Below are 71140 nucleotides of genomic sequence, written 5' to 3' on the forward strand. Positions count from 1 at the left end.
GTCATTAGGCTATAAGGACTGGTTGATAATGTATGCCCCTGACCAGGATGCCTACCCCAGCAAATTACAAACTTTCCTTCTCCAACCAGAGGCGCCAGCAGAGGGGAACAAATCCTCACGAAAAGCTATACCTTTCTCCAACTCTCGGTGATGCTGAAGAGCTCCAGAGACATCTATTGCCCAGTCTTCACCATTCTCACCACCACCAGCAACGTTATCAATCTTCCGTTGCTTTCTCTTGCCTTGTCCTGCCTCTTTCTCTGTCTCTGTAGCAGCTGTTGTGAAATGAAAACCTTCCCGACCCTTAGTAATTCACCTTTTACTTAAAAAAAGTCAGTGCTGGGGCAGCTAGATGGCGCAGTGGATAGAGCACCGGCCCTGGATTCAGGAGGACCTGCGTTCAAATATGACCTCAGGCACATAACACATACTCACCGTGTGACCCTGGGCAAGTCACTCAACCCCATTGCCTAGCCTAAATGGGAAAAAAAATCAATGCTTTTCAAATTTCTCTTAGCTACCCAGTCTCTTTGATGAAGCTATATTTCTTCTCACTTAACATTTCTCTAGTTTTTAATATGCAAAATATCTTTCTTTTCCTCTTAAAATATGAACCTGTTCCCACATAAGCACAAGGCTTCACTCCACGTTGTTGACAGTGACTTCAGAATTTTCAAATCCACACCACAGATCATTTTCTCTCCAAAAATATCCAAATCCCGTCTTCATACCCATATTTTAGCAGTTTATATTAAAACAGAGTTCTTCTCCCACTCTTTTAGGTATCATTATGTTCGTCCACAACGTGCAGCAATATCTTACATTATTATTTTCTCCTTTAAATTAGAGATGGCTGGGAGGGGGGAGGGGGGAGGAGGTACATAGGAGGGAGTTTAAATAATACAAAAATAAAATAAATTTTAAAAAAGATAAGCAGTTCTATTTTCGAAGCTTTCTCTTGCATGTACTAGTTTCCTCTAGCCTTGACTTCTCAAACAAAGTAAACTTCCCCTTGTAGCTTATAAGCAGGTATCCCCAGTTCCATATTAGCATAGGGTGACTTCTTATGAGAGCATACCATCTTTTCCCACCATCTGATAGCTAGTGTTTCCATGCCAATTAAAGATTTGCAGAACACCTTTAAATATCATTATTTTATCTTCACCATAACTTTCCACTTGCATCTAAAGGATCAAGAGATTATCCCAGGTCCTCTTCAATTCTCAGTCCGTTCCAGTTCCTCCCGGAGATTCTGGTGAGGGATGTTTAAGTTACCTGGGGCTACTTTAAGAGCCATCTAGGAGAAAGTGCAAATCCAGGTACTGCCCCTGGCAAGGAGAGAGAGTTCAGTAGTCCCTGCTACCTGTTAGAATGAATGGTGGTATTTCAACTCTATTAAGGTAGAGTTGACAGGTCAGAGTTGAGAGATCTCACGTGAGTGATGAAAGGCAGTGGAGAAGAGTAGAAAGCCCAACATTTGGAGTCAGTTAAGGCCTTTGGACTACAGTCCCAGTTTAGCCCCCTGCCCAAAGCAGGTCCCATCATGTCTGAGCCTCAGGTCTTTTCTACAAAAGGAAGGGGTTGGACTTGGTGATTTCTTACGTCTCTTCCAGTTCTAAAAATGAATGGTGAGGCTATGGCTCCAATTAAATAAGACCCAGATCCCTGGTCAAACAGAAGGTGGGTTCGTGCATTTAGGGGATTCCGGTCTTGATCCTGAGTTCAACTCTTTGAAATAGGAGCTCTGACCCCTGCTCAATACCAGCTATATGAGGCTTAGATGAAATCTTGGCTGTGAAAGACTTCCCAGCTCACACTGGATTTATTATCGTGATCAGACATTTCAAGCTTTCTGAAAATTGTGCAGGTATTGGATTGCAAACACATGAGGACGAGGACTGTGCTCTATGAGCATATTAGCTGTCTTTCCGATCTGGTATTTCCCCCAAACCAGGAACACAGTTACCACTACCCCTGCCTGCCATATTAGTCTGACTCCAGATCACACTTTCCCTCTATATCTAGCATGTATTTTGAGGTCTGAGTATAACCCATAACTAATGTTATTTTTTCAGTAGGAACCCGCTAGATTTTTTACTATCAAAGTGATCTTGCCTTAGTGTAGCAAGCTACATCAGGACCAAGAAGAATCATAAGATTTTAAGCTGGAAGGGACTTCAGAGGTCATCTAGCCCAGCTCCTATGGGGGAAAGTATTCCCTCTACTACAAACCTGACAAGTAGTTATTCAGCCTTGGTTTGAGACCTACAGAGAGGAGGAACCTCCCAAGGCCCTGGGTTCTACTTTTCTACTTTTGGACAGCTCTCACTGTTAGGAAGAATTTCCCAATATCAAGTCTCATCTCGCCTCTTTGTAAATTCCACCCATTCTATCTTCTCAAGCCAGAGTAAGTCCAGTCTCTCTGCCGGGTGAAAGCTCTTCAAATACTTAGGCACAGCTATAATGTTCCAGCTTTCTCCTTCACCTTTGCTACATAACCAGGAGCTAGTTCATTAGAGGGGTTTTGTGGTGCTCCCACTGATAGTAGGAATATGTTTTTATTAACCAAATCAAGAGATGGTGTCCCCTTTGTTCACAACCGACTAGACTGAAAAAGAGAGTAGTTAATTCCAAGAAGGCATCTTCTCCAAGAGTGTGCACCATTATTAACATTCGCTTCTTTGTTTAGTATTTATTTTTAAAAAGAAAAGGACAATATGTACTTAGGTCTTCTCTGAGTTAGCAGGAGAAACTCTGAGAGTTACTTCTCTTCAAGGAGGATGTACCTGTGGGCTGAGCTGTCCTGATCGGTGAGTGTTTGGAAACAACCAGCTCAATAAATTGTGGCTGTGTTAAATTATATCTTCTTCTGGTCTCCCTGACCATCCCCACCCCCCTTCTAGTTAGTATAGTAAGTAAGTTTATAAGTAGCTAGCATAAAGTAACGGTAGCAGGAAGTAAGACAGCCAAGGGGAACCTAGAAGTCAGATAGAGACTGTCCCATAGATTAAGGGAACAAAACAGTTCTTTGCAAACTGTCTCATAAATTAACTAAACTCCGCAGCCTGAGACTATATGCTAACTCAAGGAAAGCCAGCTACACCTTACTGTAAGGGTCCCTGGGCCCTGCTCATTGCCCTGCTCTGTAAGCCTCAGAAAAACTCCAGATATCCACGGCAAGACCAGCAAGTCTCCCCGTATTGCTGACAACTTTGAGATGATTTGGCTGTGTTAATGAACTCATCTAAGGCATCACTTTTAAGAGTTTCATTTTTTCCCGCCAAAACCCTACAAAAATGAGTCCCTAAACTCTGCCCCCACCCCAGCACTCTTCCCCCCTCTACAGATCCAAGGTGAGTGCTCCGAGCTCCGATCCCCAGTTACATAAGTGACTCTGCCTCTCCCCATTTTCTTCCCCATGCTGCCTGCCTTCCTGCACCACCCCATTCCCTGTCCCCATGTCTGTCTCTGTTCCCTCCTCACTGTTTGCCTCTGTGCTCTCTGTGCTTTATTAAAGGATGATAGAAGCAGTATTTCCCATTTGCTACCATTGTGGTCTTTCCTAGCGAATATCCAAAAACCTGGGCATGCCTGACCCCCATTTGTCCCAGAGGGACTCCCTCCTTGTGGTCCCATTCCCTTATCCCATAAATTAATTAGCAATTCAATGATGGTTTTGAGGAGATAAGAAGGTTATCCCACATTACATTTTATATCCCATCTAGTCATCTATCTTCCCATATGCCTAATATCATTCATACCCCTCCCTACTCCTATCCCCAAACCTACTTTTTATCAGCTGCTCTGGGCACAATCATCAAATCAATACCACAATATGTAAGGGCCACTGAGGTGCCAGACCTTACAGCATGTGGGGGTCTACCCTTCCTGGGTCATACAGATCATATGCAAATATTCCCTGACCAGTTCCAATCTAACACATGGAACTTTGGGAAGCAGGTTTCTGACCATGAATAATGAGGGACTGGTACTGTGTGGTGATGAAAAGTCTTCTAATTGGCTAGGAGAACTGAAAGAACTGGTTCCTCAGGAGGTGCTGAGCCAGAAGTGAGTTTGAATATAAAATCTCTCATTCTCTTCTCCTGTCTAGCTGTGAGCAAGGCAGCACTGCTATGAGCTTCTAAGTGGGCGAGCAGCAGCAAACTGCATTTTCCCATTGAGTTATCATATGTCCACGAGCACATGGTGAATACATTTGGTTTGTTCTTGTTCTTCCTTGATCTTAGGCTATGAAATATTCAGACATTGAATCAGCCAGGTTATGACCTTGTGAGCCTTCAAAGGTCAGAAGAGCCATCAAACTGAAGTAAGTTGCAGAGTCCATTAGAGGTGCTAGCTGTGGCTGTTAAGAGAGAAAGTACCTGGGGCAGCTAGGTGGCTCAGTGGATAGAGCACTGGCCCTGAAGTCAGGAGGACCTGAGTTCAAATGCAGCCTCAGACCAAACACTTGACATTGACTAGCTGTGTGACCCTGGGCAAGTCACTTAACCCCAATTGCGTGCAAATTAAAAAAAAAAATTTAAAAAAAGAGAGAAAGTACCTGGGGGCAGATGTGGAGAGATGTTGTTTTGGTCCCTCATTTTCAAAGAGGACCAATGACATCATGTCTTGACTTGTGCCTGAATTGGATTGTAAGTGCAGCAGAGTTACACAAAGTCACCAGCTTCACTCTCTCAAGTCCAATCGAAAGGAAGGACAACTGGCGATGGCCTGCGATGTAGTGGGTGACCTTGGTGTCTTCGATGTCTGACCAAGCTCTAAGCGCTCCTCAGTACCCACTTCAGCTTCCTTTATGGTCATGAGAACCAATTGTTCTCATCCGGCCCATTCTTCTGGGGGGGGAGTCTTCACATGCTTGGGGTAGACATCTCCTTAACTGATCACCCTTAGGCTAGTTTAACCCATTTACTGAGATAGTTTAACCAGGGTATGGTCACTGTGCATGCTCTAGCTTCTTGGTAGCCAGGGGTGAGAGGTGGAAACCAAAGGTAGCTGAGCAGTCCTGAAAAGGGTTAGGGTCAGGGCTAGGTGCTAGTCTTCTCTGACGTCTTCCCATTGAAGAAGGCAGTGTCTTCAGGAGTCATGACCCCCTCTGTGGATAAAAGGGCTGGCTATGGACTCTGGAAAGGTACTTTGATTTCAGCGGAGAGCTCCATAGAAGGGGAACCTCATCGTGACTTCATAGGGAAAAAAGGGCTTCCAGCACCAGGAGCTGGGAGGTGCCTCTATACCTGTGCTTTCTTGTCTTTGTATTTTAGATTTGAGCCCACTCTACTCAGGGACCTTCTAACTGCAAGAGGAGAGCACACCTCCTAGTTGGAGGAGGTTGCTTTGTGTTTGCTGTTCTTGCTACACTGTCTCAGTAAATCCCTTTTCTAAAAGTGAATACAGACAGTTCTCGCTTTACTTCTGCAGACCTCTCTCTATAGTGATTTTTACAAAATATGAATCTGCCCATGGCTGTGAGGAAGGGAGGGAGGAGGCCACATGCCCAGATGTAGGGGGCTGGCACATGGTTCGAAGACATATGGGGGTTGGAGATGGACAAACGGAAAGAAGGAGGAGCCTGTGGGGGCCAGGGCTAGCTACACAGGAGCCTGGTTGGAACCAAGAGGAAGAACATGGGGCGGGCAGGGCAGACATGTAGGGGCTGGACATAGAAACAGATGGGAGAAGATGGACGACACAGGGGGAGGGCGCCAAGGGACACCTAGTGTAGACAGGTAGAAGATAGACATGAAGGGGCTGGGCCAATGAGTGGGGGTGGGGTGGGTGGAGCGGGGCAAAAGTCTTCTCTCCTGGCACTGGAAGTCTCAAGTCAAGTCCCTAATCTATTGGTACCAGGGTGGTGGAGGGCTCCCCACATATATGTTCTTCCGTTTTCACTTGGAGGTTTTTTTTGGCGGAGGAATGAAAGGCTATGGAGTGCTGAGCTGAGGGCAAGAACGGAGAGAGAGAGAGCACAGGACTGTACAGTAAAGTTAACATAGGTGTTTTTTTAGAATGTGGATTTCAGCATTCTTTATATAACGTTGAATTTGGGTAATGCAAATTTACATAAAGTAAGAATTGTCTGTAGATGTCTACTGGTCTATTGATAATGGGGACCACACTGGATAGGGGCTCATGAGCAGCAATATTGAAACTCCAGTCCCTCAGGTTTATCCCTAGAACCCTGTGGAGAGTAATAGTCAGCCACCCTATAAGGGAGAAGAAGTTGGGGAAGTGACCCCAGGGGGATTTTGGGGTGGTGGTGGTACTACACTAACATTGCTTCTGAAAAGATCATGTCATTACTCTGTGGACACTGTGTACCCTCTCAGTGCCGCCTGTGTATGAATTTCCAAGCTAGACGCGAGCCATTTCATGCATGTTCTCCAGACACACATGTTCCCTATGAATGCCCTTCCCTCTGTGTTCCTGAGTCACGCATATTCCTTTGGTCTGTTCTCTCCCACTGGTGGTATAGTGTATAACTCCCTTTTGCTTTGAACTAAAGTGCCCCGTTTGGCTCAGAAAACATATCCATCAGTGGGGATGCATTTTGGTGGTTGCTGAACTGCCATGTAACTCCAACAGCAGGTTTCCTTGGGGCTCTTCTATAATGGGGGATTTGGTTTCTACAACAGTAACATTTCCCCACTGCCCCCAGTTCTGCCCTCTGGGTATCCAGCAGTACAGTCAAGTGAGTATTTATTAAGCACCTACTGTGTACTAGGTGCTATGCCAGCCACTACACGTACAAGTACAAATAATGAAAACAAACAATCCCTGCTCCCAGAGAGCTGACATTGCAACAGGGGAGACAAACAGGTCCATCTTCCACATGACAGCCCCTCAGGCCTTTGAAAACAAAGATAGGGACTCCTCCCTCACCTGCATAGCCAGCCTGGCCAAAGAGAGCTACCGAATGGTTACAGGTGAATGAAAGGCATTTATTAAACACTCACCATGTGCCAAGCACTGGGCTAAGGGCTGGAGATAAAAACAAAAAAGACAAGACAGTCCATGTGTATTATATTCTAACAGGGAAAGATACAGACACATAGGCAGTGGTGACTCAGAAGGGTGTTTTGGCCTGGGATGGCCCGTGGAGTCATAGAACAATAACAGTTAACATTTATATAGCACTTATTATGTGCCAAGCACTTTACAACTATCTCATTTGATTATCACAGCAACCTTGAGAGGTAGGTGCTATTTGCCTTAGGAAACTGAGGCAAACAGAAGTTAAGCGACTTGCCCAGGGTCACACAGCTAATAAGTGTCCAAGACTGGATCTGAACTCAGGTCTTCCTGATTCCAGGCCTGGCGCTCTATCCACTGAGCCACCCAGTTACCTTAAATAGTTGATAAGCACTCCTACAAGCAACAGCAGTGTTAATTTGATTACAATGAAGGTAAATGGTATTATGCACTCATTTGGTATCCTTTTCAAAAAGAGAAATAAGGTTTATTTGGTATGACTTGTCCTAAGCCACGTTATTGCTTTCTTGTGAATGCTGTTGTAGATTTTTACTAACTAGCTCTTATTAATAATACATTCTAGATTTTTGCTAGCAATTGAGGTCAAGGTCACTGGCCTACAATTTTCAAACTCCATTCTCCCCCCCCCATTTGGATATATATCCTTTGCCATCCCTGTAACGCCCTTCCAGTTTTCTGTAACTTTTTAGAGATTGCTTGCAGAGATCAGCAACCCCAACCATCTACCCATTCTTTCAGTGTCCAAGGATATGGTGAATTTCAGTCAGGTGCCTTGCACTCAAGGGAATAGCTGTTCTTTCTTATTAGGATCATGATTTAGAGCTGAAAAGGACCTTTAAAGTCATCTAAGCTAGAGATTTTAGAAATGGAGGACCTGAGCAGGCAGAGAGGCTAATGTTCTGCCCTTTCTATCTGTATCTCCAGCCGTTAGCCCAGTGCTTGGCACGTGGTGAGTGTTTAATAAATGCCTTTCATTCATGTGTAACCATTCGGTAGCTCTGTTTGGCCAGGCTGGCTATGCAGGTGAGGGAGGAGCCCCCATCTTTGTTTTCAAAGGCCTGAGGGGCTGTTATGTGGAGGATGGACAGTTCCTCTAGAAATATTTATACATGTACCTGTTTGTCTCCCTGGTTGCAATGTCAGCTCTTTGGGAGCAGGGATTGTTTATTTCATTTTTTGTATTTGTACCTGTAGTGCTTAGCACAGGCCTGGGCACATGGCAGATGCTGAATACTGACTGACTGCACTGTTGGGCAGAACCAGGAGTAGTAGGGGGGATGTTACTGTTTTAGGGTACAGAGGTAAGATTTCGAATCAGGCAAAAAGCATTTATTAAGCACCTACTATATGCCAGGCACTGTGCATACAAATACAAGTAGAAGGACAGCCCTTACTTTCAAGGAGGCTCCAATCTAATGGGGGAAAGCAGAGTCCAGAGTGCAGCATGGAATGGGATGAAGAAAACAATGTTGGCCTCTTTATTTATTTATTTTGGCTAGGCAAGGGGGTTTAAGTGACTTGCCCAGAGTCATACAGCTAGTAAGTGTTACATATCTGAGGTCAGATTTGAACTCAGGTCCTCCTGACTGTAGGGCTGGTGCTCTATCCACTGCACCACCTAGCTGCCCTTAGGCTGGCCTCTTTAAATGGAGGTGCTGAGGGGAGTCCTCTAATCAGAGGTAGAGGCTACAGGGGTAGCAGGGTACTTCCAGTATATGAATTTCAGGGCTGGAGCAAGCTTCCAGGGTCGTGCTGGAAAAAGCCCAGTACACACCCTGGAGAGGTTTTGAACCCAGCTCTTCACATCTCTGAGCATTTATTAAGCACCTACTATATGCCAAGCACTGTTTGCTATCTGGGGTAAAAAGCAGTCCCTGCAGTCTAATTAGGGATTGTAAACAACTAGATACAAACGAGATACAGACAAGAATAAATTGGAGGGAATCAACAACAGCATTGAGGGGGATGGGGAAAGGCTCCTTGTGGAAGGTATCACTTGAAGGAAGCCAGGGAAGCCAAGAAGGGGAAATGAAGGCAGAGAGCTCTTGGGACGTGGCAGACAGCCTGTGAAAATATACATTTAGGAGATAGAGGGTCATTTTGGGGGCGAGTGTCACTGGATTGAAGAGAACGGGGAAGGGAATGAGAGTTGCGTGTGTGTGCGTGCTTGTGTGCACTAGGTTATAAAGGGCTTTGAACACCAAACACAGCAGTTTGTCCTGGAGCTCCAGGGAGCCACCGGAATTTTGAATAGTTCAGATCCAGCCAACTTTGCTCTGAACCATGCAATCCAAAGACTGTTCTCTTCGGAACAGAAATCAGAGGAAAATAAGGATAAACTTTCTCTTTCTGGACAGTTACCAACTCCCTATCCATCCTTAGCAGTGCGCCATGCTCTTCTTTGACCTTTCTCTTTTCCTCTATAGCTGGGGTTAAACCAACCCCAAAATCTTTTGTTTTCTAGCCTGCCAAGGAGCGCAGGGTACAGACCAGCGGGACCCTGAATCTTAAGGGCAAAACTTGGAGATCCCAATGAGAGGTGGAGCTGGGGACTCTGTAAGAGTCATGGTTGGAGGCTTTCTATGGTGTGTAGTGGGTTAGAACCCTAGAGTTGGAGTCAGGAAGAGTTCAAATCCCACTTCAATCAATCAACAAGCATTGACTACGCTCCTACTATGTGCCAGGCACTGTGCTAAGACAGTTTCTTACCCCTAAGGAGCTCACAGGCCAATGGGGGAGGAGGACAACATTCAAGATTTAGACTGGACAAATTGAAGTGGATTGGGAGAGGGAAGGGGCTAGAATGAAGAAGGAGGAGGGGAAGATTCTTGAGGAAAGCAGGATTTTAGCTGAGACTTGAAGAGAGGGAATCCCGGCATGGGGGACAGCCTGAGAATGTCCGGAGTCCAGAGACTGAGTGTCTTGTGAAAGGAACAAGCAGGAGGATCGTGGTGTCCCCGGATCGCAGGGTTCGTGGGGCTGAGCATGATGTGAGAAGGCTGGGAAGGCAGGACCAGGCAGGCGCTGAAGGGCTTTAAATGCTGCAAGATTTCACAGTTGATTCTGCAGCTAATAGGGCCCTACTAAGTAAAGGAAGGAGGTGGTCAGACCTGGGCGCTGGGAAGGGCATTTTGACAGCTGGGGGAGGACAGACAGACAGACAGGCGACGGCAGTAGTCCAGGTGATGAGACCCCTGCCCCAGGGGCCGAGGAGAGGAGGGGGCTTGCAGGAGGAATCTTTGCTAGCCTCGGCCACCTCCAGCTGGGTGGGCAGTCACTGGGGCAAGTCACTCCATTGCCCTGACCCAAGAATCACCTGGGAAAGTACTGTTGTGAAGTACAGTTGTTGAAGCTTCTCCACTCCCTTAGAAAGGGAGCCTGCTGTGGACTGGGACGACGGTTTTTGCATTTACGTGTCCATCCCCAGGCTTAACTCTCGGTCTCCCCCTAGGGAAGTGCTGGTTAACTTGACCGTTCTCTATGAAGGGCGGGGTTTCTTCGTGAGCTCGGCCCGGGACAAGAGGAGCTGAATGGGCGCTATCCGGGAGGGGAGGGGCCTCGCAGGCTCTGCCTCTGGGAGGAGGAGCTTCCTGGGCTCAGCCTATGAGAAATGGGCGTTAGCGGCAGCCTGGGAGGGGCGGGGCTTCGTGGGCTCTGCCTCTAGAAGGAGGAGCTTCGCGAGCTCCGCCGGCCCTGAGGGGCGGGACTTCGCGAGCTCTGCCGATGAGAGCAGGGGCGGGCCCCTGCTCAGTGGGCCGAGTTACCCCGTACGGCGCAGGCCTCCGTCTGCGCCGGCGGCCGCCGCGTCGCCTCCTTTTCGTGCTGCCTGAGGAGAAGCGGCCGCTCCGCCTCCGGTCCCGCCCTGGCCCCGCCCCTGGCCCCGCCCCTCCGGATTTCCTGTTTCCCCTCAGCGGCGGCATTGGCGGCGGCATTGGCACCGGCGGCTGCGGCGGTGGCGGCCGTTAGTCCCGGCGGGGCTGCCCCGGCCTAGCACGCGCCCCCGCGGCACCCGCCTCGTCCGGACTCCGGCTCCGGCGCCTCCGGGAAGCCTCCCTGGCCCGGCCCCATGGTGCACTTCTTGCACCCGGGGCTGCGGCCCCGCACCATCGTCACCCCGAACGCCCTGGAGGACCCTCCGGGCTGCTGCGTGGTCCAGGTGGGGGAGCGGCCGCGGCGCCCCGGGCGAGGAGGGGAGTTGGGAGGGGGGAGGGGTACCTGGGGGGGCCCCTCAGCTGGACTGAGCGGGGCGGGAGGCACCAGGAGAGGTGACGTTTGTACAGCGCTTAGCGCAGCTCCGGGCACGGAAGAGGCGCCTAATTAATGCTAACTCTCATTATTCTTGGGGCAGGTGGGGGGGGAGGGCGAAGGTGCGGCAGGTGAAGATGAGGGGGAGGGCGAGGCTGTTTGGGGAAACCCTGCTGTGTGTCCAGCGCTGTGCAGAGCCCCGGCCTCCAGGAGCGCCCATTCTAACCGGGAGACCACGTCTAAGGGCAGTCATAGTGGGGGGAGAAACTGGACAGATGGAGAGATTGGTTTGGGGAGGGGCCAGATGGAAGAGCCTGGGTTTATTTATTTATTTATTTAGGCTGTAGAGTGACCCAAGGGCTTGAAAACCTACATTTCCTTCCAAGCCCAGCATCACTCCCTGCTATAAGTTTTCAGTCTTCTCATGAGGACCCTCCACGTAGTCCTCAATTTGGGAAAAACAAACTAACCAACTTGATAAAGTGTGATAATTTTTAAACTTACTTTTAGCCTCGAAGGAAAAGTAAAATCTTTTCAAACTTTCTTTAAAGACCTAGTTAAAAACAAAAAGCCTCCTGGTGATCCTTTCAGTCTAGGGGCTGAAAAGTCTAGCTGGTGGGATAAAACATGACAATGAGTGGTTTGGATGCTTTGAATGGTTAAGTGGGGCTATGCTTATGCAGAAAGGACAGGAAAACTTTTAGTTTGGCTGATTGGGGAAGACTTCAAAGATGGTTTTTCCAAACAGTTTCACTGAAACTTGAATTTCTTTTCTCTGTGTTATGTGCCACCTGATGGTGCCCCTGCCAGTCATTCATTTTTGAGGGGAGCGGAGGGAGGAAGCTACATTAGAATTAGTTAGGAGCTCAGAAAGAAACTGTTCTTTCCCAGCTTGGTGATGCAACACATTTCTGGTTCATAAAATGAAAGCCAAGACTTAAAAAACCCAGCCATTCTCAACATCAGGACAAATAGAACACAAATCTACCTGCCTGCATCATTCATTAGGCCTGAAATTAGACAGGATGTTACTGTATGAATAGGTGTGGAAATGTCTTTCTAGTCTCAAGTGCTTCTTCCTCTTGCTCTTGGGGCAAAAGAGGTTAAATCATTTTGCCTCCCTGACCCAAGTGAAGAATGCTAGCACCCAGCCCAGGAAGTCATTTGAATTGGAGCCTTTTTCTTGCAAAAATCTTAGCTGAGGCTTTTTTATCTTTGAACTCCTGTATACATTTTAATACACTTGAGCAAACTTTAGGCATAGATTACGGTGCATTGTGCTAGGAGATACAAAATTGCGATAAGTGTCTTAAGGTGTTGCTTACCTAGTAATGAGACCTGCAGAAATAAATATGATGTGGAGTATACCGTAGAAGTGCCAGCAAAGTACTGTGTGAGACCTGAGAGTGTGGGAAGAGGCCTTTTACCCTTTGGGCAAGATCTGGGACGCTTTCCTTTCGGATAGCTGGGATATTAAAAGGCCACAGTAGTTGACCCACCTTAGAAGAATAAAGAGACATTGTGTACCTCGTGAGGAGCCACTCTCCTTAAACAGGTGGGTGAAGAGAAGAGACTGGAGAAGACAAGGGCTAGCACAGGTGGAGAACCAGGAATGTGATGTGTCTGAAACCGCAAGATTAAATGATCCAGTGAGAAGGGAGGATCAAACAGTGTTGCATTCTTCAGAGGCCAGGGATCATAATGGGGGGGAAAGTCATTGAATTTGATTATTCCTGATCACCAATTTGAGGAGCAGCTTTTGCTTGTGTCATTGCTTGGGCGTGTATATGTATGGGTGTGTGTATACACTCCACTCCTCTGTTTACATCTAGTAGAATGGAAGCTCTTTTGAGGGCAGGTCTGATTTTTGGCAGCAAGCCAGGTTTCTGTGGGTGTGGGGGAAATGGAGACATCGGGTAATAAGGTTTTTTTCAAGAAAGTTGTTTTATGAAGGAGAGGAAAAAGATGAGATGATGGTAACTGGTCTAAAGAGCAAAGGAAGTGTTTATATGTGGAATTAGGGAGGTATGTGCATTGGTTGGAAGGAGCCATTGGGGAGAGGGAGGGCTAGCTTGAGCACACAGGATAGAATGTGGAAGTGGGCGTGATCACGGTGTTGGGGGCGTCATCTCTGATGAGCAAGCAGGAAGGAAGGGACAAACAGAAGGGGCTTTAGGTCATCTGCTACCAGAATATGGGGGATTGAGGAAGAGAAGGAAAAGGTTGAGTTTGGTTGATGGGGAATGAGGTGAAGAATCTAAGTTTAGAAGCAGAAATTTATAGATGAAATTGGCTAGCCATCATCTGGAGAACATCATCTCTACCTGCATTACATTGACACTGACCTAGATTGTGTTGTAAGAAGAGGTAAATAGGAGATTCATTTCAGTTGTCATCATGTATGAAATTACACATGGTGTGTGTGACCCACTTTTTGATTATGAAGTATTAGGTAAGTATGGATTGAATTCTTCTTTGCCCCATCACGTTTACCTTGTGTTGTATTTATTTGTATACATGCCATGTCTTTAAGACTGAGCACAGTAGCCTGCACTTAGTAGGGACTTAATAAATGTTTAAGTTTGAATGTATTGAATTTCATTATCACAGATGTCAAAAATCACTTGTTTTAACTAACTGGCTAGTGTTAATTTAATGTTCAATAATTTTAGGCTTCTTTGTTTTAATAAAGTGTATTTGCTTGGGGTTTATTTGGTAGGAGGAAGCATCTCCCTACTCCTTGGTTGACATCTGCCTGATTGTCCTGGCTACTGACCTGGACAGGTTCTGTTCAGAAAGACCTGATGGAACCCTGCGCCTGCACGAGCTGGGAAGTTTCCCTCAGGAAGTAGCTGATCGACTGCTGCATATGATGACAGTTCATGGTAATGCAGTTTATCTGGTATCTATTGGCAGTTGAAATTTCTCTGGTAAAGGTTAGGATCCGTAGCTTTGTTGCAAAAAATAATGACAAATTGGACATATCTTTGAAATATGTTTTGTGATGGCCTGTGGAGAAATGAACTAGAAACTGAACAGAATCATAGAAATCCAAAGCTGGAAGGGGAACTTTAAAGGTCTTGTAATACCTAGTGCCCTCTTAGTTTTCAGACCAGGAACTTAAGGTCCAGAAAGGGGAAATAATTTGTCCAGGGTTTGTCATGCAGATCTTTTGGGGCAGGGCAAGTCTCTTCTGTTTCTGAGCTTCAGTTTCCTCATCTGTAAAATGAGGATAGAAATCCTTGCACAGCTGATCTCACAGATTATTGTGAAAGTAAATTGGACAGATCAATGTAAATTTGTGTAAACCTAAGCGGTGATGATTATTCTCCCTAAGCTCTTGAGTGTTTTCAGTTCTGAGGCTGAGAAAACTTAAAGGTTTTTGCTTCTTTTAAAAACCTTCTAAATTGCTCTGGGGCAGTGGGGAATCTGTCCAGAAAGCTCATAGACAAACGTGATCATAGTTTTAGATCTTGAAGGGATCTTGGTAGATGCCTTCTAGTCCCCTCCCCTCCCCTCTTTTTTACAGATAAGGAAACCGAGTTCCAGGTCACTTCAAGCACTTCCCAAGGAACTAGCGGAACTGCCCTTTGGCATTAGAATTGACCCTTTATTATGAAACCTTGCCAGCTACTGCCCATCAAGTGTTTAATCTGAATTCTCTCCGCTTCCTTCTTATGCGTGTTAAATTTAGTTAATGTCTTTTTTGGGGTTAGGGGCTAGGCAATGGGGTTAAGTGACTTTCCCAGGGTCACACAGCTAGTGTCATGTGTCTGAGGCCAGATTTGAACTCAGCTCCTCCTGATGTCAGGGCCGGTGCTCTATCCACTGTGCCACCTAATTGCCCCAAGTTAATGTCCTTTTGAGGAGGCAGTGATTCTTCATTTTTGTCTTGGTATCTCCAGCACCTGGCTTAGTGCCTCTTGAATATTAGTTGCTTAATTAATGTTGGATTAAATTGGGCTTAAGCTGAGAGGGGAAAGGCATAATTGAAGCATTTAGAGCTGGGAGGGACCTTAGGAAAAAGGAGACAAAATTGTTTATATCCTTGACCCCAAAATCCCATTAGTGGGCTTATAGTCCCAAGAAAAACCTATTTATGAAAAGTTTAGTGGCAACACTTTGTCATAGCAAAAATCGCAGTTTAACTGCACCCAATGACTGGAAATTACAAATTGTGATTTTATGAATATAGTGGAATATCACTGTACATTACAAAGTAGGTAGTTGGTGGAGGACTGTGGCCATTGATCAGAAAGATTTGTGTACGAGTCCTGTCTCTAACCCATATTGGGCAGCTTTCTGGGACTTAGATCAGTGGAGAGGGGTCTCCACACCTATGAAGCACAGGTCTGGACCCCAAAAGTACCCAAAATATGGAATCTTGTTGCTATTGTGGCATAGAATTCTCAACACTGACAAAATGCCAGTCTGAACCAAGGACAGATCTGGTATATCTAATATCTAATAGCAAAGTACTGTAGGTGTTTTGGGTTTTTTTGTTTTGTTTTTACATTTCAGTCACTTTAGACTATTTGGGGGCTGGGGACAGTGATTCAGCTTCACAACAGTTTTTTATAGTACTAAGCCTAATATTCACAGAATATACACAAGTGAACAAACATGATTTCAATTTTTCTTCAAAAGTTCAGTATTATAAAATAAATCTTTTGAATACACATATGGGACCTGGAAAAAATTGTAGGCTCCAGAAATTTTTTCTGAATTGCTTGTATCATTATGATTCCCAATCATCATGATAATAGCTGACATTTTATGTCATTGAAGTTTGCAAAGCCCGTTTTACTTGGCTATCTCATTGGATCTCCACAAGCTACTCTGGGAGATGGCGTTATTTTGCGCCCACTGAGAGGCTAAAGGACTTGGCCCCCGAGGCAGAATTCCAACTAGGATCTTCCTGACTCCAGCACTCTCCTGCACCAGGTTCACTTCAGGCAAATCAAAGTAGACATGTTAACAGTAAGAACTTGAAAGTTTCTTACAAGAAGTATTTCCACTGTGTCTTTCCAGTCACCTCACCATTGTTCCTCATTAAACAAAAAATTTAAATCATTAATTGCTGATTTATTGGATAATACAGTTCATTTTAGAAGACATATATTTTTGTCTAGCAGAAAAAGCCAGAAATGACTTAAATACTTAAAAAACGGAGACATTCTTTCTGTTATAGTACATGTTTCTTAAACAGTTGTTGGCAGTCGTTGTTTACTTTAACAATTAAATAGAACTGAACACCCATATTGCAGAATCAATAAGCATTAAGTGCTTACTATGTGCCAGGCACTGTACTTGGAATATAAATACAAACAGAAAGAGAATCGCTGCCTTCAAGGGGTTTGTACTCTTAACACAGGAAGACAGCATGTAAGAACAAGCTATGAAAGGGAGAAGGAAGGAAGAGGAAGATGTTAGAGAAAGTCCAGAGAGTTTCGAGTGGAGCATGAGGATTACTAAGGACCTGGCTGGCTGGGGCAGATTCCTTAAAATGGTGGATCTCAGAAACCAGCCAATCAGAGGAAGGGGCCGAAGGGGTGGCTTGTGAGAAGGCTTCTTCGGCCTGGTAGAGAAAGGACAGAGGCAAGAGTGGAGCCTGAAGAGAATATAAATAATGAGAAGGAAGAATTGGTTGCAGTGCAGGAACACACCTAGGTCATCAAGAATTGCCATAGGTTTTTCTAGTGTACATTAATATAGTTTGCTAAACCGCTTTATCTAAAACAAAAACTAGATCTACACAGCAGTGAAAAGCTGGTGTGCTGACCACACAGGTTTACCGTTTGTCACCTCCGGTGACTTTGGCAAACACAGTCTTCTTCCAAAGCTCATTACATCATTTTGGAGGTAAAATTTCCATTTGTTTTTGCCTCAATGCATTGTCATGTTGACAGACTATTACATTATCTTTGTCAAACATATCTGGGTGCATCTTGCTTACCAGCGTCATCCTCAGAATTGAAAAGGTTCTCTCTCCTGGCTGTTTGGGGTGTTCTGCATTATTACTGCTACTGGCAAATTGTCACTTAACATGCAACTGTTGGCTGTCTTTTCAAGCATTTTCAGTTCTTCAGTATCAATAATATTGAGAAATTCGTATCCACAACTTCTCTATTTCCTGTTTCCTCATTTGCATCTTTTTGGATGATTTTCTTTAACGTCATTCGTCGTTTGTGGGCTTGGATCCATTTGTGTGTAGGTTGGGAGAGCCCACGTCCATAAGCCTCTGAGCCCTGCCGCAGCACTGGTGTTTCAAATATGTTCTGAGAGCTTCTATGTTCCCGGGAACATACGACATATGCACAAATAAATTACTCAGTTCAACAAACATTTGTTAATGGCTTCTCTTTCCCAGACACATATATACAAAGTATTGTGCTTAGTCATTTTGCGGTTGTATCTGGTTCTGTGACCCCATTTAGCGTTTTCTTGGCAAAGATATTGGAGTGGTTTACCATTTCCTTCTTCAGCTCATTTTGCAGATGAAGAAACTGAGGCAAACAATGAAGTGACTTCCTCAGGGTCACACAGCTAGTTAAGTGTCTAAGGCCAGAAGGAAGATGAGTCTTCCCAACTGTGAGCCCAGGGCTCTATCCACTGCCCCACCTAGCTGCCCCATATACAAAGTATACATAACATAATTTTGAGAGGGAGGAAGATTAATAATTAACAATGAGGATGAGAGGAAATCAGTAAGGGTCTCTAGTAGGAAGTGGTATCTGAGATTTGTTTTCTAGTTAAGTGGAGGTGAGAGGGCCCAGCCTGGCTGCCCACCTAGACCTTTCCCTTCTGAGTTGTAGCCTCGGGGAGGTGCTTAAGCATGGTGGTCACAGCTCCTTGTGGTAATGGGCTAGTAAAGAAATAGGGGATGTTGGGTATGAAATGATACATGATGGTCAAAGAACCACCAAAAGAATAGCGTAGAGAATTACTACAGCTCTGTAAAATTGTAAGTGGCGAAAGGACTCGGATTAGAAACACTGGACGCTCTTCCCCCCACCCCACCCACATATTTCCTTTCTTCTAACAGACAGAACACCATGAAGATGTTAAGTTGCATGTAATAGAAGTCAGTTCTGTTTTACTTGACTGTTTTCAGGGTTGATATAGGTGGGGGGAGGGGGGGCGTCCATTGATAGCGTGCTAGGAGTTCATATGTCAGAGCAACATTTATTTTAAAAAATATGTACAGTGAGTTCCCTATGAGTTAGAGGTGCCACACCAAAGGCTAGGTGACAGTTTGTCAGGGAATCCCATAAAAGATTCCTGCTTTTATGTGAAACCTAGGCCAGAAAATGTACATTAAAATGCTAACATTTTATGCATTTCTTTCTAAAATACCTGTGAGGTCAGTACCGATACTGGGCACAAATCCTGTACCTACATTAACTTCATTTGCCACCCAGAAATAAATACTTAGAGCTAAGATCAGCAGCAGCATGGTGTGGTTTTCTTTTTTCTCCTCCTGCACGCCCTTCTCCAGTGTTATTGTTTGCGATTTCCCTCTCCTAAAAGTGGTAGATAAGGCATTATCATCAAACGAGCGCTGCATATCTGAAGAAGTCCAGAAAAAGAGTGTATGTGAAGCCGCTGATTGATTACATTAGCTCATTTACACAGTAAGTTTATTCTGGTACCAACCTTGACTGGTTTATCACTTCCCTTCTGAACTTTCTCCTGTTCTCTTTTAAGACTCTTTTGGGGGGAGAGGGGCAGTCAGGGTTAGGCGGCTTGCCCTGGGTCTGAGGTCCTCCTGACTCCAGGGCCAGTGCTCCATCCACTGGGCCACTTAGCTGCCCCTCTTTTGTGTGTTTTAAAAATGTTTCATTGCATTCTTTTTGCAGCACTTACTACTACTCCCCCACCTGCCCATAAAAGCCCTTCCTTGTAACAAATACAGATTACGAATCACAGCAGATTTGTATTGTATTGGTTCTGTCTGGAAATTTGTCTTCACCTTTCCCCAGAGAGGTAGAAAAGCTTCTGTAACGGCACTGTTATTGCTTGTTGCATTGTGTGTGGTTCGTCCCATAGAGATTTCATGCTTCTGCTCACTTTCCTCAGCCTCAGTCCAATCCAAGTCTTGTAGGTTTCTCTGAATCTGTCCGGATAACATTCTGTTACAGGCACACACCGTAATTGGTTCACCTTCCTCCAGTAGATGGGCACCCACTGTGTTTCCAGCTCTTTGCTACAGTGTGGGCCCTTTCCCTCTGTCTTCAGTCTCTTTGGGACGTAGATCTCGCAGTGGTCGTGCTTCTGCGTGTTCCAAATTGCTTTTCTGAGTTGTTGGACTAATTCATCACGCCATTGTGTCATCATGTATGTCAGCATGCCTGTCATCTAGCATGATTGTTATTAATGCTAAAGTTAAAATAATTCAAATTAATTTTTCTGAGTGGGGTTTTGGGGTAGTTTTAAAAGACATTTGTGATACCTAGTGATTAGTTGGGAGGCACTATTAGGTTTCATGAAACTAGAGCCCCTGTATGGACATGTGTGTATGTACATATGTACGTGTGTATGATAGCTATCTGAGCCTCATGCTATATTCCTAAATGATTTTCTCTACTAAAAGCTCCAAAGGCATTGTATAGAAATGGGAAGAATAGTGAAGAGAAATTGGAGCTCCAAATCCTGGGTTAGAATCCTAGTTCTGACACTTAGTCACTGTCATGTGACCATGAGCAAATCACTTTTCCTTTCTGGGCTGGCCCTTTCTTTCCCCCCTCAGAGAAATGTGGAGAATCCGGGAGCTGAGGCTTAAAAGGGCTCTAAGCAGGAGCACATAATACTGATTATAGAGTTACAATGTTTTGTTTACCAGAGACCTGTAGTGGGTCATGTGCTTTATAATTGTCATCTGATTTGAACCCACGTCTTCTGACTCTAAATCCAGTGTTCCTTCCATTAGACTGACCATGTTGCCTCCCCTAAAAGAACTTTAGTATCTGATTGACCTGTATATTCATTTTTTAAAAAATCATTTTTTCTTATTTTTATTGGATGAAAGAAAGGAAAAAACAAAGCACTTGTTATATGCAAAGCCCTTTGGTAAGTGCTGGGAGGACAGGTACAAAGGAGCCCTAGAGGGCCTTCTTATGAAGTAGACCACACATCCAGGGGAGATGGAGGGTTGATCTGAGCTGGGCCATGGCCTTGGCAAGAGTGTAAAAGTGGGAAAAACCCAGTTTATCAGTTTGACACATCTCATGTATCCGAGGGGCTTTATCTCCTACTTCAATGACAGGGAGGAGGCCTTTAGGTGACTTAAAGTACTTTAGTCATTGTTACTGATAAGTGATTAAAATCTAGCCTAGAAGTAGTTTCTATTTAACTTAACCAGCTTGGATTGCGATTCCTTTGCAGGCAAGCTGAATGATCGAACTGTGGGCATTTTTCAAGGTGACCAAATGCAGCTGAAGCAGGTGTGCATCCGGAAAGCCGAGATTTCTGCTGCTGCTTTCCACAAAGCCTTCTGCCATCACAGAATTATTGAACTGGATGCTGCCGGTGTGAGCGCAGACCTCTCCATCCCAGATATCCTGAATGGCCTTGGCAGCAGTCCGTGGGCCCGGCAACACCTTCAGTGCCTCGTGCTGAACTCGGGAACTCTGCCTGCTGCGGAGGCCCCGGTGCCACGCTTCAGCCAGCTGGCTGGGCTTCGGGTTTTAAGTGTTTCCAACATCCCTTTTCAGAACAGGCACCTGGCAGATGTCGCTTTGCTGCCCAGATTAGAGAGTCTGGACATTTCTAACACCTCAGTCTCTGACCTCTCTGCACTCCTCGCCTGTAAAAACCGGCTCAAATCACTCACCATGCACTATCTGAAGTGCCTGACGATGCCCACGCCCCAGATCCTGGACGTCATCAGGGAACTGCAGGGCCTGGTTCACCTTGATGTTTCCGACGATCAGCAGTTCACCTCAGACCTGGCCTTTCATTTGCTGCAGCAGAAAGACATCTTGCCGAACATCTTGTCGCTGGATATCTCCGGGGGTAAACACATCACCGACGAAGCTGTCGAAGCTTTTGTCCGGCAGCGGCCGGCAATGCAGTTTGTGGGACTGTTGGCTACAGATGCTGGCTACTCCGACTTCTTTACCTCAGACCCTGGCTTCATGGTGTGTTCTAGTCTGACATGCATAGGTGACTAGGGAAGGTAGAAATGCAGACTTAATACCCTTTGTCAGTGCCAGACCCGGCCACCCTGCCCTTGCTGAGGAAGGCCGGGAGTGATTAGGTGTGGAAATCGGCTCCCACTTGGGACCATGGTACAGTGGAAAGATCTGGGTTCAAATCCTGCCTCTGTCCTTTACTGCCTTTCTGGGACTCAGTGTCTTCATCTGTAAAATGAGGGGATTGGATCGGCTGGCCTCCTAGAGCTAGGATCCCATGAAGTAATCTCTGCCTTCAAAGAACTTCCCTCCCGCAGTCCAGTTTGAGGACATGCTTTTCTGAGGCCTGTGAAGGTGGACGGCTCTGTAGGCTGTTCAGAAAAAGGAGTGCTGAGACTGCTAGGTACCACTGTTAGGAAAGAGGGGAATGTGGGGTAATCAGCTGTTTTGTGGCCACACGTCTCTTGTCATTTACTCTCCCTCCCAATCCAGTCAGTCAGCAAGCCTTTGTGGAGTACCTGCTGTGTGCCAGGCCCTGTGCTCAGTTCTAGAGATACAAAGAAAGGCAAAAACCCATCCTTGCTCTGGGAGCTCACAGTCTGGTGATAGTAATTGCCAGCATTTACCTGATGCTTTACGGTTTGCAAAGCACTTACTAAATCAAATATTATCTCATTTGGTCCCCACAACTACCCTGAGTTTATGGATGAGGAAACTGAGGCAGACTGGTCAGGTGACTTGCTCAAGGTCACACAGCAAATAATTGTCTGAGATTGGATTTGAATTCAGGTCTTCCTGGCTCTAGATCCAGCACTAGGTCCACTTTACCACCTCATTGCCAATTAAGTTTGCGGACTACCTATTGAATGGCATTTTCACCATTGCATTTTATGAGTTACTTTTCATTAAACATCCTTGGATGATTCCTTGTAGCTTGGAGGTGATTGGGTTCTTCAAGGCTATGTCTGCTGAGCCCAGGGCCTACCAAGCCATGGGCTGTGCATCTGTTTTACCAGAACCAGCCTTTATGACTCATGTCCTCATGTGATAAATTTTCTTGGCCCTGACAACTGATGAAGAAACTGAATCTTTACCGGTGGACAAAATACCAACACTGATGAAACCACAGAGCTTTTCAAAATTATCCATTGGAATAGAGTGTTCCTGTTGTGGACTAGAGAGATATTCAATGAGAGAGCAAAAAGTTCATGTCTTGGTTTTTTTTAGCCTGTTTATTCTGTAATGCCCTTTTGGTAGCAGATTTCTTTTCTTTCTCCCTTATCTGTCCTTGTATCATTCTTTTATATTTGCCATTTTTTAAAAACTTACAATTATAGCTATTGAATAGTATTCAGTTGAAATGTTTTCTAAAGTTTTTATTTTCCTTACCTTTAAAATAAGGAGGTTGAATGAAAATGTTAATGTATCAGTACCTCTAAGTAGTTTCATTCTCATATTTTTAGGTACTCTTTGATTACTTTCTGTGAGTCTAGGAGTCATCTTTAAAGTAACTTCATAGTTAAATTTGAAGTTTTTAAAGTCTGTAAAGCCGAGAGAAGAAAAACTCACGTCTTCTGGCCCTTTTGTTTTTAAGGTTGCAGGAGGGGCAAATGTCAGTCAGATTTCCGAAGCTCTGAGGAGATACAGTGAGAGAGTGTGCTTTATGAAGGAAGCCCTCATTCGCCTCTTCACCCAGACATTTTATATGCAAATAACCAAGCCCGCTATTTTAAAGGTAACACTGCACCTGATCTGAAAAGAATAGTCCTTAGACTTAACTGACATCTGACATGGATTAGAAACCTGGAATCGGTGGGGGGTTTGGTTCACTGGGGGCACTTAAATACTCACTAGATGGAGAAAAACAGCCTGCTTCTATTGAGGCTTCGTTTTCCTAGTGATGATCATCATAGTACACACCCACTAGTGTGTATGGTGTAGAGGGGGGAAAATGGTAAAGCCTGCTAACAAGATGCCTTCAGGGTTTTAAGGAGCTGTCACTCCCTGGTGCATAGCATCACCCTGCAGGGAAGCCTTTCTGCCAAAGGGGGGGTGAGAGACACAGGGAGGGAAGAAGAGCAAGCAGGCCATTGTGGCTGCTGACCGTGGCTCATGGGTGTCAAATAATGTATACACTTGAGGCGTCTGGAGTGTAGGGAGGACTGCCCTGTATGGGACTTCAGAAACCCTGGGCTAAGTAGGACTTTGCCTAAGTTACCTCATTTCCCCAGCTCTCAATTTCTGTAAAACGAGGAGATCTGTGAAGGCCAATGGTGCAGCCTGCTTGATGTTGTTTCTGGGACAGTCCTGGGAGACAGAGCACTTTGTAAACTGGAAAACACTGTCTGAAAGGGAGCTGGTGCTTCTGAACTTTTGGCCGTGGACATTTGGGTAACCTTGGTGCAGAAGCAGTTCTTCAGTCAAGCAGGATGTGGTTCTTAACTTATACTCGATTGTCCATCAGCAGTCTTTGTGTATGTGTTAAAGAGAAAATCTTGGCTTAGTTTGTAAAGAATCACAGTATATTTGAGACCAGGATGGAGGAACACAAGCTTAGCAATAGGGAAAAGTAAAAGGGAAGAAGGATGGGTATGTGGTCTTGTAAATGGTTATGTTGGATGATGGAGATGAAATGAAAATGTTTAATATGAAAATGTAAAAACTAAACTGGGTTTGACTATTACTTGGGGTCCTTCTTCAAGCCGAGGAGTGTCCTAAACCACTTTGTATTCTCGTTGCCTTAGCACTGTAGGGGCTCCCTACATTGTTGGCAATGATGACGTCAAGATGGTTGTTATATTTTCCATAAATGCATGTCCTTCGTTTTTATTCAAATGCTTCATTTCATTGGGGACTCATTATGTAAGACCCTATAGTAGGGTTTTCCAGGCTGCAAAGATGAGTAAGGCATGATTCTTGACTTCAGGGAGCTACAACCTAGTTACTTTTAAATTGAACAGTAAAATACTGAAAGTGGGGAGGGGTGTAACTCTTGGCCATAATATCCTCTTTGTTAAAATGAGAAAGTGGGATTAGATGAGATCTGTGACCTATCCCTCTCACCTCATCTCAGTTCAGCAGGTGGTGAGAACTTACTCTTAGGCATTCCCTGCTGGCATGGAAGTGAAAGTGAAAGCTAACAGCTTTATTATGAATCTCTAGAGCTCCAGAATGCAAGTTAAGGACCTAAGCTTCATATACAGTGTGAAATGTTGAAGTTATTTCTTTCTAGTTATTATTATCAGCAAAGAATTTTGTAAAAACAAAAACAAAAAATGTTTGTTTTATTCTGAATTTAACACCCAAATAAAATGAGCATTTCCATATGTAAAATATAATAGCAAAAGAAGACTGTGCACAGAACTGTGAATCTCTCAGGACTCTGATATCCAGGCTCCATAGCACACATAAAATGATTTTTTCAAGGATCCCTGGTAATTTATATGGAAAGATCATGAAAAATGCCTACATTAATAGGAGAGAAAGGGAGAAAAGAAATGAATTAAGATCACAACCCAAATAAGGCATTAGAATAAGAAAAAAGGAAGAAATTCTTAAAAAGAGATAATAAAGTTGAAAAGTAGAAAATAAAAGAATAATTGAATTGATAAAACTAGTTGGTTTTCTTTTTAAAAAAAAGTTAGCCTCTTAGAAAAAAAAAAAAGTCACCTGACCTGGATTATCTAAACAGCTACATTTGGCCAAGTCCCAAAATGAAGAATCAATTTATCGAGACTATTTACAGACAGAAGAGTAGATCCCAACCCATCGTCTTGGAGGTGGCCCAGTGGAGAGAGCCTGGGTCGTGGACTGTCTCACTCACAATTCTGGGTTCATGTTCCATCATCACTGTGACCAGAAGTGCCATAGGAAATCTCTTAATCTCTTGATCTCACAGGGTTTGTAAATCCTCAGTGAGTTTACACCAGGTGTGGAAAGCTGCTTTAGTATAAGAAACTCTTTATATGAGTATGTGACCATATTAATGTGAGTCCTCCCCTGAATGATGTAGATCTCAGCCTGTTTGTGTCCTTCCATAAATGTTCTCTAATGGGTCCACCTTCCACCCAAAGTGCTGGAAGCCTTTCCCTAGCTCTGGGTATTACATAGATGGCTCTCCTCTCCATCACTGGTTCTGTGGGACTGGCCAGTCTTTTTACCTGCTCACTCACCTTTCTGATGATATCCTCTTGCCACTTCTGGACTGTCCCTGCTTTGCTCCTCATTGTTGTCTTTGGAGTAATGCTTAACTTTAATTCTTCAGATGATGCCAGGTGTGTGGACCCTGGCCTGTGATCCCTGCAACCAGGGAGGCCCGATTGGTGCATCTCATGAGCCCCAGCAGTATGCTAAGCTGATTGGGTGTCTACTCTGTCTGGCACTGATAGGGTGAGCCCCTAGGAACAGGGGGCCACCGGGCCTCCTAAGGAGGGGCAGATGGGCCCAAGGGCAGAAAAAAGAGCAGGCCAGAACTCTCATGACTCTCAGCAGGGACAGCAGACCTCTTAGCAGCTACTGCACTTCCAGAAAGAAAAAGAAAATTCTTAAGAGATTGAGGTATTTCTGTGGATTTGCTGCAACTATACTGGATCACAGGAAGAACCTTTGTTAAATAAATGGGTCTTTATTTCCGTTTTAAAGTTGTTAAGATCATAATGAGATGTATAAGCCAGAAAGTCTGCATCATTATATAAATACTAGAGAAGAAAACTCTTTAATAAAATGTTTATTAGGAAAACAAAAAAAAAATAAAAAAGAGAAAGATTTCCTCACAGTGAAAAATAAGCAGCTTACGCAAAGAACCAACTTAAGATGCGAGGGAGAAACATTAGAAGTTTTCCAAATTAAATCTGGGCGATGTTTTTCCTTGTGAGGAGCTTCCTGTGAGCAGTTCCTTCCACCAGTGCAGGCCAGCATTACAGCTGCATTCTTCTTGAGTCACCCGCTCTGGTTGGTCACATGACCTGTGCCCAGGGTCACACAGTTACTGACATGTACCAGGGGCAAGACTTGAAGCCAAGGCTTCCTGCCTTTGAGGCCACCCTCTAGCCACTACGTCTTGTTGTCACTCTTTATATCCAAAACTTTCCACTGAAAATAGGTTTGAAACGAGGGTGCCCACTTCCCCAACTTATATTTGACATTATATTTGAAATTCTTTCCATTGTCATAAAGTATTCGAGGAATTAGCTTTGGAAATGGAGAGGTCAAAACATTCAGATAACAGGATATAACAAAACTCTTCAGCCCTCAAGAAAGAATAGAGACAGTGAGTTCAGTCCAATCAAAGATGCAAGATTAACCCACCAAGTTGTTTACATTATTTCCTAGCAGTAAAGAAAACAAAAACCCCCACCTCATTTAAGATGAAGATCCACTGTTTGAGACTTAACACACACTCAAGACCAGCATAAAGGACAGTTATTAAACTGCCAGGACTGAAGGAAATAACCCTGATTGCTTCCGTTTATTACAGTGTTTTAAGCTTAACAAACAATTTTTGTGTACATTCTCATTTGATCCCCTAAACCAGAGGTGTCAGACACTGCCCACAGTGCTTTAAAATTTAATTGGGGGGGGGGGCAGCTACATGGCGCAGTAGACAGAACACACAGTAGACAGGAGGACCTGAGTTCAAATGCGGCCTCAGACACTCACTAGCTGTGTGACCCTGGACAGATCACTTAACCCCTTTTATTTTCCCCCAAAAAATATATGGTTTTCTAAATCAATATACAACCACATGCATAGTTCAGTAGTTTAGTGGCCTTGTTTCTGTTTTGAATTTGACACCACAGCCCTAAATAATCCAATGCAGTACGTGTATTCTCCCTTGTTTGTTCAGATGAGGAGATTGTGACATATCCAAAGTCACATAGCTAGTTAGTGGATATTGGGGGGGGCAGGGATGGGGACAGGGGTGGGACTTGTTTGAAATAGAGGAGTAGCTAGCAAGTGGCAGGAGTCTCCACTGTTCAGAGATAGAACTATGTAAATAATAATGAAATGTATTTTTTTTTAAATGGGCAAGAATAACAAGAGGTACGTGTGTGTGTATGGGGGAGAGGGGTTCATGCAGAAACCTGGTCTTGCAGTCCCAGGCTTTGAACTGTTACCAGGTGGTTGCCATTAATGTTAGCTGGTACCAGGGAAAAACCCAGAGAAACAGATCCATGTGATTGAAGAGAGGCTTAACTCTAAAAAACGTATGCTTGTTAAGCTGATAGGAAACAAAAATTGGGGAAAGGATTCGTGGCATTCAAAATGTGTCCAAGAAAATGGGTCAGCAGTTTAGGCCCATCTCTTATGCCAGATACCTCAGTGAATTGCAGTGGGATAGTAGTGTTAGACTTTTTTTAAAAAAAATCTATTTTAGGGGCAGCTAAGTGGTGCAGTGGATAGAGCACTGGCCCTGGATTCAGGAGGATCTGAGTTCAAATCTGGCCTCAGACACCTAACACTTACTAGCTGTGTGACCCTGGGCTAGTCACTTAACCCCATTGCCTAGTCACAAAAAAAAAAATTTATTTTAAAAATATGGAAGAAAATGTGCTAATATGGGACAGTAACAGGGCTTTTTCCTCTTAAATAGAAAAGGGGTATGAAATAGATGTGATTGATTTCATTAATGTACAGTAAAAATAATGAAAAGATAAATAATAGATTGGGAAAAGTAAGATCAAAGCATCCGTGAAGAAGTGTTAGACATTTATAACGGTAATTGCCACTTCACGTGAATGGTCAAAGTCTGTGACTGGATAATTTTTGAGAGAGACACCCATTTGATAATCACTTGAAAACATTTTATTCACCTAATTAACAGAGTGCAAATTAAAACAACCCTGAGGTACCCCCTCAAACTGGCAGAAATAATTAAGGAAACTCAGTTCTTCAAGAGTTGTGAAGAAACAGATGCATTCATTGACGGTGGAGTTGTAGACTAGTAGAATCCTTTTGGATGAGAGCCAGAGCAACGGTTCTAGACTTTGGCCATGTGAAAATGACTCATTTGTGCACAGGGCTTTAGAATTGGCAAAGCCCCTTCAAATTAACGTGCCATGTGATCCTTACAAAAACCTTCTAAGGTGAATGTTGTGGCTGTTGCTCCTCCCTTTTTACAGATGAGGGAACCGAAGCTCATGGTCACACAGCCAGACATGACAGAGGCAGCATGTGGTCCTCAGTGAGTCTGCCTCCCAAGAGAATGGGAAGAATGGGTGGAGCTGTGGAATATCTGGCCAGGGCCGCTCTTCTCTGTCTCGAAGGCCATTTGTGCAAGGGCTGATAGTTATGAAATGAGTTTGTGGTGGTATTGATGATGTTTTTTCATGTGTTTATAATAATTTTTCAAAAATAGATGAGAAACAACATAAGTGAACTGGGGCGTGGTCTCTACACATGCCTGAAAATCACATGATCAGCTTTAAGCCTCCTGGGATCTAGACAGTTGTTGCCACTTTTTGCCATATTTGAATCAGAGAAACATAAAAGATGAGCACTAGAGGGGAGGGACCTTAGAATTCACCAGGTTCAAGCCCCCTCATTTTACAGAGGAAGGAGCTAGGGCTTAGAAACTGCCCAAGGGTCCTGACTCTGAGTGCTGAGTTCTTCCTATTACCCACGCTGGTTCTCCTGACATAGAACATTAGCACTGGAAGAGACCTTCAGACAGAGAATGTCAGAGCCGGGAAGCACCTTCAAGGTCATCACAGGCAACCCCTTACCTGCCAGAGAGGAAACTGAAGACCAGAGAAGGGGGTGGCTCGCCTGCCGGTCTCACTAACTTAGCAGTGGAGCCAGGATACAAAGCCGGGTTTTCATATTCCTGGTCCAGGATACTTTTCTGGCATACTATACAATCTCTTTAAAGTGCTTTCACAAAACAGGAAAACTCCTAAATACTGGTCAGTTGTTTTTCAGTTGTGTCTGACTCTTTGTGACCCTGTTTGGGTTTTCTTGGCAAAGTTATGGGAGTGGTTTACCGTTTCCTTCTTCAGCTCATTTTACAGATGAGGAAATTGAGGCAAACAGGGTTAAGTGACTAGGGTCACACACTAGTTAAGTGTCTGAGGCCAGATTTGAAGTCAGGAAGATGAGTCTTCCTGACTCCAAGCCCTGCATTCTATCTACTGCAACTGGCTCCTTGCTGCGCAAAATACCTTGTGTTTAAATAGCCTTTCTATTTGACATCAGGGTAGAAAAAGGGAACATTGTTTTAACAATCATCTTGTAGTAACTTTTCTTTTTTTCCTTCATCTTTAGCTTGTGGCTGTAGGAATGAGGAATCACCCCCTGGACTTGCCCGTACAGTTCACAGCCAGCGCATGCACCCTCAATTTAACCCGGCAGGGTCTGGCCATGGGTATGCCTGTTCGCTTGTTGTCAGAGGTCATCCATTTACTTCTCAAGGCCCTAAAAAATTTCCCTAATAACCAGCAGGTAATTTAAATGATAAATATTTGGGCATATGTGGAACCTTTCTTTATGTCACTGACCTCCTTGAGTAGCTGCCTGGCCTTGGCATGGGCGCTGTTGTCACTCTTGTGCATAATTCATGGATTTCCAGGACGGCAGAGCAGGTGGTTTGAATTGACTGTTTGACCTTACTCTTCAGAGTGGGGAGAAGGAGCAGTGGCAGGAACTGTTAACTTCTCTGGCCAGTCCCTTGTTCTGCTTTGTTGATTGATCGAGGGAAACCTTGTTGTCAATTAAGGAAGAACATCTGTTTGAGTAGAGCCTGATGTTCTCCCCCGACCTCGCTGATAAAACGGACTCCACTGATATGCAGAAAGACAGGCTGGTTCGCGTGTATCTGCGCCCTGCACGTTCCAGTGCCCCTTCCTTCTGTTGTCCTTCTCTCCATCTGAGGCTGGTCAGCTTTTTCTCTGCCTGTCTGAATACTTCCCAGGCCTCGAGGCCCAGTTTATGTCTCATTCTCTTTGAAGCCTTCCCTGACCACCTCTCATCCTCCTCTGGTCTCTCATAGCACTTCCTTTGCCCTTTATTTCACACATAGATGCGTTCTTTATGTTAATGTTGATGCCTGTATGCCTCATCTCTCCAGTGAGATTCTGAGCTGGGACCAGGCCTTCAGTTTCCTGTCCCCTCACAGTGCTGGGTAGCTCAGTGTCCTGCAAGAAAATAGGTTCTTAGTGTGAAATGCATAGTTACCAGTACAGAGAAACAATACCCCGCCTTGCCAGAGCATTCTTAATTCCTTAATTAGACTCATTCATATGTGTAGCTTATTTCTGTTACATAGAAAGGTAGGTAGATGAGAGGGAGAGAGAGAGTGTAGCCATCAGTGGCAGCACTTTTATGTGTAAAACTGCCCTCGGGTTAGCCCAGAGTCCAACCCTTTGGAGTTCTTTGGTTATCGGCGTTACAGTCTTGGGCAGTTGAGTAAACCATCAGAACTCTGTGTAAGATAATGGTGAGAGCGGGGCCGCTGGCTGCAGTGCAGTCTGCAGAGACTGATTGGTCTCAGAGCTGTCTGTCTTGGACCCTCCACAGAGGGATTTAGTTACTGAAGTCCCCAGAGGCCTTGCTTATCGTAGACCTCAGGTGTCATGATGCTTATAGCTGAGGAACAGAACTGGAGTTGAATGGTTAAAACTTTGTATGATCTGAAATGACTTCTCTGTCTAAAGTTACTTTTCTTGATTCCTGAAAAGCTACAGAAGAATTGTCTTCTCTCCTTGACCAATGCCAGAATTCTTCAGGATGTCCCATTTAACAGGCAAGTGTCAAATTCAGTAAGCCTGTCTGGGGTACTTGGCAATCTCACTGATTTCTGGGGGCTAAGTTGTCTGTTTTCTTCTGAGATGCGTGTGTGTGTGTGTGTGTGTGTGTGTGTGAGAATTTTCTTTGTTCTTACTAGAAGTCCTCATTCCAGCCTGTGGGTGCTATCCCAATCCCACAGTTTGATGATTAGTCTGGAAGAATTATTTTTAATGTTTGCTGAAAAGAAAAAAAAAGCACCAAAAAATACCAGACCTTAAATGACTATTTTCCCCTTGAGCCTTAATGCCACTCTTATTTTCAGAGCTAGGGCTTGGAGTTTGGGGATTTGTTTCTGATTGTGGGTAGTAATCATGTCTATTCTCCCGTTCCCCAACAATGTGAATGTGACTTAGGGAATTAGAAAAGTCAGAATTTATTTTTTCAGGTTTGATGCTGCCAAGTTTGTTATGAAATGGCTCTGTAAGCATGAAAACCCAAATATGCAGACAATGGCAGTGAGCGTCATCTCCATTCTGGCCCTTCAGGTAGGAGATTATGCTTAACTGGCCCAGGTTTCTGTCTCTCCCAAATTTTGATGGAATGCAGATAATCACTTCTCCCTTCTGTGCTCACAGCTCTCTCCTGAACAGACAGCTCAGCTGAAGGCAGAACTTTTCATTGTTGTCAGGGTGAGTTGACAACTTCCTTACTTGTTTTGAGTTTTCCTTGTGCCATATATATGACCATTTACGGATTATAAGGTTTGCTGTGGTAAGCTCATTTATCTGAAGAATTAAGCTGCTAACTTTGCATTTATTTTGTGACCAAATAATGGTGAGTACCAGCCTGCACTGCTGGCTTTTCTCCAGTGCCTCAACGCTGCAGGCATGACCCTAGGTCTCACCATCTTTGCTAGTACCAGGATTTTGGAGGTTATGAGAACAAGGCTGGCTAACACCAGGCAGCCTCTCCATTAGGGGAAGGACTGTCAGGCATGGAGTGTGTTTGGCCATAGTGACCTCTTCAGTGCTGGACAGATTGTAAGCTGCATCTATGCTGATATCACAGATCTCTTTATAGCCTTGAAGGAAGACACTGTGTCTTCTTTGTAGGACCCCTTAGCCCTAGTCCATAGTAGGCACTCAGTCAGGATTTATCGATCAGTTTGATTGATCAGTCATCAGTTTGATGATTGATCAAAGTCTGTGTCGGCCTCCTGATCCAGCTTCATTCTTGCAATCAAAAGGGCAATAAGCTGGTGTAATGATATTAATACATAATTGAAGCTTAGAATACGAATGGGCAACTTCAGAAACATCTGAGGATGAGAAGTCTTAAGATGTGTTGATTTGTTAAAGGCTTAGAATTTCTGTCCGAAGTATCCTGAATTAATGAGCTTCTTTATGAGATCTCATTCTCTTTCCTTCTCTGAAGTAATCCCAAATCATTTAGGCCTTGATTAGATATTGTCATATTCCTTATTTCTTCTGTATAAATCTGATTTTCTCAAGTGGAGATCCCTAAAAGACTATGGATTAGGCCAGTGTATGTGTGATCTTTTCTGACCCAGAGTGTTGTGGTAGAATTTGATATATAAAAACAATGAAGGGTATCTTCTCATTAGTAGATAAAATATTAAGTTTATCTCTACACTCCGTCAGACTGAATCGATAACTAATACACCTTCAAATAAGATCTGAAGTTGGCATTAATTGCTTCCAGAAATTGTCTAAACTAATGAAATATTTGGTAGACTTCTGTTAAGACAGGGAGCAGGTGGTGTCTCTGAAGTCAGGTTTTGTGACAATTTGAGTTGTCAAAACATGAGATTCTTCTTTTTGCTTTTTTAGGAACTCTTAGCAATAGTGAAACAGAAAACCTCTGAGAATTTAGAAGATATTACACTCACGTTTACTCTGAGAGCACTATGGAACCTCACAGATGAGTCCCCAGCCACCTGCAAGCACTTTGTTGAGAACCATGGGTTGGCCATCTTTGTACAAGTCTTGGAGGTACCGGAGAGGGTGGGCTTTACTTGGAGTTCCAGTCTTCTTGATGACATTACTGACCTCAAGGTATTTCTTTTGACAGACTTTCCCATCAGAATCAACGATACAAACCAGAGTTCTTGGCCTTTTGGTAAGATGCGTATTAATTTGATGGAGTTAGTTATGGCTGCTTCTTCCAATTAATGTGAATCATATTTGAGAAATCTTTCATTAAAATTACTAAACCAAAATGTGAGAAACCTATATCTAGGGGAAAATGCTCTGTGTATGTATTGGCTGAATGTCCCAGTGGTGATCCTTCTTGGCTGAGTGACCCTGGGCAAGCCCCTCAGCTTTGTTGAGCCTCAGTCTCCTCTACAAGATGGAAGTCATCCCATTTCCCTGACCTGCCTCATAGCACAGGGGAGTTGTGTGGAAAGATGGGCTATAAAAAGGACACTTTAGGAGACTCAGTTAAAACCTGAAGTTAGGTTAATAATTCTCAGCATCTTTCCCCACCACTAAGGGCACAGTTTTTAGAATGATATGGCTACCTAATTTCCTACATATATCTTATATCCTCCACTGAAGCCTTCTTCCAATGCTTGACCATAGTGTGGAGGTGACCTCCAGGGTTCTCCAAGGTTGTGCCAGTGGAACACAGCCTCTGGCTATTCCTGCCAAAGCGGTAAGGCCTTGTGTGTGGAATCTGTTTATTAGTGCCCAAGAAGACAATGAGCAAAATCCGATGAGGGCAGATGAGGGATGGGAGCAAGAATTGAGGAAGATTTGATGGCAAAAAGAGCATTTGAGTTAGGCCTTGTTAAGTCATGCTTAAGATTCTAGCAGTTTCATCTAGGTGGCAACAGGAAGGGACGGCATTTCATGGGGAGGAAAATTGTAAGTGAGGCCTCAGGAAAATGCAGCACCTGTTCAGGTGATAGCAAGAAGAGCACCTGAGATAAAGGAGTATGGAGGCTGCAAGGTGGTCAAGAGTTGGAGTTTATGTCGGGGATGCTCTTGGATAGGATCCTGTCCTTACCCTGGTGTTGCTGCTGCCAGCTGGCATCGAGTCCTCTGTTCTGCCTCCATCTGTGCAGTAGAGGACTCCCTCCTACCTCTGGGTTTCTCCTGCTCCTACCTTTCTGGATACTTGGAATTTTTGTTGGATTTTTTGTAGATTCTTCCCATTTCCCCAAGGTCCAAGTTGGGTCTAATGGATAGAGCTGGCCTTGGTGGCCAACTTGGTTATCCCTTGGCTGAAGTCCAAAGAGACATTTCAGGTTTGATATGAGGAGAAACTACCCAACAATTAGAGTTGTCTGGAGTAGAGTGAGCTCCCTTAGGAGGCCATGGGATCATTGATGTGGAGTTGGAAGGGATTTTCAAGGTAATCTTGTCCAATACCTTCACTTTACAGGTGGGGAGATTAAGGCCCACATTAGTGAAGTGACTTGCCCAAGGTCACCCCTGTGGTCAGTAGCAGAGCTGGTATCTGAGCACAAGTTCTCTGACTCAGAATCTAAAACCTCTTCTATTGCATCATCATGGTCTTATAGGAAAGGCTGAATGACCACTTAGAGCAGCAGTTCTTATATAGGAATTAGGGGCAAGTTAGACTGGACAGCCTTTGTGGGCTCTTTGAGCATCATCTTATTCTGAAAAAGGAAGAATGACATAGACTCAGGAAACTTGGATTTGATGACTCAGGAAACTTGGATTTGATGACTCAGATGCCTTGGGCCAAGTACCTCCTTTTCTACATCTGTAAAGTGGGGATAATCGTAGTTGTGCTGTCTTCAAAGGGCTTTTTAAACTGAAAAACTGTAGAATTAGGAGCTAGCAGCGGCATTATTGATGTTGGAACCAAGTGTTTAGAGGAACTGGAATCTCTCTCTGGAGAAGGTCATGAATTGCTTTTCCCTGGCATTTCATCGGTTACTCCAGCACCTGTATCTGAGGGATTCTGAATGAGCAAGGGTTCTTTAGCAGTGTTGGGCACTGAGCTGTGACCTACAGAAGAAGGCCAAGTTCGTGGATATGATGCTATATATGGTGGGCACTTTAAACCAGGGGTCAGAAGAACCAAGTTCTCCTGTTCCTGGTTCCAGTATTAACTGAGTGACCTTGTCTCTCAGGGTTATTGTGAGGTTCAGATGAGATATCTGTAAAGTTCTTAGCATAGTACCTGGCACATAACAGGTATTTAACAAATGCTTCTTTCCTTCCTTCCCATTCATTTACAAGTTCTCTTCCCTATTAGAATGGAGCTCCTAGAGGGCAGGTGCCATGTTTTTGTCTTTCTTTGTGTTCCTAGCACTTAGTAGAGTGCCTGTCATGTAAGTGCTTAATAAATGCTTCCTGGCTGACTCACGGATGCTTTGAGTGATTTGAGCCTTCTTTCTTGTGAGGGAAAGTCATGGTCCCTTGCCATTCCAGCATTTTCATAGATGAGAAAAAAAAGGAGACCTGCAGCTGGCTCTAACAATGTGTATTCCTTCTCCCTGCCCTTTCCTGTAATGTCAAGTATTCATGTGACCCATCTCTAGTTCTTAACAGTTTGCTGTTTTATGTCACCTTGGGCTGGGTTAATATCAGAGAAACTGTGTGTAATCCTCTGGGGTCCTTGCCTTCAGATTCAAATCAAGATCTTAGAGATGAAAAGAACTTGTGTGGCCAAACCCAGTGAGTGGTCATCCACCATCTCCTGTAGCTCTTCTCCTTAGGAAGTTTTTCCTGATGTTGACCTTTAATTGTCCTCTTGGAAACGTCTCCATATTGCTCCTGATTTTTTCTTCTGGGGCCAAATGGAAGGATAGTCAAAGAGCCGCTGGAAGTGCTGCTGGGAGAGATGGTCCTGAGTTGGCCCAGTCCACATTTGAGGCTGATAGGAGGAGCCCCCAGATGACCTTATAGCCATTTTGGGCTTCTCTGTCTTGTAAATACTGAGAATGCGAGAGTCATTGGCAGAATGATCTTTGGAGGAGTTCTCAGGAGGACCATGGCCACTTAGCCCACCAGCCTTTGTAATAACAAGACTCTAGGGTAGCTAGGGAGCTATAGTGAACATTAATCTGTGAACTCCATGTTTAATATAGGTGCACAGTAAATAGCTCGGTGCCTGTGGTAAGGAACTTGTGTGTACTCTTGGGTTCTAATGGCAGATCTGATGCTTAGTACTGGGGTACTCTTGAACAAGTTCCTGCCTCTGTGTCTCAGTTTGTCATCTGTAAAATGAGAGGGTTACATCAATTGGGGAATGGCTGAACAAGATGTGATATGTGAATGTAATGGAATACTGTTGTTCCCTAAGAAATGATGAGCAGGTGGACTTCAGAAAAGCCTGGAGACTTGTATGGTCTGATGCCAAGTGAAGTGAGCAGAACCAGGAGGACATTGTACACAGTAACAGCAACACTCTGCAGTGACCAGCTTTGATAGAGTTAGTTCTTCTCAGCAATGCAATGATCTAAGGCAATTCCAAAAGACTCGTGTTGGAAAATGTTATCCACATCCAGAGGAAGAACTATGGAGTCTGAATGCAGATCGAAGCATAATATTTTCTTTTTTTTTCTTTCTTGTGATTTTTCCCTTTTATTCTGAGTCTTCTTCTACAACATGACTAATGTGGAAATATGTTTACTATGATTGTACATGTATGACTTATATCAGATTGCATGGCATCTTGGAGAGAAGGGGGGAAATTTGGAACTCAAAATCTTATAAAAGTGAATGTTGAAAACTAAAAATAAATTAATAAAAATAAAATGAGAGGGTTAGAATAAATGGTCTCTTTAGGTGCTGCAACAATCCCATAACCAGGGGAGCAGCTAGGTGGCACAGTGGATAGAGCACTGGCCCTAAAGTCAGGAAGACCTGAGTTCAAATCTGGCCTCAGACCAAACACTTGACACTTACTAGCTGTGTGACCCTGGGCAAGTCACTTAACCCCAGTTGCCTAAAAAAAAAAAAAAAGAATGCCATAACCAGTCCAAGCAAGGAGTAGGATTGTATTAGGAAAAAATTCCGAAGAAATTACAGCTGTCCAGAAGTAAATTGGTAGTCACAGGAGGGTAGTGAGGTTTCCAAACAGACTATGTAACCACATGGAGATGTTGGCCCTCTGAGATCCCTTTCCACCCTGAATTTTTTTTTTTTGGCTAGACAGTGGAGTTCAGTGACTTGCCCAGGGTCACACAGCTAGTAAGTGTTATGTGTCTGAAGCCGGATTTGAACTCAGGTCCCCCTCAATCCAGGGCCGGCGCTTTAGCCACTGTGCCACCTAGCTGCCCCCTCCACCCTGAAATTTCAAGGAGTCCCAGAATTTGAGAGTTGGAAAGGATCTGAGTGGCCATTCATTCCAACCCATTTGATGAGGCCTGATTTAATAAAGTAGTAGAAGTCCAGTCCGTGGAATGAGGAAAATCAAGCAGCTCATAATTGCCCTTGCTCCTTCACTGTTTCCAAGCTCTGTGGGTCTGCTTTGCCTGCAGAACAATGTCGCTGAAGTCAAAGAATTATCCTGTGAGCTGATGGTGAGCAGCTTGATGACCCACGTGAGCCGGTTACTTCACAGTGTGGAGATGGAAGTGAGCTACTTTGCAGCTGGAATCATTTCCCATCTCACCTCTTTGGGGGAGCAGGCATGGACCCTGAGCAGCACCCAGAGGAGCGCTCTGCTGGATGACCTGGTAGGGAAGCCTCCCTTGTGACCCAGCGGGCCTGGGCAGCTGTGCCCTGTGAGGCTGCAATGGCTGACCCCCGCTTGTTCTTGTCTCTTGCAGTACATGACGGTGCTGAAGTGGCCCAGTCCGAGCTGTAAGATGGTGGCGCTGGTGACTTACAGGTGATGGGGGGCTGCATTTATACCTCAGAACATTAGCCTCCATTTTCCATGGTGTTCCCAGCGTATGCTCGGCATGAGCCTAGCTAGGACTTTGGACCCAGGGCTTGTCACTGGCCCCATGACACAAAGGAGCTCATTGCAGCACTTTTCACCTTTGGCTTTTCCATCTCAGCTGTGATGGTGATCATCAACCATCAAGTTCTTGTACATAAAACACACTTTGTGAGAGTTAAACATTATAGGCATGCAAATGATTGTAAAATCACCAAATGTTGGCCTGATTTCTAAATGTCTTCCTTTGGAATCCACAGGTCCTTCAAATCCTTTTTTCCATTACTTAGCAACTTCACGCTTTTTGAGGTTCAGCTCTGGGCGCTGTGGGCCATGCACCATGTCTGCAGCAAGAATCGTACGTACTTGGGTGGGCTTCATAAACCATATGCCTAGGGTGATGCTTGCAGCCCTGATACCCCTTTAAACTTTGGAGGGGGGAGCAGGTGAGAGAGAAGCTGATGAGATTTGCCTCTTATCTTTCCTGATATCTAGATAATAGAATCTCTTTAGAAAGTTTTCTACCTTCAATTCAGCTTAGCAAATAAGAGAACCAGGCCAAAACTGACTGTATGCTGGAATACTCAACAACTTGGGAAATGGGAATGGCTAAGTGGATTTTTGCTGATTTTTCATTTTATTAGATGCCTACTATGGGCTATTCTCAGATTCAAAGACAAAAATAAAATAGGTCCTGTCTGTAGGGATGTTGCATTCTGCTGGGGGTGACCATCAGGATGCAACATTTTTGCTTACTTACCTTTGTGCTTAGGTGGGTGTGGAGGAAGGGAAAGTGTCTGGGCTCAGGAAGGGCTTCATGCTAGACGTGAAGGGAGAGAGCCTTTACACAGAGACACGGGGCGTAGAAGGGGGGAAATGGGGCAGGTGAGTGTTGGGAACAAAGTAGCAGACAAGGCCAGGTGGAACTTGTCTTGCCTGAAGGTATTGGTATGCAGCAAGCTTGGGAACGGGTGACATCAGGTTGTGGGGGGCATTGGATGCCAGGCCAAAGGGGGCAGATCAAGACAGCAGGGTGCAGTGAGCAGAGGGGTATGATGTGGTCAAAGCTGTGTTGTAGGAATAGAGGTTAGCAGCCCCATGTGGGATGAACTAGATAATTGCAGTAGTCAGAGTGAGAGGTGATGAGGGCTTGACTTCTATTTTTAAAAGATGAAAGCAAAAACACATTGACTAAGTGCTTTCTGTGTATTGGGCCTGGTACGAGTTGCTGAGGATACATGTACAGAGGAAGAAACAATCCCTACTGGAAAAGAGTTTACATTCTAGTGGCTGGCAGGGTGGCTGACTTGTAAATGTACCCAGCATAAATAGGAAGTTAATACAAAGGACTTAAAGTCCCCGTGGTTTGGGGGTGTCAGGGAAGGCTTCATGCAGAAGACACTTGAGCTGCATCTTAAAGCAAGAGAAAGAGACTCAGGTGTAGGTCAGGTGGGGGGTGCCGTGTGGTGCAAAGGAATGGAGAGAGGAACCTAGAGAAGGGCAGTTTGGCTCCATCCAAGAGTGCTCGAGGGAGAGTGAAGTGATGCACCGGGACACTAGAGAGGTCAGAGATCGGTTGGGGCCAGAGTGTGTTCCCTCCACCAATGAGAATGACTATAGTAGGCATAGAAGAGACCAAGAAATGGGGAATAGGGAGTTGAGTTGATAGCAGTCTGAGTGAGGAAGTAATAAGCAAGCGCCAACTATATCCTTGAGTACCGAGCAAGTGGGGCAGCTTGGGACATGCTGCATGTGACTTCCTTGCCTGACTGTCGTTTCTCTGTTTGCTTCTCTAGCTACCAAGTACTGCAGAATGCTCATCGAGGAGGGTGGACTGCAGCTCTTGCAGGATATCCGGGACCACATGCAGGCAGAGCCCCACGTGCAGCAGATCGCTGTGTCCATCCTTGTAGACTTTCACATGCATTTTATGAACTACAAGAAAGCCCCTGGGTATCAAATGCCTCTTCAGACGTAAGGCGGCTTCCTGAGCAGCTCTCACCCTCTGCCTTCTCACCTGCCTGCCTTGGATTGAATGTCTAAAGGATGCTGCCTTTGAGTTTGTGAGTTGTCCAGACCGTTGACCTTGATCATTTGATTGTCCGGGTTTACAAAGGGGTGGCTTAGCATGGCTCAGGCACAGCCCAGAATCACTGTCAGATGATTCCATGGGCCGGAGATGCAGTTCTGACTCTGTGGCTGTTTGGGGGAAGCAGAGCCACAGGCTTTCTCTGTTGACAAACTCCTGAGCTGGAGCCAAAATGATATTTTAAAATGTTATCGTTTACTCTTTGCAAGGCCACAATGCAAAGTGCCTGTTAGAAGGCTGACTGTTTCCAAGCCGTGTGGAGACTGAGAATTGTTTCCCAGCCTGGGTTTGTTTGCTTGGTTGTTAGAGGGTGGGGGAGGTCCCAGGTGGCACAGAGTAGTTGGGCAGGGATGCTGGGGGACCCCACATTTTACCTTAAAGGCCCGGCTGCCAGGTCACTCCAGGATGGGTCCTGGAGTGGAGGGCCTTGGGAAAGTCACCGGATAAATGTGTCACTTTAGAAATAGAACCTTTGTTTGGCTTTTTTTTTTTAAATAAAAAAGTTTTGTAAAAAATAAAATGTCTCGGTTTTGAAAAATATGGAAGGGTCACCAAAGTCAACATGAACCGTTTTTTCCCTTTTTTTAGGATTTGGCGGTATTTAATCTTTATTGCCGTTGTCTAGACCTTTAAAGGCTGTGTTGAATGAAGGCCTTGGGTGGGGGATCTGGGTAACTGAGCACTCGGACACTGGAATAGGGCACGTGGTTCTGATGGACTTGGAGCCCCAGCTCCGCCTCTCTTAACTGTAGCTTTCAGCAAATCACCCAATCTCTCCTTACTTTCTTCCTGTATTAAATGAGGACATTTCTTGCAGTACCTACCTCACAAGGTTGTTGTGAAGAGAGCATTTTGTAAACATTAAAGTGCTACAGAAATGCAAGCTGTCCTTATTCTTATGTCATCACCTGCACTGAGATGGAGTGGGAGTGGGTACAGACTGGGGAAGGGTGGCAGAAAAGAGTTCCCTGGTTTCCCAGGCCGCCAGGGCAGGACTTTTTAATCAGACTTCTTTGGAAAGGTGGTGGCTACCCCTCCTAGTTCGGTCGTGAGCTCTCCTGTACTACTGGTCAGGACTGAAGGCTGAAAAGAGGGCCCTTAATCGCCTTCTTAAAATCGCCAAGGCTGTAAGTGGCGGAGGTGGACCTCGCCTCCAGGTCCTTGGACACACGAGCCAACAAGCAGCAGATCTGACATTGTCTTCTCACAGTTAATATCCCGTGACCTGATGTGGCGTTCAGGGACAGGATGGCTGAGGAGGGGAAACAGCCTCCCTCACCTCTCTCCCACAGCCCCCGATATTCTCCTCCTTGTTTAAACTGAGGTCTGTTTAATAGTCTCTATGTTGGTCCTCCGAGGTCCTTTTGGACTCTTGATTATTCTGTGAACCATCTTCCAGACACTCACGTGTGCAGCTTGGCTGTCAGCCTCCACTCCTTCCTCCCTTTGCCCAGTTATTGGCCTCTTCCGCTCTCCCTTTGTCCTGTCCCGTTTATGCTCCCAACCGCTTTGGGCCAAGTCCTGGCCTTCTCCTTGGTCTCCCTTCTTCCTCCACAGGGCCTCTCAATGGAGGTTCCCAGAGCACAGGTCTGACCAGGTCAGTAGGGCTGCCATTTTGTTTATCATTCATTATTTCCCGGTCTGGCCCCAGCCCATCTCTCCAAACTGATTTACTATTCCCCACTCGTCCATCCCACAGTCCAGCCTCTCACAAACTGTTGTCTTGTTCCTCCTTCCTCCCTCACTTCATCTGATCACTCATGGAGCAGAAATGCAAATTAAAGCAACTCTGAATGCCCCCCAAACTGGCAAACATGACAGAAGATGGGACTAGTCAGTGTTGGATGGGGCACTGTCGACGGCGCTATGAATGAACACAACCAGTTTGGAAAGCAATTTGGGTTTATGCAAATAAAGTGACTGCTGTCCAAATCCTTTGGACCCAAAGTTTCCATTACTAAGTGTTTATCTCAAGGAGGCTGTGGGTAAGAAGAAAGGCCCCCAAATATAGCAGCCATCCTTTGTGATAGCAAAGAATTGGAAACAGGTGCCCATTGACTGGGGAACAACGAAATCAACCATAGCACATGAATGTACTGGGAATAAATGTTTATTAAGTGCCTACTGTGTGCAAAGCACTGTGGTTTACAAAGATCCTGTGTGATCCTCACAGGGTTGCTGTAGACAAAATTATTTTCCATTTAGGGAAACTGAGCCTGAGGTTCCGAGTGACTTGTTCAGGGTGTGAGGCTGGATTTGAACTCGCTTTTACCGGGCTTTAAGAAATGTTGACTGTGATGGTTACGGAGAAATGTGGACAGATCGACATACACTGAGGCAGCTAAGTTAGCAGAACCAAAAAAGCTGTCCACAGTCACTACAACATTACGTGGAGAGAACCAGCAACCAAGAGGGAGTGTGGGAGTGAGATGTTCCTCCCCCATCCTCTGCAGAGGCGGGAGGCCCCCACAGGTGGCGTGCTACACGGGGGATGTCTGAGGTCGGAGTGTGTATTTTCATGTGCTGGTCTGGTGTGCTTATTTTTGTCCCTTTAAAAAAAAATTATATGGGATGATTAGGAGGAAGAGAGGGGAGGGATACTGGGGTAATGATGGCAATGTAAAAATCAAATAATTTTTTAGAAGATATATACAGTATAAATGGGAGGTAATCTCTTAAGAGAAAGTACTAGAGGGATCGGAGGAGAGCACCTGGGAAAGACCTGTCAGAGGCGGTACCTGAGCTGAGTCGTGAAGGGAGGCAGAAGGGAGGAGGGAAGCTTTCCAGGTGTGTGGGAGGGACAGCCAGGGACAAAAGCCTGGAGGATGCCAGATGGAGCCACGTGAGGGAGGAGGAATAAGAAGGCTCACCCAACCGGATTTGGGGAGTCCAGGCTATGGAGGGCTTTACCAGCCAAACGCGACTTCCTGTTTGATTCTAGAGATAGTAAGGGGCCCTTGGACATGAAGTTTGACAGCTGAGTGGATGGACTGGAGCAGGGAGACGCTTGAGACAGGTAGGCACCCCCACCCCCAGCAGTAATCGCAGTAGGCCAGGCTTGAGGTGATGGGGTGGGGGATGGTGATAGTATCAGAGAGAGAAGGGGGTATGTATGCAAGAGAAAAAGTTGGAATGCCAGGATCTGGCAACTGCTCGGATGTGTTAACAGCGTGTAAATGCAAGTAAGGCATCAGAGTGACAGGTTGTGAGCCTGGGGGACTGGGAGGGTGACGGTACCCTAATTCCGTTCAGAAGGGAGCATTTTGGAGGGCAAGAATGAGTTCCATTTTAGGCAGCCTTGTGATGAGGTGGATAGAGCGGTGGGCCTAGATCAAGAAGGTAAAATTTGGACTCAGATACTTCCTAGCTGGGTGACCTTGGGCAAGTCACTTAACCTTTGTCTGCCTCTGTTTCCTAGCTGTAAAATAAGGATAATAATAGTACCTACCTCTCAGGGCTGTTGTGAGATTCTAACGAGATAGTATTGGGAAAGTACTTAGCACAGTGCCTAACACACACACACACACACACACACACACACACACACACACACACACACGTTTTACATATGTTAACTACTATTGTTTTGGACATGTTGATTTTAATATTCCCAGTTTCCAAACTGGGACATCCAGTTTGAAATAGAATAGGCAGTAGGTGATGTAAGACTGGGCATCGAGAGAGGGGTCAAGGGTAGAGAAATAGATCTGAGAATCATATGCATAGAGATGACAGTGGACATGGAGAAGTGAGGAGATTACAAGGGAGACCTTTAGTTGGGACAGAAGAGATTGGCCTAGAGCCTTAGGAGACACCCCCACTATGGGTGTGGCCTAGACAAAGAGCCAGCCAAAAAGACTGATAAGGAGAGGAGAGCTGGGAGAGAGCGTCCAAGAAGAGAGGTCACAGTGGGTGAAGGAGAAGAGGCTGAGAGATGAGTCTGCTGCCAGATTGATGCTACATTTCCCATGACCTGCAAATCTCAAAAATTCAGGCCCTTGTCACCTTTTACCTGACCTGTCTCAGGTCCCTCTGGTCCAAAGCACATTTCCTAAAGCACAGGTCTGGATGGATGTCACCTCCCCTACTCAATAAATCTCAGTAGCTTCCAGGGGGCACCAGTGATGAGGTTTACAGGTGCTGGGGCCCCAAAATCAGAACACGCGGGTGCCGTCCGCAAGAATTCGACCTAAGCCTTCTTTCAGCCAAAGACAAGGTTTATTAGAAGATCCTTTATATTGGGCAGACTCTTAAGGAGTCTGAATGTTAGTGAGCTATTGGCTAGAGTTTAAGAATCTAAGCACCTTAATGGAGACAAGATGGACCTTATATACAGAAAGACGATGGGAGGGACCCAGGAGTGGCCAAGTAGTCTATGAGGTAATAGAATTCCAGGGACCTGGACCACAAGGCCAAGGGAGAATGGAGCCTGGATCTTTGCTGTCTTCTTACTCTTACTTCTCCACAGAGAACTTGACTGCCATGCTTACATTTAGCTGTGACTTTTTTTGGCTTTTGATTTGGTTTAGTGGAGTCTATGAGCATTTGTGAAGTGCCTACTATGTGTCAGGCATTGTCCTAAGCCCTTGGGGATACAAAGAAAGGCAAAAGCAATGGTCCCTGCCCTCTAGTAGCTCACGGATTCTCTTGGGGAAGGGGAAATAAGATGCAAACACCTAGGCACAAACTCTGGACCAGATAAACTGGAGAATCTCAGAGGAAAGACACAAGTCTGAGCAGGACTGAGAAAGGACTTTAGCTGGGACTGGAAGGAAGCCAGAACTTGGAGACAAGGAGGGAGAGAGTTCGAGACATGGTGGACAGCAAAGGCAAAGGCACTGGCAGAAGCTGGGTGCTGAGCATTGTCTTTGAGAAACAGCAGGATGATAGCGTGAGTGGAGCACAATATGGTGTAAGAAGCCTGGGAAGGCAGGAGAGGGTCAGGTTGGGAAGGGAGGCCACAGGGAGCCATAGGCATGACATGTTCAGACAGACTGTGCTTTGCAAGATCATCGTGACAGCTGAAGGGGAGAGATGAGGTAGGCAGGCCCCCCAGCAGCTACTGCAGTGGTCCTAGTGGGGGCAGTGTCAGTAACAGTCCCTGTGGCATCTGCCTCACAGAGTTGTTTATGGGGCTCCAATGAGACCTGGGAGGGCAGGAAGGGATGCCTGATGTTGCCCCTGCTGTTCTGTTGCTCACCCCCGGGGGCTCCCAGAATGAGGGTTGTACTAGTTGGTCTACAAGACCCCCCGGACTCCAGGCACCATCCACAAGGCGGGCACTGCCCATGGGTTCGCTCTCCTGTGACCCAGTTTTCGTATTTTCTGGGACAGCCAGATTTGGTCCCCAGGTGGTCAGGCAACCATGCCTGCTAGGGGATGGCGGTGGAAGCACCAGGAAGAGCATACTGTCAGGCCATTTCTGGGACCCATGGCCAGGAAAGCTGAGAAAGCTGCCCCCAGTACAGGAGGAGAGAGCCCAGGCCGTTAGCTTTTCCTCAGTGGCTGAGAACAAGTGTCAGCCCTAAGTCCTCAGCCTTGTAGGTGTCTGTCTGTCTGTCAGTAGCAGACGGCTCAGTTGTAGGCCACAGTGTCTGAATCCTACTTCAGACACTTGCTAGCAAGTCCCTTAATCTCTCTGGGCTTCAGTTTCTTCATCTGCAAAGTGGAGATAAATAATAGCATCTCCCAGGATTGTTGTGAGGATCATGAGCTTATATTTTAAAAGTGCCATATAAATGCCAGTTAGCTCAATTGTTAGATTGAACTTTAGTTCAATCCCTTGCTTTATGGAGAGAGAGAATGAAACCTAGAGGGCTCCTGCCTCCTGAGGTCTTTCCACACCTGTAAGACATGCAGGCTGAGGGGTGTGGTGGCTGAGGGATCCTGATGGACGTGCCCTGTGTGTCTGTGAGGGGAGGTGGCCGGTGGGCCCCGGTGCCAGAGCAGCAAGGCCATGATGCAGAGGGAACGGAAATCACAGCAGTCACTGATCAAGGTGAAGGACTTTATGGAAGAACAGAGGACGTGCTTGTAGGGACTGACTTGTAGGTGCTTCTGCCTGCGGGGGCCAAGGCTGCAGGGAGGTGGACGCTCCCCCTTCCCCAGAACAACACTGTCAGAGTCACTCGCCAACAAAGTGGGGTGGCCGCTTCTCCCGGAAGGCTGCCATGCCCTCCAGCCTGTCCCGGGTTGGGATGTTCTGAAAAAAAATGCAAGATCATAATTCTTCCCACCATCCCTGGCATGCTGGATCCCTGCAGCCATGTCTAGGGAACTGTTGGCAAAGACAGCCTCTGGTCATTGACCCCTTAGTCCCACAGGATTAAACAGAGACAGACAGACAGACATAAAGACACAACACACACACCCCAGGGCTCTACGTCCACATGACTGACACCTGGCTTTCCAGCCACCCAGGGATATCAGTTTCAGTTCTTGGGCAATGAGAGGCCTTAGCTTGTGCAGATCAGACTAGCTTCTCCTACCCTAGGCCCTTTTGAGATCTAACCAGGGATCCTGACATTGTTGGACTGACTGATGAGCCCACGGCCAACTCCTTCAAGTCTGATGGGAGAGCAACCCTTCACTCCTCACCTTCAAATCACAACTTACAGAATCACTGAATTTGAGCGAGACAGGGCCTTGTTGGCCACCCAGAGCAACTGGCAGCTGTCAAGGGATTTCCTGGGAGCTCCCTCCCTCCCCAGGCAGCCCCCTGCATGGTGGGATGGCTCTCACTGTTAGAGTCAAAAGCTACGTGAGATTCTCTCCACGCTCCTAGATGTCACATGAGTAGGACCTCCACCCTCGGTGGAGGGATGAGGAGACCAAGGCCCAGGGATGGGAGGTGGCTTCCCTGAAATCACATGGCTATGTAGGGAGGGAAAGAGGAGGACTCGAACCCAGCTCTCCTCAGCCCCAACCCCAAACGCAGGCTAGTCAGGGGAGGCGATCCATGTAATCTAGCCACAGCCTACCTGGGCATAACACATTCCTTCAATGGCCATTCCGGACGCGATGTCCACCTGTGGGGAAGGAGGAAGTAGAACCAGGATCCAGATGACATTCTAAGGGGCTGGTGGGGGGACGGGGATGGGGAGAAATAGAGGCATCCCTAGCTCAGCCACAGCAAACTTCCTTAGAACAAGGAGTGTCAGAGGGATTTTAGAGATCTCGAGTCCATGGGTCTTTAATCTGGGGTCTGATGAGCTTTTCAAAAAATAGCTAGGGGCAGCTAGGTGGTGCAGAGGATAGAGCACCTACTGGTTCAAAAGTTCAAAACTCAGGCCTCAGACATATGATACTAGCTGTGTGACCCTAGGCAAGTCACTTACCCCTGATTGCCTCAACAAAAAAGAGAAAGAAAAGAAAAATATATATTGCTAATGATTTCAATAGAACTGGTTTCCTTTGTAATCCCACGTAAGTTCATTTGATGCTTTTAAAAATGTAATTGAGAAGGGGTCCTGGACCCAGAAAAGGTGAAGCCCTGCTATGTTCCAACACCCTAACTTTGCTGAGGATGAAGGGGCAGAGCCACGATCTCCGAGTCTACATCAGAGACTTTAAAGCCCAGCTCCAATCCCTGTGGCCTTGTTCAGTGGGGTCAGGCTTAGGCTGGGCTTGGGCCTATTGCCTGACAACTGCCCACTCCTCCATTTGCCCTGAAGTTTCAGAGGGTCCCTGTGTGTCCTTCCAGGCCTCAAGGTGGGCTAGCTTGGCTTTGAGAGAGGCCCAGTGCCTGGGCCAAGGTAAGGAACACAGCCCTGGGCTGCGGGCACACAAGGCAGGACCTGGAGGCCAGCTAATGTTCCTAGCAGGTCAATTCTCAGGCTCCAGACCAGGAACAGACTCTTGGCTGAACCCTGGAGGGGCTTGGCACAGCCTCTGCTCCCAGACTGAGCCATCTCACTTGGTCCTCATCCTTCTCTGGACCCAGGGATCACGCACCCACAATCTGCCCAGCGTCATGGACCCCAGCCTCCTCCTCAGCATAGGGCTACTGGGTAACTATTTTCTCTAGTCCTAGCCCATCTCTGTTTATCCTCTGGGGCTTTCATGCAGTACCAGCCTTAGAAACCTTCCCCACTCCCCCAAGGTGGCAACCAAGGGCAGTTGAGAGCAGAGGATGGTAGCTCTCTAGTTCTGGGGCTCCTAACTTGGGGGACCATGAACTTGTTGGATTTTCTAATTTGGATGACTGTGTTTCAGTAAAATGTTTCCTTTGCAATGCTAAGAATGATGTGCATTTACAAACATTATTCTAAGAAGGGGTTATAGCTTCACCAGACCGTACTAATGGGTACAGAACGCAAAAAGAAGGTTAAGAAACACTATTGAGTTCACCTTCCCGGTGGAGAAATCCCAAGGCCCAGGAAACTGACTTGCCCAAGGTCGGTCACACAGGTATTGAGAAAGGGAGCTAGTATTTGAACGTAGGTCCTTTGATGGCAGAGCTAGGGCTTTTTTCCCCATACCATGCCAGCTCTATTTTCAGTCATCCCTCTGTGACTCCATGTTAGAAGCCTGTGCTTGCAGCTCCTGGGTCCCACCTTAGTCTTTACCAGGCCCCACCCCGCTTCTCACCTCCATTCCTTTGTCAATGGCCACTTTTCCCATTCTCACTGCAAAGGGAGCCTACATGGGGAAAGAGACATGCTTGAGTCATTAAGTAGGCCGGATCAGGCTAAGCCAGGCCAGGTCCCTGACCCAGAAAGCTCCGTGATCTGCTCAGACTCATGAACATTATTACCAGTCCTTGTCTCAGGTACCAATGTGGGCAAGTCATGGAATGTCAAAGCTGGAAGGGCCCTGAGAGAGCTGACACCTTCATTTTACAGATGAGCAACCAGGCCAAAAGAAATTAATTCAATTCAACAGGCACTTACTATGTGCTAGTCCCAAAGACAAAATGAAAAAGTTCTTGCCTTCAAAGCACTTATGCTCACCTAAGACTGATGAAGAGGAACAGCAGCTGAGGGTGGGGGAAATTGCCTCTCCCTCCCTACCCCTCCCCCAGCCACCCAAACCTCACAGAGGGCAGCTGCTATCAAGGGGCAACCTTCCCCCCTGCCCAGATCCCTCTGGGGGGTGCTAGGCAGGAATAGCTGGCAGTGGGGCTCTTCACCCCCACTCATCCTGCCCATGCCCCTCTCCCAGCTAGATGCCGACCTCCCCCATCCCCACCCCAGGGGGAACCCAGAATCCCCACACCACTTGGACCCTCAGGCCCCCTCCCCACTTCCCAATGTCTGTTGGCCAGGTTCTAGTCCCTCTAGTATCATACAGCAGACACCATTGCTTAGATATTACTTGGATAAGTTGGAAGCCGCCAACTACAAGCCTTCTGGCAGATGAAGGACTATGAGATTTTGCCACCGGCTCTGCACATTCTAGGCCCTTTGGACTCTGAATCACTCCCTTCCCTCTCACTCCTGACACGTACAACTTTGGCCTACTCCTGACTGACTGCCCAGAATGCTAGATACTGAAAGAAAACTGGGGACTACAATTAATCCTTTCCATGGCGCCCATGGCCAAAGGGCAGAAGGCCCAAGCCAGCGTGTGCCTGTGTGTGGGGAAGGTGGCAGATGCTGGCAGGAAGGAATGGGAGGGTCCCATGCCCTACCCCCCAGTTCCATCACCTGTGGCACTATCTCCCTGGCGAGCTCTAGGGCTCTGTGGTAGGCAGCGGTGCCCTCCTGGTTCTGGGGCACCGCGTGGTTCACCAGCCCGATGCTTTTCGCTTCTTCCCCACTGATTCGGCGCCCGGTGAAGATGAGCTCCTTGGCCAGGCTTACTCCCACACACCGAGGCAGGCGCTGGGTCCCTCCTGTAAAAGGATAGGAGTGTGGGCCCAGGCAGGGAGGCAGAGGGGCAGAAGAGACAGAACTTCATGGGCTTCCCAGAGGAGGCACATTCTATGTCCTTCCCTTTCCTCTAAGGCCTTCCTCCCAATGCCAAACATCAGAGCACAAGATTGGAGCAGGTGCCAAACACCTGACCAAAGACTGCCTGATTCAGGTGGGGGAATGGCAGAAACAGAGGGAGAATGTGGCCATCCCCTGGAGTCAGGGAAGTGGGGTGGGGAAGGCTTGGGACCAAAAGTACCTGCCCCTGGAAGGAGTCCTCGGCTTGTTTCTATCAGTCCCATGATGGCAGAAGAAGCTGTTTAAACAGGAGACATTGTGAAGGTCCCCTCCCATCCTCTCCAGGCCTCCTCTCCCTTCTGCTCTCCCCCTAAGCCCTTTATCCACCAAAGACCCAGGCTCCTCTGTGTACTGTGGGACAGTGTGGAGGGAGGCTGAAAAATATGGCAACCCCCCACCCCAGACACTGACACCTCTCTGCCTCCTTCATCTGTTATTCATCCCTCCCCCAGCCACCCCACTCCCAAGGCAAATCTTCCCCAAACCAGTGTCTGTCAACACAAAAGCCAAACTGTTCAGCCTAGCATCCAAGTGCCTCTGCAATGATAATAATTCATTTTTCTGTAATGCTTTTCAGTTTACGGAGTGCTTGGCTTGGGGACTTTGTCATGCAGAGTATGCATGAATTATTATCTCCAGTTTACAGATCAGGAAACTGAGACTTGTCGGTGACTTGTCCAGGGTCACTCAGCTAAAAAGCAGAAACACAATCTGAATCCAGGTCCCCTGACTCCAAGTCCAATGACTGAACTGATATTATGAAAAGAGCCCTGGATTTATAGTTCAAGGTCCCGAATTCAAACTCTGTTACTTCCTCCTAGTGGGTGCTCTTCAGCAAGATTTCACTTCCCTGGGCCTCAGTTTCCCCATCTATAAAACGAAAGGTGCTTGAATGAGCTGGCCTCCCATGGCCCTTCCTGCTTTCGATCGAGGATCCTATGACCCTATTCTTTCATGAGAACCCTTTAAGAACAGGGGCTCTTCTTGTCTTTGGTGTCCTCGGCTCTAGGGCAGCCATCAGTATGGCGAAGCAAGGGCCCTCCTTAGAGTCATGTTTTTAAACACATAAAAGACATGAGATGACAAAGGAAGCCAATTGTCTTTAACCGTAAGTATTAAAAATACACGCACACACAAAACCAAGACAATGGATGCCCGGTTGGTTCTTACTTTTTATGTTTGTATCCACAGGGCTCAGCCCAGTCCCTGGTACATAGTAAGTGCTCTAAAAAAGACTTTTTCACCCATTTATTTATTCATTCATTTGTTTACTTGTTCATTCATTCATCCATCCATCTATTCCTCACACTGCCTCTCCCCAGCCTGACCTCTTCCTCCTCCCCAACACACACTAGCACCAAGGACAGCACCTCGCATACACAGGCAAAAGTGTTTAATACTTTCTTCATGACTCGATGCCCTCTACCACGACCTCTTTCTGTTCTGACCAGGCTGGCGTCCTTCTTGGGCCCTGCTTATTCCAACCTCAGGGCCTTTCTTCAGGCTGTTCCCTTCCCTGGCCTGCCTTCCCCTCACTCTCACTGGCAGTCTGATGTCTCCCATACAAAAGACCTGGTCAGATCTCACCTCCTGCATTCACTGGCTATATGACCCCAGGGAAGTGACCTTTGATGTCTGGGTCTCAGCTAACTCATCTATACAATGGGGAGAAAGAGAACATGATTTGGAGCCAGAGGACAAACCCTGTCTCTGATATTTACTACCAGCAAGCCACTTCATCCCCCCCGGGTCTGAGTTTCCCCTTTGGTAAAATGAGGTGGATCTAGCTGGCCTCTGAAGGCCCTTTCAGCTGTAAATCTGGGATCCCCCCCCCCAGCCAATTCTCCCGGAAAGCCTGCCTTGAGTGTTCCAGCCCATATGAAGCTCTCCTTTCTTCCAAACTTGTTACTTTGGGAAGAGATTCTAGCTTTCTGGGAATCTCTTCCCCTCCCCCCTGCCACCCCCCATCTCTGCTGACAACATACCTGCCACACGGAGATCACAGGCCAAGGCCAGCTCAAGGCCCCCACCCAGAGCAAATCCATCAATGGCTGCAATGGTAGGCGCAGGGAATGTGGCTAGGGGGACAAGGAGAGCATGCTAAGACACAGCTCGGAACTCAGGGCCTAGCCAGGGAGATGGGACAGGATTTGATGCTGTCCCTCACAGAAGGACCCAGCCCAAGGATCCCAGGACTCAGTCCAGCACAGCTGGCCTCAGGATAGCACTTGGGAACACTGCTATGCCTCCCTGGGCCTCAGTTTCCCTGACTCTAGGTAAATTCAGCTGAGTGGAGAAGAGATCAATTACTGATCTAGGGAAATGTTCTTCCTTGTTATCCAGTAAATACTTTGGGAGCTGCCTTCCCCTACTCTCACTCCCAACTGATGGGGTTGGGATCTGGACCCCAGAAAGGAAAAACCCTGGACTTTCCCACATGGCCAAATCCCTGGCCTTCACCTGGGGCTATAATCCCATCAACTGGCCTTTCATGTGGCTACACCCAATCTCCCAATTCTCAGTTATCCTTAACTTAGTTTAGCTCTCCATTTTTTACCTCCCTAAATCCCCACCATTAATCCTATCTACACTCCCTTTTCCCTTGGCCACTGTGGTCCAGGTCCCTGGTGTTCTATTACCTTACAGTTCCAGTAGACTACTTGGCCACTCCTAGATCCCTCTCATAGTCTTTCTGTATTTAAGGTCCATCTTGTCTCCATTAAGGTGCTCAGATTCTTATAATCTAGCCAATAGCTCACAGATGCTCAGATTTCCTTAAGAGTCTGGCTAATATGGAGGATCTTTAATAAACCTTGTCTTTGGCTGAAAGAAGGCTTGGGTCGAATTCTTTCAGTCAGGACCCGTGCTTCGTGATCTTGAGATCCCAGCAGCCCTAAACCTCTAGACCTCTTCACAACTACCCACATATTCCCAATTCATTTTAAATACAACTTTTACATCCCAAAGGGATTAATTTCTGAATATGTCCCTTCCCCTCCTCTATTTAGGCAGCCATCCCTTGTAGCAAGCTCTAGAGGAAGATGCCCAAGGCTGAGGTCAGGAAGGTCAATCCTGCCTTGGCTCTGCTGGAGGTGAGAGAGCAAAGCCTGCCATGGGCTGCCCTGTCAAGAGTTCTCCACATCTGGAGAACTGGTGATGGCCCTGGCCACGGAGGCTCTAGAGAGTGGTCGGGGGAACCAGAGTGGGCAAGGGCCCCAAGTGGTCTACAGCATCTGAGAACCAAATGAGGGACCTGGCCACGATTAGGCGCAGAAGGTTACCCTGGGGGTGGGGAGAGCTGGGAGTGATGAGGATGGGATCTGGACCCCAAAAAGGGAAAACCCTGGACTTTCCCACATGGCCAAAATTTCTGGCTTTGCCTGAGGCTATAATCCCATCAACTGACCTTTCATTGTTGCTACACCCAATCTCCCAATTCTGTTACCCTTAACCTAGCCTAGCCCTCCATTGTCTTACCTCCCTATGGCCCCTAGCTACTTCCCACCCTTAACCCTATATCTAGACCCCATTCTGGACCTCCCAGTCACTCCCATCAAGATCCCTCCTAGATGCCTCCCACAGTCTGTCTGTATATAAGGTCCATCTTGTCTCCATTAAAGGGCTCAGATTCTTAAATGTAGAATCCTTAAGAGTCTGGCCAGTATGGTGGATGTTCTAATAAACCTTGTCTTTGGCTGAAAGAAGGCTGAATTGGGTTGAATTCTTTCGGAAAGGATCTGTGTGATTTTGGGGTTCCAGAACCCCTAAACCTCTAGGCCTCATCAGGAGAGCTGTCTTTGATTATCAATAGAAGAGCGATCAGCCTGGCTCTGCTTAGCCCCAGAACAGTGTGGGAAGGGGCAGTGAGCTGTCCCAGAGTGGAAAGGGCAGCCTCGGGGGGAGGGGGGCCAGGCAGCTACTTGTTGGTATGTGATCTTCGGGACTCCTCCAGGGTGGGGATTGGACCAGACCCCGCCCCCCCCAGGCCCCTTCTAACTCTCCACTTGTGTGAGGCCTAATCATTCTTCCACGTGTCAGCCTTTCAGACACATGGGAGCACAGTGGATGGTAGAGTGGGCTGGGCCCTTGGGACCTGCTCCTGCCCCCTCCAGTCCTCCCTTTAGCTTCCAGCTCTTACCAATCTGGCTCATCAGACTCCGGAGCTTGTGCACGAAGGCAGCCACCTCGGCCTCATTCATTTGCTCTCTTTCTTTTAGGTCAGCACCTGGGAGGGGCCAGAGCACATTGGGGGAGGGGTCAGGACTGAGCCTCTTTGGCACCTAGAGAGGAGGAAGCCTGGCTAGGGGAGCACCCCTGAGGCTTGGTGGTATTCTGACCACACCTGGATCAGAGAGGCTGCAAAGGGGCCTACTGGGGTGGGTTGGAGGAGGGGCCTCTGTGATGGCCAGGAATTCTAAGAATTTGGGAATCTTTGATGGTTCACTATTGCAGTTCCCCATTTGCGGTCCCATCCTCCCATAGGAGGCAGTGGGGCACAGTGGAAAGAGTAGCAGATTTGGTGTTCAAATTCCATCTCCTGATCTTACTACAGTGTGACCCCAGAGAAGTCACTTCCCTTCCCTGTGAAATGAGGGGGGCTGGCCTCTGAGGCCCCTTTCTGCTCCAGCTCTCAGCTCCTAGGACCCCTGGGGCTCCTTAATCCAACAACTGGATCCAGCAAACACTGGGCAGGAAAGCCCAGGGAGCAGGGTGGAGCAGACACCATTCCACCATTCTCAGCCCCTTTCATCATGTCCCAGAGCAAGAAGGCAGCAAGTCCCAGCTGGCCCATGCTGGAGTTTTGACACTCAGTGTAGCTGCTGAAAGCCAGACCCCAAATTTGGGCTCGCACCCATGCCAGCTTCTATCCTCCCTGCAAGCAACCTGGGTATGTGTGAACAGGAGGGCAAGGTGCCTTGATCCAGACCGCAAGGGACAGGGGGAGCTCTGCCTGGGGATGGCAGTGATGAGACTGATGGTGACCTCTCAGGCAGGGAGGAAGTCACCTCTCACAGGGCCAGGGAGGAGTCCAATCTGGATTGTGAGACACCCCTCGCTACTGCACCAGGTCACATCAAGTCTGAGGGACACCTGTGGTATCTTCCTAAGAGAACAGAAGCCGCTCGAGGGCAGAGGCCACCTTGGTTTTTGTCCCGTATCACCAGCGCTCAATACACAGTAAGTGTTTAATAAATGCTTGCTGGATTGGATTGGATCTCACTGGCTTCTGCTATGGTGAGAATTGTGGGCAGGTGGGGAGGGGCAGCCAGGAAGGCAAGGGCACGCAGACCCAGACTTGGAGGTGTCCTTGGACGCTACTCACCCGCACAGAATACCCCCTTGACGCTACTCTTAAACACGACCACTCGGATGCTCCTATCAAGGCGAAGCTCATCCAGGGCATCTGATAACTGGAAGAGAGAAACAATCCGGGTAAGAAGCAGGTGAAAAGGGCCTGGGCATCCCTGCTGGGCCCAGGGAAAGGAAGAGCCAAGGACGACTGGGGGAAGAGGAAGAGAGAAGAATGAATTTGGGTAACTTCTCCTTTATGCCATCATTTCTATGTGCACAGTATACAGTAATATGGTCTGCACAGTTATTTTCGGATTGTTCCCCCCCCCATTTAATCATAAGTATCTAGAGGGCAGGGACTGGTTTTGCCTTCTTTTGTATCGTCCCAGAGCTTAGCACAGTGCCTGGCACCTAGTAAGCTTATCCAGGGGAAGGCAGCTAGGACTGTACAAGAACTTGCTGTCATGTCTCTGACCCAAGATAACACTCTGAAATAACAGAATGTCTCTGTCTACTCTGAGCCATGCCCTGTCTAGAATGGTGGAAGTGGGCAGAACTTTTCTTGAACCGGGAGAAGTCAGAGTCACCTTCAGGAGCCTCGGGGGCAGGGGGGCCAGACAGCTACTTGTTGGTATGTGATCTTGGGGACTCCTTCAGGGTGGGGATTGGACCAGACACCCCCCCACCCCCACCCCCAGGCCCACTAGTGTGAGGCCTAATCTTTCTTCCACGCGTCAGCCTTTCAGACACATGGGAGCACAGTGGATGGCCCCGATTCAAGAGGTTTTGTCCTTCCAAACACACCGAGGTGTTCCAGACAAACCGGCCTCCTGGCTGCTTCCAGAACTTGGCATTCCTTCTGCCTTTGCTCTAGTAATGTCCCCTCCTCCCCATAACTGGACCACACTCCCTCCTCACATTGGCCTCTTTTCCAAGATCAGCCAGCACCTCTGACATGAGATCCTTCCTGATACCCACAGTGGTTACTGTTCTCTCTTCTTAAATATTTTTGCCATCATCTGTGTACTTGTTTATCTTCCTAATAGAATGTAAGCCCCCTTGCCCCTTCAGGGCAAGGACTTGTTCATTTTGTCTTTGTTTCCCCAGGACCTAGGACAGGCCTTTCTATACAGCAGGGGCTTAATAAATGCTTACTGAACAGAATCAAATTGAATACATTCGGAGTTCTCCAAAGGCTTCCCAATCAGAGTCCCAGGACTGGGCTGGAAGGGACCTCGGAGGGTGAGTACAGTCTAGACCTGGATGAGGATTCCCTTGGCAACCTCTCCAAGTGGCCACCCAGCCTTTGTCTGAAGACCTCCAAAAAGGGGGAAGCCCCTATCTTCCACTACGGAGCATCCTTTGATACAATACTACTTTGGGATAATACTACTTGCCCTTCCTTGGATATCTTTAAGCAGAGGCTGGGTGACTGCTTTTCAGGTCTATTATAATGGGGATTCCTTTTAGATGTGAGTTGGACTAGAATGGATCCACTTCTGGGATTCTATCATTTTTAGAAAGCTTTTCCTGACTTCAAGCCTGAATCTGTCTCTTTATAATTTCCACCCTTTGTGCCCAGGTTTGCCCTCTGGAGCCAAGCACAGCAAAGCTAATAATCCCTCTTCCACCTGACAGCCTTTCAAGTCCTCTCCTAGATTCCCAGAGCCAAAGGAACGCTTGGCCAAGGGTGGAGATGGGGAACCCCTCTGGGTTCTGTGTATCCTTTGGTTTCCCCCACTCTGACACCAGTCTGTGGAAATCTATTTCTTGCCCTTTTCTGCAGCAAGGTCATAACTGGGCAGGGAGACCCTACTGGAGGATGTAGGGCCAGGTTCACTCACCTCACTGACAAAGACTTTGCCCAGAGCATTTCGGGCCTGAGGTCTGTTCATCAAAATTTCAGTGATACCTAGAAAGCCAGGAGAGAAGATGACAGTTATCAAGTGTTTTGTAAACAGTAAAAACCTCACATAGAATCATCTGTTAAAGTCTTTTTTCAGTATTTGAATATTTGTGTTTGTTAAAGATTACCGTTTATTTAGACTTTGTTTAGTCTAAACCTGTAATTTCACTGGTATAGAGAACATTCACAGCTGTTCCATAACTTGAGTTTCTTGACTGGAGTACTGAAGGGTTTAAGTGATTTGCCCGAGGACATAGAGTTAATATGTGAAGAGGATCACAGGATCTGGATAAACCTCCAGCATAGCAGCCTAAGAAGACACCGTCAGACTCAGAAGAGGAGAACAAGGCAAGATCAGTGTCACAGAGAAAGAAAGAGACTCCCAGAGAAAGGAGTTATGTTATATATAGTTATACTATATCTATATATATATACACACACACACACATACATATATGTGTACATACATATACATATAGTTATACTATATCTATATCTCTATATACACACATACATATATGTGTACATATATAGTTATACTATATCTATATATATACATACACATACATATATGCGTACATATATGCATATATAGTTATACTATATCTCTATATACATATATGTGTACATACATATACATATATAGTTATACTATATCTATATATATACACATACACATACATATATGCGTACATATATGCATATATATAGTTATACTATATCTCTATACACACATACATATATGTGTACACACATATACATATATAGTTATACTATATCTATATATATACACACATACATATATGCGTACATATATACATATATAGTTATACTATATCTCTATATACACACATACATATATGCATACATATATACATATATAGTTATACTATATCTATATATATACACACATACATATATGCGTACATATATACATATATAGTTATACTATATCTCTATATACACACATACATATATGCATACATATATACATATATAGTTATACTATATCTATATATACACATACACACCCATACATATATGTGTATATACATATACATATACAGTTATACTATATCTCTATATACACACATACATATATGTGTACATACATATACATATATAGTTATACTATATCTATATCTATATACACACACATACATATATGTGTACATACATATACATATATAGTTATACTATACTCATATCTCAATACTCATACATTTTAAGTTTGAACTCACTCTCCCCAGACACTTTGTACACAGAAGGAGAGAGTGTCTTTGGTTTGATGGGAGTGTTTTGCACCAAATACTCTTGCTATACCTACTCTCTTTTCTAAAACGTATGGAATTCAATTGGTTAATCAGCAAGAGAGAGCACACCAGTGGGGGCTCATGATCAGCAGTACTAGAAACCCCGGACTTGAAGGGAGCAAACAGTGAGCTCGTCTCCGAGGACTCACACTAACGACAATAATAACAATAAAAACAACAACAGCTAGCATTTATATAGCTCTTTAAGGTTTGAAAAACACTTTACACACGGATCTCATTTGAGCTGCACGACAATCTTGTGAAGTAGGAGCTATTATTATCCCCTTTTATAGGTGAGGAAACAGAGGCTGACAAAAGATCAGAGGCTCAAAAGATCACAGACCTGAAGCTACAAGGTGGTGCAGTGGATAAAGAACTGGGCTTGAAATCAAGAAGACCTGAATTCTAATCTAGCCTCAGCCCCTTACTAGCCGTAGGACTCTGGGTAAGTCACTTCACCTCTCTGTCTACTTCTGTTTTCTTACCTGCAAAACGGGGATAATAGCAGCCTCTCAGGGTGGTTGTGAGGATCAAATAAGACCATAATTGTAGGGTGCTTAGCACAGTGCCTAGCATGCAGTGATCAGTAAGTAGACAGGTGCTATATAAATGCTTCTTCCCTTCCCTTCCCCTCCCTCTTCTCAGAATACTATTTATAAAGTAAACCAATTGTATTAAAATAGTTACCAAAATATTTTTTAACATATGGAACTCCTGAAATCTATCTATGGATAGATTTGGTATCTATCCCAAGGGCCCTCCTGCATTCTTGGACCCCGGGTTAAGAACCCTTGCTGAAGACAGTTTACCTAGACTGTAGCAATGGGGACCTGATGAAGTCTTCCTTGCTATTCTTGCGGACAAAAAAGTGAGATGTGGGCTAGAAGACAGTATATACAGTTGGACAGATTTAGGAAATGGTTGAATGACCAGGCCCAAAGAGGAGTCTCTTTCATAGGCCAATGGCCTTACCCCCACCCCAGCCACCTTCCTCTGAGCACTCATCAACGTCTTCCCTCAATGGCGGAGCCCTGGACTGGTTACATTGGTACAGATGAGCTCTGACCAGCGTCACAGGGAAGTTAGCTCCTGTCTGGGTTCCTGCAGTAGGTAACTGCTACCAAACGTTTATTTACCACAATTCAGAAATGATAGAGGCAAAAACCCAGGTCTTATTATTACACTCAAGCATAGGTTTGGGCCTTAGAGAAAACCAAACCATCAACAGGATTCTAACAAGGTTTCTTAAAGGAAAAAATGCAGTCAGAGACAAAATTCATTTCCATACATTGCAATTCTGACCATTCTTCTTGGGCCATCAAAGCTACAGAGCTCAATCCATAATCCCATGCTTCCTTCAACGTCACGAAAGCTGGACCAATTTTGCTAGACAGATCGACAATCTCATAGGTCCCCTACTGAAGCAGGTTTGGTCAGACAATAGGCAAACTAAACCAGGTTACAGACTAAACAGATCTTTAGAGAATTCCCAATTAGGTTGATGGAGGAGGAGTCAGGAGCACTTGAGATGCTCTCACTGTTTCTTATGGAAGGAATACTTAAGATTCTTAAGTGAATTTTTATAGCCCCCAGGGCAAATTTTGGTCAGGTGAGGTAAGTGTTAGTTGCAAGAAAATCAAACACTCCAGTAACACCAAGGCAGAGTACTTTGGGCCTGATGGGGTTGGGATCTGGACCCCAGGAAGGAAAAACCCTGGATTTTCCCACATGGCCAAATCCCTGGCCTTTGCCTGAGGCTATAATCCCATCAACTGGCCTTTCATTGTGGCCACACCCAATCTCTCAATTCTGGGTTACCCTAAACCTAGCCTTGCCCTCCGAAGTCTTACCTCCCTACAGCCTCTGGCCAGTTCCCACCCTTAATCCAAGCTAGTCTCCATTCTCCCTTGGCCATATTCCAGGTCCCCAGGCATTCTATTACCTCACAGTTCCATCCCCCACCTCTCCAGGCTCTTTGGCTAAGTCTTTCTGTATATAAGGTCCATCTTGTCTCCATGAAGGTGCTCGGATTCTTATTATCTAGTCACTACTACAAGCTCCCAGATGCTCAGATTCCTTAAGAGTCTGGCTAATATGGCAGATCTTTAATAAACCTTGTCTTTGGCTGAAAGAAGCCTTGGGTCGAATTCTTTTTGGCAGGATCTGTGTGTTCTGATTCTGGGGTCCCAGCACCCCTGAACCTCAACAGGACCACCATGTTGCTGTAGTAATGACCAATTCTCTGTGACCCCTTTTGGAGTTTTCTTGGCAAAGGTGCTGGAGTGGTTTTCCAGATCATTTTCCAGATAAAGAAACTGAGGTAAACAGGGTGAAGTGACTTGCCCACGGTCACACAGCACGTTTCTGAGGCCAATTTGAAGACAGGTCTTCCTGACTCCTGACCTAGTGCTCTACCCACTGTGCCACCTCGATGCTCCAGGACCCTCCTATCACACATTCCCGGAAGCTCTGTCCCTCTGAATGCAGTCTGAGATCACATTAGCTTTTTTGCCACCACATTTGTTTGACTCATAGTTGAGCATGCAGTCCACCAAGACTACCAGATTGTTTCCAGACAAATTGGTATTCTGTTACACCTCCCCTATCTTGTACCTATGGTCTATTTTTTGTACCAAAGTATAATATTTTGCAACTTTCCCTACTGTAAATGATATTGGAATGTTATTAATTTCATCAGACAGGTCCTCTCAGCCGTTCCCTCCATCTCTTAGCTTGGAGCATTTTCTCTATCTGTCCCCCTGCCTGGAACGCTCTCCCTCCCCTCTGCCTCCTGATTTTCCAGATTTACTGTTAAGTCCCAACTAAAATCTCATCTTCCATAGGAAGCCTTTGCCAACCCCTCTTAATACTGGTGCCTTCTCTCTTTTAATTGTTTACTATTTTGCCTATATATAGTTCATTTGTACTCTTTCTGATGGCTTCTTGTCTCCCCCATTAGACTGTAAGCTCCTTGAGGGCAGGGACCATCTTTTGCCTCTTTTTGAATCCCCAGCACTTAGTACAGTGCTTAGCCCAGAGTAGGCATTTAATAAATGCCTATGGACTTCTTGTAGAGTGACCGTGCCCAGCCCAGAGCTGGGTAAAAATTCTCCGTGCCCCCTCCCCCTCTCCCACCCAAAGTCAACCAGAGGCCTGGAGGCTCAATCTCCACAGTCTGGCCCAACCCAACCTCCCAGCCTTAACGTCTTATAAAGCACCCTCCTCTGTAGCCCAGCTAACTTCCCTTACCATCCAACCTCTCTGGGCCTCACCAGTAATCAGGAGATGCCACAGGACACCTGGAAAGGGGTCAGCAGGCCCAGGGCAGCCACAATGAAATCTGCTTAATCAATCAGCATCCATTAGACACCTACTGGGTACAATTCGAAGAATTCCGTGCTCATCAGATTTAAAGCTGGAAGAGGCTGGTGGGGGTAGTGATGTGGATATTGTAATCAAGAGTTTTGGGTTCAAATCCCAATGCTGACATCTATTAGCTGCATGCCCCTGCAGGCCTCTCCCAAGACTGATGAGGCCCCAGTCAGGACCAGGCCAGCCCTCTTTCAGCCTTACAACTAGGATTCTACAGGTTCCTTTCCAATCAGTTTCTGCTGGATTGAACTGGAAGGTCTCAGAGGGCAGAGCCTACACCTTCCTCTTCCTCGGGCTCTTAGCATCCAGCCCAGACCCCATCTGCAGTACTGAGCTCAATTTTGGGCAACATATCTGAGGAGGAGGGTAAGCTCCCTGAGGCCAGGGGTTGAGTGATTTTTGTCTTTGTACCCCGCACTCCCCACATACACACCCAAGTTTAGCAGCATCTGTTCTGTCGGAGAAGCTAAGCTAATAAACACTGAATTGAAATGAGCTAAGTTGAAGACCCTGCCACGGAGGGTGCCCAGCCTGATGAGTGAGGGGACATGAGGAAAGAGTCTGGGCCACAGGAAGATGGTTTAAACTGAAGAACATCGCGGTAGCCCCCACCTTCAAGGCCTCAAGGCCACATGTGACCTTTTAGGCCCTCAAGCTCAGCCCTCTGACTGAATCCAAACTTCACAGAACAAATCCCCTTAATAAAAGGATTTGCTCTGTAAAACTTAGACTCTGTTAAAAGGCCGAACCCAAGGACCTAGAAGGCCTCATGTGGCCTGCAGGCTGTACTGTAGGTCCCCCACCCTGATAAGCCTTCACACTCAGTGAGGGCTGTGGCTTGGATTAGTTGGGGCAAAGTTAGGTGAAGGCAAATTTAGACTGGATACAAGAGAGAGCTTCCTAATCATTACAGATGCTCCAAAGTAAAATGAGCTACCTTTGAAGACAGTGAGTTCCCTATCACTGGAAGGATGCAAGCCAAGACCAGATAACTACCTGTTGGGTAACAGGGCACATTTATATAGTGTCTATGTGCCAGGCACTGTGCTAAGTACTTTACAACAAAACAAAACAAAACATCTCATTCAATCCTTACAACAACCCTGGGAGGTAGTTACTAGTATTATCCCCATTTTACATTTGTTAAAATTAATTTATTTTGATTTATCAACAATCACTTCCATATGCTTTTGAGTTTAAAATTTTTCTCCCCTTTCCTCCCCACCACCCTCCCCAAGCTCCCCAAGATGGCGCACCATCTGATATAGGTTATATATATACATTCTTATTCACCCATTTTACATTGACAAAAATTTTACAATTGAAGAAACTGAGGCAGACAGAGGTAAAGGGACTTTTTCCAGCGTCACAGAGCAAGTAAGTATCTAGGGCCAGATTGGAACTTAAGTCTTCCTGACTCCAGACCTGGTTCTCCATCCACTGTGGCGCCCCTAGGGGCCTCGCATCTGGCCCTTCCATTGCTGAGCTGCTAAGATAGAGAAGGCATGGAGTCCATTTATTCTTCATTTTCCCAGCAGCTCAATTCAAAGCTGAATGGGATGTCCCAGGGAAGACTTCTCAGTGTAATTAAGGTAATGAGTTCAGCAGGTAGTGTGAGAAATGAACTCTCAGAAGTGAAGGTTCCTCAAAGGGTCAAATAATTCTTGATTACTACTTTCAAAATCCTCCCTCACTCAGACCCTGTTTTTAAGCACTTAACAAAAAGAATAAGTCCTGCCCCACCCCCCACCCTGAGCCGTTTGTCCTTGGCTTTGAATTTTGCGCCTGGAATGTAAGCCCCCCCCTCCCGGTTAAAGGGATAGGAAGAAACTTTCAAGCTTAGAGTGTAAGCCCCACCTCCCAGTTAAGGGGGTAAGGGATAGTGGTGGGTGGAGACTTGTTTTCATGGTGGGTGGAGATTTGCTTTTATAAGGTGGCCCCTGTTACTCCCTGTCTGTCTGTCGTCTGTCTCTCTCTCTCTCTGTCTCTGTCTCTCTCTCTCTCTCTCTCTCTCCCTCTCCCTCCCTCCCTCCACGTGTATGGGAGGAGCAGACAGCCATCTGTCGAGACTGTAATAAAGGTAACCTTTGCTTTCCACCTTGAGAAGTCTCTGAGTTTCATTTGGGTTGGGTCGCTGCCCCACACAGCTTTGGAGATTCCACCGAGATATTTCGCCCAGATGGATCCTGGGGGTCAGGGCGCCCTTGAAGATTTCTCTGTAACCCTCAGACCAGATTTGGGGAGCCTCTCTCCATTTGGGTAAGGTCTCGAAGAGAGACGCTCAAGGGGGAAAGCAAACGTAGGGCAGCTATAAGATTGTGTGAAGTCAGCCGGCCGTGGTGAATAGAGTGAAGAATCGGATCAGTCACGTGAGTTGTATGCATACAGCCTGACAAAAGCAGCTCTCAAATGTCCCCTTTATTCGTTAGGTCCTTGACCTGGAGGGAAGGCGATGACCCTCAGCTAAATTAACTAACTGCTAAGTCTCTGACTTGGGGCTGGGGGCGACCCCACCCGACTAAATTCCGGGTACACTGAGAAAGCACATTCGGGTGACTGTAAGGGGGAAGGATGACCTCTTCTGTTAGTTAATCTGTTGAGTCACTGACTAGGAGAGAAGAGCAATCTCTCTCAGCCAAATTCATTTGTGTAATTGCATATATGTAAGAAAATGATGGGCAAACCGCAGTCTGAAGTAGCAAACCAGAAGCTGCCATTTGATATTCCGGAAGATAGTCTTTAGGGAGTAGACTCCAAGATTGGAACAAACTACCAAAATAAAAAGGGAAAGGTAAAAAAAAAATTTTTTTTTTGGATTAAATATGATGTGAGGACTCTGGAGCAATTTGTTGTATGTCTGTTTGGTGTTTCTGTTTGTGTCCATGGTGTGAATGAGAGTGAATGGAGGGTTTGAGAGTAAAAGGTTTGGAAACTTTTGGAATAAAATAAATAAATAAACAAACAAATAAATAAATAAATAGATTTGTGTTTTTTTGTAAGACCAGTGAATTGTTCAGAATGTACAGTGAGGTTGTAAAAGCAGTCCAGGAAGAGAGAGGGAGGGCCCTATTCAATTATCTATAGAGGGTTACGTCCTGTTCAGAGTGCTGAAGCCTGACATTTTCAGGAGGGAGGTTCTACCTGATAAGCCTCTAAGGAGCAGAGGGGGCTTTTTTCTTAGTTCCCTTAAGGAAGTAGGAAAGACAAGGAGGATTTAGAGCAGGAACTGTTAGCATGTGTCTTTTCAAGGGAATATATAAATTTGTGGAGGATATTTCCTTTTAAAGGGCCAAGAGTATTGGATTTAAAACAAAAATGTTTTTAGTTGTTTATTATTAATGATTATAAATTTGAATCTGATTGGATTTAAGTTTACTGTTAAATGGTTGTTATGAGATGTGGTATTATTAGTTAATGTAATTGTTGAAAGTACTAAGAATAATAAGATTGATAATTTTCTACTTGTGATAATCTGGAAATGCAACTGATGTTATCTGAACTTTATTGTTTAACTTATTACTATGTTTCTAAATTGTGCTGTATTTCTAAAACTCTTAGATTGTAAAATTTGAGGAACCACTGTGAGGTAGAAATGGTGTTTAGGTAACTCTTGAATGGGTCTTTTAGTGAAAAAGATGAGATAATTTAAAACTGTTAAATACCCAGTGAAGTATATTTGATTATAAGACTGATAGGAGATTTTCATTTAAAATCTTGACTATTATAAAAAAATACATATGTGGTGGTTTAAAGTTTCAGCATATTAATGATGAGATGAATTATTCTCTCTTCAAAGTGATTGGGAGTGCATACATCTAAATTGATAATGGGTTATTTCAAAGTTTATTACAATTTTGGGAATAATTTTATAATGTATGCCCTGTGATACAAACATATTTTATTGTAAAAAAACCACAACTTATCGATATGTATTTGGAATTAATGAGGTATTCTCTCATATTAGGACCTCAATTAGAAATTGGAAAAATAAAAAATATATATGTGTATACACACATATACATATACATACATACATGTATGTATGTATGTATACATATTTGTTTTTCAACCCAGGCCTTTAGGCCAACTATTGGGTTTGTTGAGGGATGGGCCACGTGGGCCAGACTCAAGGCAGGGACTAGTAGGCCTGGGGGAAATCCAGGCTACCAGCCACCAAATTCCTGATTGGGAGTGTCATTGTGGTTGAATCAGGATGTGGCCCGAGGATATCGGACCAGTAAAAAGACAATGATGGGCTATCGTAGATGATAAAGAAAAGCCAGTCTAGTGGGGTGGAAGTGGCCCCAGGAGACCAGACCTGGTGAAGGAATTCAGAAAGAAAGATCTTTATTGGGTCTGTTCTAAGTTTTTAACATGCTGCTTACATATTTCTGCATGTGATGTAATCTAGTAAGTAATTGTATTATTTACATTGTTGGAAGGGCACTCTATTTTATAACCCAGAATGTTAAATTAAGAATTGTGCCTTCAGAGGGGCAGCTAGGTGGTGCAGTGGATAGAGCGCTGGCCCTGAAGTCAGGAGGACCTGAGTTAAAATCCAGCCTCAGATCAGACACTTGACACTTAACTAGCTGTGTGACCCTGGGCAAGTCACTTAACCCCAATTGCCTGAAAATAAAAAAATAAAATAAAATAAAATTTCTTCAGAGAAAAAAAAGGAATGAATCGGGGCTGTTGGGACATTCTATATGGTACTGTTTTGTAACATTTCCTTTTAAGTATTGTAATTTAAGAAATGAGAACCTCCAAGTTTTGTCTCTGTTTAAAGGGAAGTTTTAGCTGGAATTATCTGGCTTTCACTTATGAAACTTAAAATTGTTAACTAAGCTATTTGGAGTTATTGTTTAAGCCAAGCACTGGTAAAAGTATTTTGTGTGTGTGAAAAGAAACTTGATAATTTTGCAAAAAAAAGAAACACAACCAAAACCAAAACCAAACCCGATTTTGTCAAATCTCATAATTCTCATACAGACACCTTTTGACTAGCGAATTTAGGTAACTAGGAATTTTATGGTAATTAGAAAATTGTAAGCTTTTTTTGAGAAAGGGAGATACTATTACAAAAAAAATGTTTTGAAATCTTTGATGCTCTTTTTAGAGCATTCTATTTGCAAGAAAATTATGTCCAAACCTACTATAAACTTAGAGTTTCATTCCTGGGTTTGTTGTATTCTTGGACTGGACTTAACTGGGTGCTTTTAGAGAAACAGTTTCAATGGGAGCAGTGTTAGAGATCTAAAGCTAGTGATTAATACTAAAGCATCTAAATTTCTGTAATCCATTATTTAAAGGAATTATGACAGCAGTAGTATTTGTCTGTGATCAGTCTCTTACTGTTACCAATGTGAGATTAAATTCTTATTATCTAGGATATGTGATTTTGTGGGACAGAAATTTGCTACTGTTTTGAGCTTTGATTACCAGGATAATTGTCTGAGTTGTCATAAAGCCAATAGTAGAATGGCACATGCTGCAGGCTGAGAACTGATAAAGGTGGATGTCTGTGCCTGGGAAGACTTTTGAGGATGACCTTGGACACAGCCTAGGTAGGATCTTCCTGACTCTATTTCCCAATTGTGCTATTTCCCTTCTGAAAAGGAAAATTCCCACCTGATTAATCCTAAACCCTGCTTTTAACATCCAGTGACTGCAAGATTGGCTATCAGATATGACTCATGCCTGGAATCAAATAGAGCTATGGAAGTTCTTTCCTTCTGATATGATATATGACCTTGTCCCTCTGGAACATCTCTGAGTTATCATAATATGATGCAAGTATGAATAGCTTACAATTTTAATTGACATTCATGGACAAATGATAATAATAAGGTATAACATCCTCCTAGAGAGGAAATATTTAGACAAAATAATAAGACAAAGGTGTAATGTGATAGATGTCTAATTAAATAGGATAGCAAATTTTGAGACAGATGTATATGACTGGCTTCCAAAATGTATCTGTCATGGAAATCCAAGCTTTAAGCATGTTTAGGTAAGAAGATCACAGATTTGGATTTTCACACTAAGCCAGAGAAGCAGAGCTCCCTTCTTGAACTGCCTATTGTTTGAACCTAGTTCTGTGTGACTGGAAAACTGAACCATCTCTATGTGCCTTTAACTAAAGACTTATGAGGGATTCTGTGATAACTAAGAATTCAGCTTCCTTAATAATACTCTGGAATTTGTGTTATTTAAGAACTTTTACACCAATTTAGTAAGGTTTTATGAACAAGAGTAGAAAGGCATGCAAGCTATTTAGGGCTCGTTTTAGAGATGTTCCTTAGGCAATGTGAGATTATGGAACATCTTAGGTTACTATAGAACTGGAACTAGTGTTCCTGTGTGTGTTGCCATATGAGTTAGGGTTCTTTACAATTAGGTCAGGGGTTTGTGAGAATGTTATTTTGTTATCTGGATAATATCATATTTGTTTAAAGTTTTATTACAATTAATAATGTTAAAAAGAGAATGGATTGTGGTTTATTTTGTAAATGTCATCAGAGAAACATGGCATGACTGAAAGTTTAAGATCTTATATGTACTCTGTTAAAATGGATTATTTAATATATCTATGTATGTACTGGAGCCTGTGGATTAACGTAAAGTATGAGACACTGGGTTTTGATGTGAATTTCGTGAACATGACAATTGGCCATGATTTCAATTTTAAGTCTGTAAAAATGATCAGGGTTATAAGGATTAAAAAATATATAGATATCTATATACATAGTAATTTAAAATTGTGCTAAGATCACTTTTGTAGGAGAATGGACAGAAAGCTGGTTCCTACAAGAAGATAAGAAGAAGATGCTGAGATGCTGTGCTGGAGATGGATGGAACAAATACCAAGGACCAGAGGACTTCATTGATGATGTTGCCTGCCACACAGCTGTAGAAGAAAAGACTTTTTGAATCTTAAAGGGACAATTGCACTATTATTGTTTTCTTTTAGGTCTCTGTATCTGTTTTATGAAGGGGCTGCCCCCTTGATTTGTCAATGCCTGTATTTACAGGGGTGATAGAGAGGAAAAGAGAGCTGAGAAGAATTTGAATTCAGATTTAATGTAAAAGGTGCCAAGTGTTAAAGCTATCATAAGAATGATAATTTCTATATGTGATTATATGGAAATGCAATTGATGTTAAGTTTATTGTTAGTATTACAAAAGTTATTACTGTTTCTAAATTGTATTGTATTTCTAAAAACACTTAGATTCTAACATTTGAAGGGAATTATCCTACTCCCGCTGTGTCTCCCCTTTATGCAGGACTCCTTGTCCCATTTGGGTTAAGATAGAAGGGAAAGAAATCAGGCTCATGGTTCTGAAGAGTCAGGGTTGACTGCCAGTTTGAGACCACCCTGATGGTTACTGAGATTTAGTGGGACGTGAGAAGTGAATGGGATGTCCCAGTGAAGACTTCTCAGTGTAATTAAGGTAATGAGTTCAGAAGGTAGTGTGAGAAATGAATTCTCAGAAGTGAAGCTTCCTCAAAGGGTCAAATAATTCTTGATTACTACTTTCAAAATCCTCCCCCACTCAGACCCTGTTTTTAAGCACTTAACAGAAAGAATAAGGCCTGCCCCACCCCCAACCTGAGCCGTTTGTCCTTGGCTTTGAATTTTGCACCTGGAATGTAAGCCCCCCCTCCCGGTTAAAGGGATAGGAAGAAACTTTCAAGCTTAGAATGTAAGCCCCACCTTCAAGTTAGAATGTAAGCCTACCCGCAGTTAAGGGGGTAAGGGATAGTGGTGGGTAGAGACTTGTTCTCATGGTGGGTGGAGATTTGCTTTTATAAGGCAGCTCCTGTTAGGCGGTGTCTCTGTCTCTCTGTCTCTGTCTCTGTCTCTCTCTGTCTCTCCCCCCCCTCCCCCTCTCTCCCCCCTCCTCCCCCTCTCTTCCCCCTCCTCCCCCTCTCTCCCCACGTGTATGGGAGGAGCAGACAGCCATCTCTCCAGATTGTAATAAAGGTAACCTTTCCACCTTCAGAAGTCTCTGAGTTTAAGCTATAGTTGTATTAGCCAATACCAGAATTTGGAGCGTGAGAGCTCAAAGGCTGAGAGTTCTCTGAAAACTCAGCACGGTTATAGCCCAGAGGCTGGATTATTCTGTCTCTCCCCACCCTATCAATCCTCCCTCACTGGTAAAAGTGATCTTACTAAAGTCCGGCCTGACCATGTCATCCTCTAGTCTATAAACTCCAAGGCTCACGGACCCTGGAGATCATCCATGTATTCCAAATGCCTGCCATTCTAGAAGAAGGAAAACTCTAGGTTCACTCAATCAAGCAAGAAGCATGCAGTGATCCCTTAAACCCTGGGGATACAAGAGATTAAAAACTTGTCCCTGCTCGCCAGGAGGTCGGGTGAAGGGACCTTCCCGAGGACACACTACTATGTGTGTGTCACTGCCTGGCTTTGAACTCTGGTCTTCTGAGTCAAAATCCACTGGCATGGCCACACACACACTTAGCCCTAGGCCTAGGCAATCAGCTGGAGATTGGGCGCCCCTGGTGCTGTTCTCCAGTTTCCATCCAACAAACCTCTCTAGAGCAATCTTCACCAATGGCCTTCTCCCTCCCCCTCATCATCCTCTACACCCTCCCCTCCACTCCCAGGGAGGTCTCAGCCCTCAGGGAGTTCAGGGGCAGAGGAAAGAAATTTGGCACTATAATAAGGGAAGGAGAAAACACCAGGTGGGGAAAGGCACAAACAGGTTTCCCTCTGGATGGGATTGGGGAACCTTAGGGAAAGTTTTCTGGAGGAATCAGGAAAGGTTGCTAGCCTAAATCTGTAGTTCTCTAAAGGGTGTGGCAATAGCCCAGAGACTGGATAATTCAGTCTTTCCCCACCCCAGGTCATTCTCCACTCACCAGTCAAAGTGATCTCCCTAAAGCCTGAGTCTGACCATGTCACCCCCTAGTCCAGGAGTGGGGAACCTGTGGCCTCAAGGCCACATATAGTGTGCTGCACTTGAGGACCTAGAGGACCATAGGTGGCCTCGAGGCTGAAGATTCCCCACCCTGCCCTAGTTTATAAACTCCAATGGCCCCCTATCACCTCCAGGATCAAATAGAAAATTTTGGGTTCTCCTAACCTTCTTAACTTGCCCCTCCTCTCACCAGTCTTCTTTTTCTTCCTTTGTCTGGTGAGGCAATCAGGGTTAAGTGACTTGCCCAGGGTCACACAGCTTGTAAGTGTCTGAGGCCAAATTTGAACTTGGGA

The 71140-nt window shown here is 45.4% G+C and overlaps 2 protein-coding genes across 2 annotated transcripts in view; one reads left to right on the top strand and one right to left on the bottom strand.

Moving 5' to 3' along the window:
- Positions 1–10903: 10903 nt before the first annotated feature.
- On the top strand, positions 10904–40966 carry LOC110209357 (protein zyg-11 homolog A). Its single transcript, XM_020987795.2, has 14 exons — positions 10904–11164; positions 13973–14138; positions 20638–21392; positions 22981–23121; positions 29649–29825; positions 31061–31125; positions 31555–31654; positions 31745–31798; positions 32960–33121; positions 33201–33248; positions 37591–37788; positions 37882–37943; positions 38255–38352; positions 39791–40966. Exons 1-14 carry the CDS (start codon positions 11075–11077, stop codon positions 39970–39972), a joined length of 2298 nt encoding a protein of 765 aa, XP_020843454.1. The 5' UTR covers positions 10904–11074; the 3' UTR covers positions 39973–40966.
- Positions 40967–46076: 5110 nt separating this feature from the next.
- Positions 46077–71140, bottom strand: part of ECHDC2 (enoyl-CoA hydratase domain containing 2) — a 28508-nt gene continuing 3444 nt past the window's right edge. Inside the window, exons 2-10 of the mRNA XM_020987796.2 lie at positions 57152–57219; positions 55339–55426; positions 54154–54240; positions 52001–52093; positions 50197–50253; positions 49731–49918; positions 48673–48723; positions 47064–47111; positions 46077–46285 (exon numbers count right to left, since the gene is read on the bottom strand). Coding sequence (XP_020843455.1) covers positions 46208–46285; positions 47064–47111; positions 48673–48723; positions 49731–49918; positions 50197–50253; positions 52001–52093; positions 54154–54240; positions 55339–55426; positions 57152–57219 — 758 coding nt within the window. The 3' untranslated portion in view covers positions 46077–46207. The remainder of the gene's footprint in view (positions 46286–47063; positions 47112–48672; positions 48724–49730; positions 49919–50196; positions 50254–52000; positions 52094–54153; positions 54241–55338; positions 55427–57151; positions 57220–71140) is intronic.

The sequence above is a fragment of the Phascolarctos cinereus genome, unplaced genomic scaffold (genome assembly GCF_003287225.1).
Source record: "Phascolarctos cinereus isolate Bilbo 61053 unplaced genomic scaffold, phaCin_HiC Scaffold_5;HRSCAF=322, whole genome shotgun sequence".
NCBI lineage: Eukaryota > Metazoa > Chordata > Mammalia > Diprotodontia > Phascolarctidae > Phascolarctos > Phascolarctos cinereus.

What these genes read in the sequence shown, in the direction of transcription:
- LOC110209357 (XM_020987795.2), top strand. Translation starts at nt 11,075, where the DNA reads ATGGTGCACTTCTTGCACCCGGGGCTGCGGCCCCGCACCATCGTCACC. An exon ending in GCGCTCTGCTGGATGACCTG is followed by an intron (nt 37,789 to 37,881) that starts GTAGGGAAGCCT and finishes TGTCTCTTGCAG; the next exon opens with TACATGACGGTGCTGAAGTG. An exon ending in GTGGCGCTGGTGACTTACAG is followed by an intron (nt 37,944 to 38,254) that starts GTGATGGGGGGC and finishes TGGAATCCACAG; the next exon opens with GTCCTTCAAATCCTTTTTTC.